Here is a 72,089-nt window from a genome sequence, read left to right on the forward strand (position 1 = left end):
GTTCGTAGGTTTTAGGTGTCGTCGGTAGTCGCCATCTTTTGTATCCTTTTTTCTTGTTCTTAGTTTCTACTCCAGGTCACTCACCACTATTTTGATGGTTTGTAATATGTGCTATGAAGGTTCTCTCGTAGCTACATCGTGTAATTCTCTATGCTTAATGAAAAACGGGCTATATTCCCCGGCTGCGAAAAAAAAGATAATGATGTATTTTGGTAAAGAGCTGCTGGCATCCCTACCTACCAGACAACCTTGTAGCGTAAAACCGACCAGTCGATTTTTTTTTAATAAAGTCATTATGAGTCTGTCCATTTTTCAAAGTTGAATTTCGTGGACGTCACGCTAGGCAAAAAGTGACGCCAATAAATAAGGCCGCGAATGGCCTCTGGTTGCGTCCACCGGACGCCCAAGCCCAATCTCTGGTTGCCGGCCTCCTGTACTTGCCGCGAAATGCATAGAAGCCATGGCCCATGGCTTCCGTAAGCACCACCAGCACACGTAAAACTTTTCCACGCCCGGCCCCAAATCATTAGCAGCCTATAACCTGGCTACTAGTTCCAGTTCATCATAACTTGGCAGCTTATAGTTGCTTGGGTAATAGACCACATACTCATAAACTAATATTAGCCGGCTGCTTTGTAACTTTGGTTGGCTAACTATTAATCGATTGCTTATAATGTCTTTCTTCTATTAGCTGTTATTGGTAGATCGCCTTAATAATTAATAGAGATACCTGAAACTTACAGTCTATTGCGCGGTTAACTAGATGACTTACGACTCGAAGATTTATTCACGATCGTGTTATTATTCGAACTTATCTTAAAATTAGACTTCACAGCATACAGATACGTAGACCGCTCTAACTCACATGATCATGAGATTTACTCGATGATTATGTTTTCCATTCCATGTCGACTACACACCCAGGACACTATGCAACAGAAAGTCCTGATATTAGTCGGATTGAAACTCAGTGCTAAAAAACTTTCTATCTATGTAAGTGGACAAATACTTGTCCAGATACATTGCTAGAAATGTATTCGTTTTAAAATGATTAAAATATGTCTTTTTAAACGTGCCTGCTATTTTTCAACAGCTAACTATTAACTGCATAAATCCAGGTACCCAAAATCAAACAAATCACGTCATGAGCGGCTCTTGACCGTTGTTAGCTTTGACCATGATTATGAGATTCCCAGCCGCCCTTCCTGTGGTACTCCTGCACCACATCGCTACAAATACACTGCCCTCTGCCCCCTCCCACTTTGTAAAGGTTGCCACTTGGCAGATACGAGGAGGTCAGCCACCAACTGCGCTCCGACACCTCGCGGCTCGCGCACGCACGCATGGAAGGCTCGACAGCGCAGGCAGCGGGGAAGACCGTCCTGAGGGTGGCGGCGATCTCCGGCTCATTGCGCAGGGCGTCGGCCAACACCGGCCTCATCCGCGCCGGTAAGCTCGTTCCTTCCACTCCACCCCCCTACGCCTTATCTGAATCTTCTAGCGCCAGCGGTCTGTGGCTGCCGAATACTGACCGCCTGCCGGGGTAAACGTGTCCACGCGCGCAGCCGCGGAGATCTGCAGGGAGTCGATCCCGGGGCTGGAGATCGACCACATCGACATCTCCTCGCTGCCGCTGCTCAACACCGACCTCGAGGCCGGCGGCGTGTTCCCGGCGGCCGTCGAGGCGTTCCGCGCCAGGGTCCGCGGCGCGGACTGCTTCCTGTTCGCGTCGCCCGAGTACAACTACTCCATCTCGGGCCCGATGAAGAACGCGCTGGACTGGGGGTCGCGCCCGCCCAACTGCTGGGGCGACAGGGCCGCGGCGATCCTCAGCGCGTCGGGCGGGTCCGGCGGCGGCCGGTCGCAGTACCACATCCGGCAGGTCGGCGTGTTCCTCGACCTCCACTTCGTCAACAAGCCCGAGGCGTTCATCAGGGCGCACCAGCCGCCGAAGAAGTTCGACGACGACGGCAACCTGGTCGATCCGGAGACGAAGGAGCAGGTCAGGAAGGTGCTCTTGGCGCTGCAGGCTCTCGCGCTCAGGCTCCAGCTGGGGAAGCATGCTGCGGACTCTGAAGTCTGAACAGGGAGGATTGTCAGTCAGGAGCAGATAATCGCAAACTACAAATGTCAAAGTGGTCTGTAATACGTACCTGCCGTATTTGTATTTTTTACTCATAATAGTCAATTTATAAGCCACAGAAACGATCAAGCGAACATGATGTAAACTACTGGCGTACTGTACACTTGATGGTGTCTTCAATAATTATTTGCGACCCAATATTTCGGTGGCTTTTTCTTGACCCGGCTAAATACTTGGCGGCCAAATGCCTACGGGTGGGTGGCTTTCGTCCGAGAGTCGAGAGTCAAGTTTTTAGCAGTGCAAAATTATGTCTATTTCTCATTTGAGATACGTGCAGGGTTTAAAATTGAGGGCTATAACAAACAGTAGTTTTTAAATACAATAAAAAATACAGGTAATTAATGAAAAAACATGCTAATATGAATTTTGACGAAGACAAATTTGTTTACAAGGTTCTTAGAGTCCAAGGAACGGTACTTAAGGTGTGTTTGGTTTCTCAGCTAGCCTAGCTAACCCGTGGAGCCTAATGCCCTGTTCGTTGAGAGGAATTTGAAGAAATCTGGAGAAATTTATGAGAGCGTGAACAGTAAAAACCCAGCCATAAACAGTGAATTCCGACTGTTTTTTACACCAGCCAAACGGCGCCTAAAAAGCAACTAATTTCGTATCACAGTGTCTTAAGCTTTGGTATAGGACAAGCCTCGAGGTCCTCAAGCAAACCATCCAAACAAGCAACTAGTTTTGTATCACAGTGTCTGAAAATTTGGTATAGGATGTTGTCTCCATCCGAGATTGTTTGAAAATTTTGAATATTTGAATACCAAAATATGTGAATTTAAAATAAATATCTGAGCACTAAACAACTTCAATTCAAAAAAATTGGTATTAACTATGTGAACATTCAAGGTCGTTTAGAAATTCTAAATTTTGAATTTCAAAATCTATGAACTTAAAATACATATTTGGGACTATAAACGACTTCAAATAAAAAACTATTCAACTACAAAGTTGTAGATCGTATTGAGAACTACAACTCTGGTATAGACCATGTCAATATCCAAGGTTGTTTAAAAATTTCAAATTTCAAAATCCACGAATTTAAAACAATATTTTAGGACTCTAGATAATTCTAAACTAAAAAAAATTCAACTACAAAGCTATAGATTGCGTCGAGAACTATAATTTTGATATAAAGTTTGTTGAAGAAATTATTATGAATATTTTTTTGTTACAACTGTTTATAGCGGTGTGCATTTGAGTTTCAAGACGGACTCCTAGAATGCCCACCTTTGTTAGCTATTTTCATAGACTTAAGTTCTGTTTTAGCAGCTAAACTAGCAAATGAGTTATATTTTGTTAATTGGGACTTAAGAATAGGAGGGCTCTGCATATTGTGACTTGGTTGGGTTGAGTAGCTGGCTTTATTTGGATGCGCATGTACTCATCTCAATTCATGTGTATTGAAGTAAATTGGAGTGGAATTAAATATATATGGATTGAAGTAGATACACATGCATCCAAACAAGACCTTAATCATTTATAAAAATGGATTGTAATCTGACTCGTGTCTTGTTAATAGTAAAGATATCTTATCTTTCAACTGCCAAAAAAAAACATTGAGGGTGAGAGGGTGACAACTGACAATAGCGCAAGCTTCTCCACGTGCGTGGACCGTGGAAACGGAAGGTCTGGAAACCGTGGAGCGCTTCGTTTCCTTGCTGATCTTCCACGTGGGCATGGAAGAGTTGCTGCTAGCTATGCATTGCATCATTTGCATGCCTACTGGCGGCCGTGGTTCCTCGTATGGGCACGGCACCCGCACCACAAACCAACAAATGGACGGAAGCTTCGTTCCAATGCTAAGGGCGCGTTTAGATGCAAATTTTCTTGGATTTTAGCTACTGTAGCACTTTCGTTTGTATTTAGCAATTAGTGTCTAATTATAGACTAATTAGGTTTGAAAGTTTCGTCTCACGATTTCTCATCCAACTGTGCAATTAGTTTTTTTCGTCTATATTTAGTACTCCATGTATATGCCATAAAATTCGATGTGATGGATACTTCGTAAAAATTTTTAAGAACTAAACAGGCCCTAAGCAACCTCTCCGGGAAGAGGGGAAACGGCCACGGCATTGCTGCCGTAAGCAAAAGGTTGACAGACAGCAACTCTTCATGTAGACACATGCATCTCGTCAAAGTCAAAGGCGGTCAATTGACGACGTCAAATTCCACATCGCTCGGTTCGATCATATATATATATATATATATATATATATATATATATATATATATATTGGCTGGTTCGTAGCGTTGCTGGTTTGTAAAGATATACTGTTAACTGATTTGTGTGAAAGCAAAATACTATTCCGACTAAAAATTTACGATCATTTACGACAAACAACGGCCAAACGAACGGACTCCACGCGCGCACGCCCTCTAGCCTCCGCAACCCCATCATCGTCATCATCATCAATAAAAAAACAAAAGAATTTTCTTTCGCAACAAAAAACAAAAGAATTTGGTACGAGAAGCCGAGGAGGTCACCCAATCCGACTCCGACTCCCACTCCGATACGTCATGTCGCTCAGGGAAGAATCCTCGACAGCACACGCGCCGGCGAAGACCGTCCTGAGAGCGGCGGCGATCTCCGGCTCACTGCGCAGGGCGTCGGCCAACACCGGCCTCATCCGTGCTGGTAATTAGCTCATTTCCACTCTGTGACCCATGGTTTATCGGATTTCGTTGCGTGGCTCCTGCCTTACCGACATTCCATAATTAAACCGTGTCACCGTGTGTGCAGCCGCAGAGATTTGCAGGGAGTCCATCCCAGGCCTGCAGATCGACCACGTCGACATCTCCGACCTGCCGCTGCTCAACACCGACCTGGAGGCCGCCGGCGGCGCGTTCCCGCCGGCCGTCGAGGCGTTCCGCGACAAGGTCCGCGGCGCCGACTGCTTCCTCTTTGCCTCGCCCGAGTACAACTACTCCATTTCAGGTAAATACCGGCCGCTTCTCCTATCACACTCTACTCTGAACGACCAACTCCATGCATTTCGCATGTCTGCCGATTGCGTGCTGACCGACCACGGTCCTCCCTTGCAGGCCCGCTGAAGAACGCGCTGGACTGGGCATCGCGGCCGCCGAACCGCTGGGGGGACAGGGCCGCCGCGATCCTGAGCGCGTCGGGCGGCTCCGGCGGCGACCGGTCGCAGTACCACATCCGGCAGGTCGGGGTGGCTCTCGGCATCCACTTCGTCATCAAGCCGGAGGTGTTCACCAAGGCTCATCAGCTGCCGAGTAAGTTCGACAACGACGGCAACCTGGTCGACCCGGAGACGAGGGAGCAGGTCAGGAAGCTGCTCCTGGCGCTGCAGGCGTTCGCGCTCAAGCTCCAGGGGAAGTCCGCAGACTCTGAATAGGTGAATCAGTTGATGGCTCCGTTTGTTAGATTGTTGAGGCGAGTTCAGTTGTGAATAATTCTCTGCGACTGAACATTTCGGTGGCAGTAATGTAAACCATCGCTTATTACCTTTTCTGCTTCAGTTTTGCTCACTGATATTTCGTTACCAGTGAGTATGTTCGGTATTATACAAAAATAAGAGCAACCGTGATCCCCATTGCATGTTAGATTCGGCAGTATAGGATATTGTGACATCATTTTTCGACAGCCATTTTCTTGTACGATGAGATTACACCAGGAACTGAAATTGGGTTTGTGCTGAATGATTGAACTGATGATAAACCATAAACGGCAGAGTTGCCAGCTTGAGTTGAGGAAAGAAATGATCACCTCTGGCTAAACACATGTCTACTCCTAGTGTGTGACGACGACAATCCAGTAAACCAAATACAGAGAACACGCAAGCTAGAACCTGAAGTCATTCCTCATTCCGAAACGAACTTTGAACGATCTGTAGGCAAAACAATATGCGGATGGAACGACAACGACAGGATGCAGGATGCAGCAGCCCATACGTGAAACTCGACAGTATGCAATTCTACAATCTGTAACACGACAACCAGCCATGCCAAGACGAAACAATTGGCACAACCTTTAGTGGGCCTTATATACCATGCCGCTATGTCCTACTCCTATGGTTGAAATATGTTGGCCAAAATCCCACGGGCCTCTTCCTTCTGGAGAGCTTACTTATCCAGCCGGGATGAAAGTGTCGGATGAAAAGATATATAAAAAAAAAGAAAAAAAAACGGCAGCAGAGATAACACTGACCATGACTAGTTTTCATTTTTTTTCTCGATCACATAAAAGATTTGGGCGTCTTTATATTAAGAGAGAATAGTTTAATTACAATGTGGTAGAACCTCCTAAATTATAGGGCCCACATGCACCTGTCACTGTCCAATGACCTCTGACGACTATGCATATATTCCCAGTAACTTAAGAAGACTGTCGGGTGTCCTCGGAGAACCCCGAATCATCCATGATTTTCCGAGCAGGATCCCATTACAGAGTCATTGCAGTATTACAACAGTTTATTCATTAATATACATCAGAGTAAAATAGCGGAAGTCTTACAATAACTTAGTTTACAAAACAGTTATTTCAAACCTTACAAACTAAGTACGATTATTATTACAAACCATATAGTAGTGGAGTGGCATTATTATCATAAACATAACACACAAAGAAAGTATCCTGCCCAAGGGTCACACATTTACTTATCATCATCGATTTGAACAATAGTCATGCAGCACGGTCCAAGACAGACCTGCCCATGAGGCTCACCTGCAACAAGGGTTAACGAACCCTGAGTACAAAAGTACTCAACAAGACTTAACCGAAATAAAAACTGATAAGACTCAGGAATGCAGGCTCAGGGATTCAAGATAAGGCTTTAATAAGACTCAAAGTTCTTTTGTGTAAAAGCTCTCTAAAAAGATTCTTTCTTTTAACATTTAATCCTTATCAAAACCATATATGAATCTGTTGATGCAAAAGTGGATCTGCAAACACAAAGGGCTAATACCCGAATCGGTATCCAAGGCGTGCCAGTCGATTTGACCTGTTAATCGACAAGGATGAAGATACGAGCACTTTGGTCCTGACAACAGCGATACGCTCGGAAGTCACGGCCAAGAGGTACTCACGCGGAAGATCACCGAAGATCGCACTGAAGCGATGCAGCTCGCCGAATCAATAAGAACTCGTAAAGAGAAAATAATGCAAATTGACGAAGTCGCCGAAAAGTAAGTAGATGCAAATAGGAGTGAAAATTGGTTTTGATATTGATTGATATATCCAATTACATTGCCCCTCACTCCATATTTATACCCTGATCTAAAGAGACACAACCAAACACGACTAGGACACCAAGCCCATATCTAAGGAAACACGTGACTCTTACATGAATCATACTCTAACAAATATAGAAAAGGAAATCAACTCCTATCTATTTCCCTGTCCGCCTCAATTACGATGGAAATCTCACCGTCCTCCTTCCCATCGGCATACCCCCTGTTTCATCGGCAATAGTCTTCAAGTCTTCCCTCATCAGCATACTCCTTATTTCATCGGCAGTAGCCCTCAAGTCTTCCTTCATCAGCATACTCCTTATTTCATCGACAGTAGTCCTCAAGTCTTCCCTCATCGGCATCGATAATGACACCTTCAACCTCATCGGCAACGCCCGAGTCTAAATCAACATCTCCATCGACCATCACCAGCTATCGGCAACCATCTTTACAAGCTGGCTTTCATCGGCTATCAAAGTATACAGTAATTTTCCTCTTGCCGATTAGTCCACTCCGATCATTTTGACACGTGCAAAAAACGGTGTCAACACATGCCCCCCAATTTCGGAGTATAAAACCATTAATGCTCCGAAATTTACTCCAGATTACCATAACTCATTCTCCAAGCCAAAACCTGATCTGTTATCAAATCCAATCTAATCCTGATTCACGCACTTCAGTAAATATCGCACAATCGCCAACCACTCTTGCCTTGATTATGGTTAAGATACTGAAACAATAACCCATCGGCAAGATCTTAACATAATAATGCTGTCATTTTCAGAATTAAAATATCCTGTACCGATATCTCTTTCAAGTCATGATTACTTGCCATCAACCCATCTGTACAATCCCCTGATTATCGTGCAAACAGTTACCATATCCATCTGAACCACCAGAAGTTAACAGAATCCCCTTTAGAGCCCAAAATTTCTCTCTGAATTTATGGAAAGACACATTCCGATCTTGGCCCAAAACTACCAAAGGGTGGAAAGATTGGTACTTGAGGGTTAATAGATCGATGCAAGTATACTGGGCAGAACGGAAGTTAGACCAATGCATTAGGTTATCTATTGCCGATATGCAGAAGAATGAATCGATGATGATTGCAGCTGCTTACTTCTGGTCAGACACAACAAACACTTTTATGTTTGGACATGGCCCAGCTACTCCTACACTTGCCGATGTCCATATGCTTACTGGCTTGGATATTTTAACTGCCGATGAAGGCTCCATTTATGGTAGAAAATCTGAATATAGGGTGAATACCCACAACATCGGCGGTTAGACAGGATACATTCAAGAATACCAGAAGACTGGGACACCTAACCAGAGGGAACATGCCACATTCTTGAATATGTGGTTAGAAAAATTTATCTTTTGTGGTCGATCAGTAGGGCCAACCAATGCCTTCCTCCCCGCAACTGAACTTTTGGCTAATGGTGTAAGGTTTCCTCTTGGCCGATACCTTCTGAGCTCCACTTATCATCTTCTTCATCAAGTGTCTCAGAAACTTCTGCTTGACGAACCCATCGGCAACCTAGGAGGCCCGTGGTGGTTTATCAACATGTGGCTGAATGCCCATATGCACAAACATTTGCAATGGGACTTTTTTGCCCAACAATTCCCACGAGAAATTGCTGAAGACCATGTGCTTGGGGATGATGAATCAGCAACACGCTCACCCCTCAACTTTGGTGAAGCCATAATTGTCCTTCCTGGAACAGAGGCCAATGAAGACCAGATCGGTAGATTCTTCCAAAACTTCTACAATGGTCTTTCTCGTGATCATAGGGCCTGGGTACCTTATATTGATGAGGAAAACAGATTTCCCCTTCTTTTCAACTTTGCCGATGACACCCTGAATCAAGATAAGGAACTCATGATGGCCATCATTACTCCCAGGGTAATTCCAGTAAATACATTTGGTAGCGGGAAAAACACCAACATTTCGTATGAATTTTATAACCCATCGGTAGTATCCCGTCAATTGGCTTTTGGGCAACTGCCAATCAAACTTTGCTTTGCCGATGTGATCAAACCCAGGGAAACAATCACCTGTGGAACAATTGGAACAAGGTAGTACAACTCTCCCCCGATGTCGATACCACAGATGTCGATATATCCACCTGGACGCCAGTATCCTTCATCACTGAGTCATACAAGCAATGGTGGCGAGAGTGGAAGGAACAACTGTTTACAACTTCTGCTCACACATATCGGCACATGATCGACCCTGAATATGCCATTCCTGACGACGCAGTAAGTTTCTTTTAACTCCTTTTTGCTTTTTCCCTACATATATCAGTAACTGACTCTCTTATGACAGGTTAACAACCCAGCACCATCGGTGAGCAAAAGTGGGGAACCCTTCGATCTTCAGCCTGTTTCCCCGATATCACCGATCGGCTACAACGCCCCCACCTTAACTGCTTTGACCCACCAGAAGATCCGTACCAAGACCATTACCTCTAAATCCAAATTGGCTACAGCTAGGGCCACTCCATCGGCTGCTGCTACAACCTTGGTCAAGGCATTCAAGGTAACAACCTTGTTTATTTCTACTTATACCGATTATAAACTGTATTAACATTAATCATCATGGGGTAAGAGCTGCTACTGGATCGTCATCGGCAATTCCTCCGATATTAAGCACCACTTCTTTTGACAAACCTTCAGAGGTATTCTCTTGACTTCTCATTTTATCAGTTAAATATCATACCTTACACTTGTTTTGCAGCAACAATTGGGTACATTGGCAAGCGTACCAGACGTCCAAGCTTCACAACCAACAAGTGCCGATGCCCCCCAGCCAATTGTTGCCGATGCTCAAGCAAAGCGCAAAGCTTTAACAGATGCCGAGGCACAGCCAAAACGACAAAGGTCCATGCCGATCCCTACATCTGCCCCAATGCCATCGGTCATCATACCTCAAGAGCCAACCACTAATGAAGTCACAGAGGACATCCCATCGGCAAGCTCAGCCGACCCCTCACACGGCACACTCCAGGTTGTTTCTTCCAGTCAAGCATAGGAAATTGCCTTAAAACAGGTAAACCGATGAACCTAGCTGATTTACAATACTCATACTTATCTTTAACTGACCTCCTTTCCTTTTTCTCAGGAACAAGACTCTCCAAACAGCTTATTCTCCTTTGCTATTGACATCTCTGACGATGATGGAGAAGAAACAAGTTCTTCCCTTGCACTGGGAACAATATCGGCAGAAACTAAGTCCAGGTTGGAAGCTCTCCTGAACTTGCTACAGCAGGATACCGCCCAACTGGTAGATGACTCGGACCCCGCAAAGGCAATTTTCAAAACAATCCGTGGCCAGGTCCCTGCCGATGTTGAAGAAGTACTCTTCCCAGCAGCCCATTTAGAGAGTTGCCAACTACAATATCAACGGGCTACTCAACGTATTGCCGATAGAGCAGCTCAGGCTCAACTCAAAGAAGAGATGCCACAACTAAAACAAATTGCCGATGAGAAGCACAAGGGCATCGGCAATTTGCAGACTTTGAGTGCTGAACTTAAGCAGAAAATCTTAGATTTATCAGCAAGGAAGATGGCTCTATTGGCTGAATTGAAGGAAATCGATGCAGCCTTAACTCATGCTCAACAAGAAGAAAGCCAGCTACCCAATGCCATCAAAACCCTTCAACAAGAAAGAGATATGCAGGCTCGCAAAGCTTTGGCCATGAAGAAAAAACTCAAGCCTATGGAGGGTACTGCCGATGACGATATCAAAGAAATGGAGGAAGCCGAGCAGATTCGCCTGCGTGCGATATTAGCTATCCAATCCTTGTTGAACTTGTAATCTTGTTTATTGTATCGGCACTTTACGAGACATTGACATCCTTGCATAATTCCAGCCGATAGGACTGTTATCGGCACTTATACTTTTATGCATCCATCCAGATACTAGGGTAATATTTCTTTAAATATTTTCCATTTAATGCTCTAGGAAACACAACCCCTTCGAGGGTTTCTAGAATATATGCGTTACCAGGAACAGACTGATTTATCCGATATGGACCTTCCCAATTAGGAGACCACTTTCCAAACTTTAAACTTTTAGTCCCAATCGGTAAAACCAATTTCCAGACCAGATCTCCATCGGCAAACTCCTTTATCTTCACCTTCTTGTCATACCATCTGGCTACTCTTTTCTTATTTTCTTCGATGCTAACTAAAGCCCTTAACCGATGACCCACCACATCTTCCAACTCATCCTTCATAAGAGTATTATAATCGTCGGCTGTCAGCTAATCTTGAGAACGTATTCGCCTAGAGCCAACTTTAATTTCCCAAGGCAATACTGCATCGTGTCCATATACTAACTGATAAGGCGTTACTTTGGTTGCACCATGACATGACATCCGATATGACCACAAGGCTTTATTTAATACTGTATGCCACCTCCTAGGATTTTCTTCAATTTTGCGCTTAATGAGTTTGATGATCCCTTTGTTAGAAGCCTCAGCTTGACCATTAGCTTGAGCATAATATGGAGAAGAATTTAAAACTTTAATTCCCATACCTACAGCAAACTCATCAAATTCTCCTGATGTAAACATAGTGCCCTGATCGGTAGTGATAGTCTGAGGAATACCAAATCGGTAAACAATATGCTCTTTCACAAAATCAATCATATTAACTGATGTCACCTTTTTCAAAGGAATTGCCTCAACCCATTTTGTGAAATAATCGGTAGCAACCAGAATAAATTTATGTCCCTTACTCGATGGCGGATAAATCTGACCAATGAGATCAATAGCCCATCCCCGAAACGGCCACGGTTTGATTATAGGGTTCATAGCCGATGCAGGCGCTCTTTGAATATTACCAAACTTCTGACATCCCTGACATCCTTTAAAATATTTAAAACAATCTTCAAGAATAGTCGGCCAATAGTATCCATTCCTTCTGATCATCCACTTCATCTTGAAAGCCGATTGATGCGCACCACACACTCCTTCATGAATTTCACCCATCAAAGTTTTCGATTCATCACTGCCAACACATCTGAGTAAAACTCCATCTATAGTTCGATAATATAATTCATCATCAAGGAGCACATACTTGGTAGCTTGGAACCTTATACGTCTTTCAACCTTTTTATATGGATCTTTTAAATAATCGACAATCTCCTTTCTCCAGTCATCGGTATTAACTGCCGATGTTAGCACTTCCTGAATAAGTTGATACCCTAAAGCATGCTGAGCTAGTCGATTAGCTTCCTCATTATGCAATCGAGAGATATGTTCAAGACGAAAATCTCTAAATCCTTTCAACAATTGCAAACATTTTTCATAATACGAAATCAAAGCTTCACTTTGGCATTCATAAAGTCCAGCCAATTGATTTATAACTAGCATAGAATCACCAAAGATTTCAACAGCATCGGCATGTATCTCCTTCAGTAATTCTAACCCTTTTACCAAGGCTTGGTATTCAGCCTGATTATTCATCGACGTAGCAACAATCAGCAATGAAAACTCATACTTCCTTCCTTGAGGTGAAATTAACACAATGCCGATACCTGCTCCTTCACCACATGTGGACCCATCGAAGAAAAGTGTCCAGGGAGCAACCTCCAAAGAGTCCACTGAATCATAATGCTGAGTGACAAAATCAGCCATCACTTGCCCTTTAACTGCCTTAGTTGATTCATAACATAGTTCAAATTCTGATAATGCTAAAATCCACTTGCCGATTCTACCACTTAATATCGGCATCGACAGCATATACTTGACTACATCGTCTTTGCATATGACCGTACATTCGGCAGATAACAAATAATGCCTTAATTTGACACACAAAAAGTATAAACATAGACATAACTTTTCGATGGCCGAATACCTCGTCTCAGCATCCACTAGTCTTCTGCTCAAATAATAAATAACACATTCTTTCCCTTCAAATTCTTGAATAAGAGCTGAACTGATAACTGTATCATCAGTTGATAAATATAACCTGAAAGGCTTCCCGTGTTGAGGTGGAACTAGCACTGGAGGATTTGTTAAATATTTCTTAATTTCATCGAGGGCTAACTGCTGCTCAGCTCCCCATACAAATTCCTGATCGGCTTTCAATTTAAGTAATGGACTAAAAGCCTTGATCTTACCCGACAGATTAGATATGAATCTTCTAATGAAATTAATCTTACCGATCAACGATTGTAATTCAGTCTTATTGGCAGGAGCAACCACCTTGCTAATTGCATCAATAGACTTCCTACTGATTTCGATGCCCCGCTGATGTACCATAAAACCCAAGAATTGACCTGCCGATACACCAAATGCACATTTATTAGGATTCATCTTCAATCCATGCTTCCTTGTGCACTCCAATATCTTTCGTAGATCGGCTAGATGTTTTGTGATATCTTCAGACTTAATCACCACATCATCAATGTAGATCTCCACCAATGTGCCGATGTATTCATGAAAAATAAAGTTCATAGCTCTTTGATAAGTAGCACCGGCATTTTTCAAGCCAAACGTCATGACTACCCACTCAAACAACCCTACATGACCTGGACATCTGAAAGCAGTCTTGGGAATATCTTCTTCAGCCATGAATATTTGATTGTAGCCTGCATTACCATCCATAAAGCTGATAATTTGATGTCCGGCTGCAGCATCAATCAATAAATCAGCAATCGGCATTGGATAGCCATCCATCGATGTGGCTCTGTTGAGATTCCTGAAATTAATACAAACACGAAGTTTTCCATTTTTCTTATAAACAGGAACCACATTAGAGATCCATTCTGCATATCGACACTGCCGAATAAACTTTGCCTCAATTAATTTAGTTATTTCGGCCTTAATATCAGGAAGTATATTAGGGTTGCATCGGCGCGCTGGCTGCTGATGTGGCCGAAATCCAAATTTAATAGGTAACCGATGTTCAACTACCGATCGGTCTAACCCAGGCATCTCAGTATAATCCCAAGCAAAACAGTCTTTATACTCTTTTAACATATCAATTATTTGCTGCTTACACTTGGAATCTAATTTAGCACTAATAAAAGTAGGTCTTGGCCTATCGCCATCACCGATATCTACTTCTACTAAATCATCTGCCGATGTGAACCCTTGACCTAATTTTCCATCATCGGCAAACCTATCCATTAAAACTCTTCTTCAGAACCGACTGCTTGGATCGGTGGAATTTCATAATCAGCAACTCTAAGGAACTCTTTTTCCCATGCTTCTCCTGATATGCATTTAGTTCGCTCATAAGTATCTGACTCTGCCGATGCGATGATATAAGAAGAATCACCAGGGACAACCTCAATCTTATCCCCAATCCACTGTACGAGGCATTGATGCATTGTAGAAGGAACACAACAATTAGCATGAATCCAATCCCTCCCTAGAAGCAGATTATATGCACCCTTGCCGTTAATAACAAAGAACGTCATCGGCAAGGTTTTGCTGCTGATGGTCAATTCAACGCATACTGCCCCTTTAGCCGGTGACACATTGCCTTCAAAATCTTTCAGCATCATATCAGTTTTGGTCAAGTCTTGATCTCCCTTACCAAGTTTTCGATACATCACATAAGGCATAATATTAATCGCAGCCCCTCCATCAATAAGTACCTTAGACACAGGCTGCCCATCAACTCTGCCCTTCACAAACAAAGCCTTAAGATGCTGTCTCTCGTCATCGGTAGGTTTCTCAAAAACAGCCATCATTGGATCTAGTGTCAACTGAGCTACTTGATCAGAGAGAACAACTTCTTCCTCATTATCAGATAGTGCCAAAAATTCCATCGGCAACATGAATACCATATTAACATCTGCCGATGGACCCTTATTTTTGTGCTTTACCTGCCACTACTGATGACCGGACCTCTCATTGGAGGAATTTTCCTCTTGGTATAAATCCTCCTGACGCTCACGTTGCATCCTCCTTCTCTGTGTCTTTGTTAGACCCTCCAGGCACCATCGAGAAAACTTGGTTTTCCAAACCTGCTGATAACAGGTCCTAGTTGATTCTACACGGCGTATATTAGGGTCCCTGTAGAATATTTCCTCATCAGGAACTCTTGCATTTGCCATTTCCTCAAGCTCCTCTTGATTCCTTGGAAAATATCCAGCGCGTTTACCAAGCCTTTCATGTACACTAAGTCTGCCCCCCAGCCGATCATGCACTGATGCTCTGCTTCTGATCGGCTCATTGATAAATAAACCCTGATTGCCAGGTTGAAATCTTCTTTCTGACCGATTGATCCCATAATAACCATTGCACTCAGGGCAATTTTCAACAGTTGGCAATTTAATACCTTCTTCCCAGCAATGGATAAAAAACGGGCACCTCCAATGATCTTTATGCCGATGCCATTCTTCCCGACGTCTTTCTTCTTGCTGTTGTCGATATCGATCATTACGCTGACGCCAACCCTCCTGCTGCGTTTGATGAGTAATCACAATGCCAGGTTGAGGAGGTTTTTTGGAACTACTGCTTTCTCCCAGCAAACCCTTACTTTTTGCATCATCGGTAGTTATCCGATGTTGGGGATCCACTAATGCGTTTTTCTCAGCAGCCTCGGACGTCAATACCTTGGTCTTCCCTTTGGCCTCCAACGTATTTGCTGGAAAAGGGTGTTGATCAATTTTCATCGGCCTCTGGGCATTGGAAGTACCAAACTTAATTCTCCCAGATTCAATAGCCGATTGTAACTGTTGCCTGAACACCTTGCACTCATTTGTACTGTGTGAAGTTGCATTGTGCCATTTGCAGTACAAGATCTTCTTCAACTCTTCTGCTGATGGGATCACAAGATTAGGTGACAGCTTAATTTGGCCCTCTTGAAGCAGAAGATCAAATATTTTGTCAGCCTTGGTGATATCAAAGGTAAACTTTTCTGGCTCTTTTTGACCAAAGGGACAAGATATCGGCTTTTTATTCTTACCCCACTCAGCTAAGCCGATAACTGGTTCTTCATCAGAATCAGAATCTCCTACTTCTTCAACAAATGATACATTTTTACTCCAATTCTTTTTAGGTTCAAAAACCCTAGTATCTTGATCGGAGATCCTTTGCACAAGATGACTGAGGCTTTCAAATTCCTGAGAAGCATATCTGTCTTTAAGATGTGGCAATAATCCTTGGAAAGCCAGATCGGCAAGCTGCCGATCATCCAGCACCAGACTGTAGCACTTATTTTTTACATCTCGTAGTCTTTGCACAAAGCTCTCTACCGATTCATCATTGCACTGTCTCAATTTTACTAAATCGGTAAGCTTCTTTTCATGGATTCCAGCAAAGAAATACTTATAAAATTGTTTTTCTAGATCAGCCCAGGTAATAATAGAATTTGGTGGTAATGAAATGAACCACGTAAATGCCGATCCAGACAAAGATGATGAAAATAATCAAACTCTTAATTCATCTCTGCTAGCTGCCTCTCCACATTGAATAATGAAGCGATTGACGTGTTCCATTGTTGATGTGTCATCCTGCCCGAAGAATTTAGTGAAATCTGGTACCTTATACCGATTTGGGAGAGGAATTAAATCATATGCAGGAGGATATGGAGTCTGATAAGAATAAGTATTAACCTTGGGCTTTATCCCAAACTGATCCTTCATAATTTCTGCTATCCTATCGGTCCAAAAAGCATCAGCCTCCTGATGACGAACTGGCTGAATTTCTACAGGAAGTGCCTGCTGATATCCCTCCACATATCTTTGTGGCCCACGATCTCCAGCAATCGGCATATTCGCCGTTACTTGTGGTCCATTAACCTGTTGGAAAGGATTCATCGGCTGTGCTACCGATGCTTAATTCTGGACACCAGCTTGCATATAACCCTGTTGAATCCCTGCAATCTGTTGATTTTGCTGAACTGTATGTTGAACAGGTAACTGTCCTGACCAACCATTATTAGAACCCATCGGTACAAAACTTACCGATGGCTGGTAATTTGCTAACATTGTTGGATAATTATAACCAACTTGAGGCATAAACTGAACCCCAGTTTGACTCATAACAGGAGCTTTCTGCTGCATCGGCAGTAAACTTGCCGATGGATTTGAACTAGGCGTTTGAACCAAAGGCATCTGGAAACCCCCTAGAGTTGGTTGCACAGTAGTTGCTATGGCATATTGAGGCACTTGGGCCATCGGCGAAACAGCCGATGGTATAGGAGCTTTTCCTACTGCGTCAAACACTTGAGGTAATCCAGGATTGAAAGCAGATGACTCCGGAGGCATACCATATCCCCACCAATTGGTAGGAATCTGGCTATTCTGAGACACAGGGCCTGATATAGCTGATGCCGATAGATCTGTACTAAGCTGAATTCGTCCTCCTGGTAGTACCGGATCTGATCGTATCGGTGTAGATTGAATATTAGGTAAGCCTGCCGATACTGGAGAAGAAGTAACTTCTGTACCCACAACGGCCGAGGGAGCTGCTGGAGTATTGACAGATGCCGGCTCTGGTTGGTGATAGGCAGGCCCAACATAATGCGGTGACGTTTGTCCTTCTTTAAGAGTTCGAACCACAGCATTATGAATAGTATTGGACAACACATTGGAATGATTAATCAAAGCATGATTTACTACAGAATTAACCATCTCTTGGAGTTTACCAGGATTGGAGTCAAAGGTAACCTGCCGAGGCAACGACAAATCTTGCTTCTGGATGACTTGTCCACTCTTGTTCAGGCTAAACAATTTCAGACAAAGCTGCCTGTATTCTTCTACGGCCTTTTCCATAGCCTGCCTCTGCTCTTCCTTAAGATCTTCTGATACCGTGATAATGTTCCCCGCATCGATCTCGGAATTGAACATATTGATCAGATTGATTGGTCCCACTGGGCGTGCCAAAAGATGTGTTGATGCAAAAGTGGATCTGCAAACACAAAGGGCTAATACCCGAATCGGTATCCAAGGCATGCCAATCGATTTGACCTGTTAATCGACAAGGATGAAGATACGAGCACTTTGGTCCTGACAACAGCGATACGCCCGGAAGTCACGGCCAAGAGGTACTCACGTGGAACTCGAGGATCGCCGAAGATCGCACTGAAGCGATGCAGCTCGCCGAATCAATGAGAACTCATAAAGAGAAAATAATGCAAATTGACGAAGTCGCCGAAAAGTAAGTAGATGCAAATAGGAGTAAAAATTGGTTTTGATATTGATTGATATATCTAATTACATTGCCCCTCACTCCATATTTTATACCCTGATCTAAAGAGACATAACCAAACACGACTAGGACACCAAGCCCATATCTAAGAAAACACGTGACTCTTACATGAATCATACTCTAACAAATATAGAAAAGGAAATCAACTCCTATCTATTTCCCTGTTTGCCTCAATTATGATGGAAATCTCACCGTCCTCCTTCCCATCGGCATACCCCCTGTTTCATCGGCAATAGTCTTCAAGTCTTCCCTCATCAGCATACTCCTTATTTCATCGGCAGTAGCCCTCAAGTCTTCCTTCATCAGCATACTCCTTATTTCATCGGCAGTAGTCCTCAAGTCTTCCCTCATCGGCATCGATAATGACACCTTCAACCTCATCGGCAACGCCCGAGTCTAAATCAACATCTCCATCGACCATCACCAGCTATCGGCAACCATCTTTATAAGCTGGCTTTCATCGGCTATCAAAGTATACAGTAATTTTCCTCTTGCCGATTAGTCCACTCCGATCATTTTGACACATGCAAAAAACGGTGTCAACAGAATCTGCCATGATCCGTAATGAGATCATGAACTTCATATCAAACTATTTCTCAAATCCAACTCAAGTTTCATTTATTAACTACGATGATGAACAGTGAGTTGACTCTCCATAACCGAGGAGCAACGACGATTCAAACTGATTATAACCTAGCTGGGGATTCCCAACCACACGACATATGCAGGTCCCCGACCTACATATACCAACCCATCCTCAGATCCTCTAAAACAAGAACAGGTCCGCGCCCCCCGAGAATACAGTACTCCACCAATCCAGCCTATTGCCACGTGGGTATATGCTACTCTCGCCATCTCTCCACTTCCAGTGCGCGAGTAGCCATTCTCGTAATAGAATAGCCAAGTTAAGGCTTACCAGAGTATGTGATCAGTATTACAAAGTCTCACCTTATGCAATTCAACAACGAACGTGTCTTAATCGACAGGCGAAAAGAACCCGCTCACAAGACCTCCATGTCTTGTGGCTCCCATACACCGAGTCCGCCCGGTCTAGATTATTACTCCACATGCTCATATCTCATGATAACATAAATAACCAGTCATATCCAAGAAACCATTTATATCTCGCAGGTGACCGGTAATCACCCGACTTTTATCGTTCTAAGCATGGCTAAGCATAAATAGACATCCTCGGATTGAAACGGGTAACAAGGTTGATATGGAAAAATAAGGTTAGTAATGCACCAATTAGATTTTTACTTAACTCCTAATCACTTAATGCAGTATAGAAAAGCAAAAGCGATATAAATTTATAAAACACAAGGTAGGTTTAAATGCATCCGGGGCTTGCCTTGGTTGTCGAAAAAGTCAGGTTCTAGAGATATTCCACATATATCAGACCCGACCTCAACAGGTAGATTAACTTCCTCTACAACTTGATTGACTACCACGTTCTCACTTTCGTTCACTACACGTAGTAACAATACCATGTTTAAAATGATGTTCGATATAAAACATGATGCATGACAATGGATACAAAAGTTAATAATTGGAATATAACTTTCCTTCGCGGTACAGTTGCAAACCAACAACTAACTCAACACTTTTATAAACTCAAACACATACTATACATACCAAGAATTATTTTATATTAATGACTCAAGGTCATCACTCAATCCAAAATTCAAACAAAACCTAAGTCATTAAGGTTTACTATTTGCTTTTATGAATTAATTATTTAATTCAAAATTATGAAATAGATCAACTTCTTCCAAATGAGTTCAAAATTTTTGTGAAGACTCATCATATGATAACTAAGTGGAAAAACAATTTTCATAATTTTTGGATAATTATTTAAGCCTAAAAAAATTATGGAAACCCATTTATTAATTAATTTGAGTAATTTTTATCACATTCAAAATGTACTGAAAAATAACATTTAATATTTTTCCTAAATAGTTTACATCTCAGAGAGGTCACACAAAAATTTTTATAATTTTTGGAGCTCTAATTAATTCTATACAAACATAACAAATCACAACACTATTCATTTAATTCTGCAAAATAGAAAAATCCATTTTCAAACCCATAGTCACTGACATCGGGGTCCCACAAGTCAGCATAGTACCCCGCGCTCAACAGCGACGACCGCGGGTTTGACCGCCGGTATCTCGCCGCCGGTGAGGTCTCCGGCCACCACAACGGTACCACCATGTTCCCTACACCACAACGCATCGATTGGTGGCACAAGCTAGACCAATTACAGCCTAGACCGAGCACGATGCCGGCCATGGCGGCCATGACGGCGCGGCTACGGCACACCGGTGAAAGGAGGCCGGTAGCGGTTAAACACAAAGCCTGGGAAGAATCAGGAGCTCACCCCAAACACACTCGAGTAGAAAGAGGAACCAGAGGAGCAACGGAGAAGCGGGTCGACGATCACAGCAGACACGACGGTGCAAGCTACGTCGACGGCGGTGTTCCGGTGGCTACGGTGGACAAAAGGATCAATCAAAGGGCCACAGAGCACCAGAGCAACATGGTGAAGCTGAAGATATGCTTAGCAAGGGCAGGGACAGACCGTAGAGCGCTGGCCACGGTGAATCGAGGTCGACGGCGATGCTACTGGCCGCGAGGAAGAACGACGGCGTGCAGCGAAACTCGGCGAAGTCAGGCGCCTAGGACCGGTCGGCTGGGTTCGCAAGGAGTAGACGAGTTGTGGCAAGCTTTGCCGAGACTAGAAAGACACTACGGCGACAGGCACGAGCTCGACGGAGTTGGGCGGTGGCGACGGAAAAAGTAGAGGAAGAAGAAAGAACGACGACGACGGCGTCCCGACCTTTATAACGCGGTTCAAGGCACACGGGGACAATGCGCAGCAGCTTCTCCATGCCAGCGCGACGCCGAAGATGGCCACGGGCGCTGACTGGAACGCTGAGGAAGCTCACCGACGGTGAGGTGTCACCCGTGGGTACTGTTCACAATATTTACAGAATTGCCACTCGCCTAATTTCCCAAATTACTCCCAAATTTATATGGTAACTCAAAAATCTCCAAAAATAAAAGCTGTTTCAAATTCAAAGTTCTACAACTTTGCTTTAATAACCATACCCAAATTATGTCTACATTTTGAAATGCAAGTTTAAAATCAAAAGGGGACACTTTAAGCACTTATCGCCTTTTAAATTACTTCAAATTTTATATAACAACTTTAAAAACTCCAAAAACCAACTTTGTACACCTTAACAAGCTCTACACTTTTGTTTTTAGGCTCAACCCCAAAATGTGCTTAGATTTTGAATTAGGTTTTCAAGGTAGAATTTAAATGCTGAAAATTAGGGTTTTCGGAAATTCCAAATCAATACAAAGATTTTGAACTTGATTCAAACCATACAAGTCAACACATATAACATAAAAGTAAACTTGTTTTAGTGTATGCATATCAAAGTTTTCACTAACACATGAATGATGTGCAATGCATATGATGACATGACATGTTTTAGGGATTTAAACACCAGAGGTGTTACATACAACGGGGATGACTTAAGGATTTTCAACAGGTTCATGGTCTCAACGACACTGACACACGCTTAGCCTATTACTCGCCGTAGAAGATTAGTTTTCATTTTGATAATCACTTACATTATTAAACATTTATTTAGGCCAAACTAGCTCACGTTATTGACCCTAAGCGTCGAATCTTTTAAGAACTTAGAGGGTATAGTGTTTCCTAAAAAAAATAGAGGGTATAGTATTATATTTATATATATAGGGAGAGGCTATTCAGTAGCCGGCTACAAAATAAGTTATTCTGTAGCCACCTCCATTTACTATAATTTTATATACTAATTTACCATAATGTCAATACATATTTACGATAGTTGGGTTACTATAACACATGAGGATATTTACCATAACGTTATATTAAACCACTTAGTAAGGAGTTACTATAATCTCGTAAATTAACATAGTAATTATCATAACTCAAAGTGGCTACAGAATAAGTTATTCTGTAGCCAACTACAGGATAGTAGTTCTATATATATATATAGTTACTCTCGTATGTATATCTCTAGATTTAGGGCGTGTATGGCCCGACGAAGTGTATGTAGATGGAGTATATCATAATACTAGACCATCTAGGGTACTATGTATGACAAGTATGTATGTATACTTAGAGTATATGATTATACTTATTTTATATGCTACTATCATAGTATTATATAATACATTAAAAAATATGTGCTCTTTTAAAAAAAATCACTAGTAAAGATCTAGGAGTATCTTAATATTAGTATGTCAACATACTCAAACTGATAAATGAGTATGTACATATACGCAACGTGATTTATTGATTATGAAATTAACTACTCTCGGGATATATGAAATGCAATATATATATATATATATATATATATATATATATATATATATATATATATATATATATATATATACACACACACACGTATGTGTGTGTGCGCGCTCACTGCACTACACGAACTGTGAACAGGTCCGATAATAAGGGTCGCAAAATCTCCTCTTCAATGTCTTACCTCTTACTCAGCAAGGTAAAACAAGCCTGAGCAAAGAAACCAAATAAACCCCCATCAGGCCTTGTTCGGTTGATTCCAAAATCAAAGTGATTCGAGCGGGTTAACTTGTAGGGATTTAATCACTCTTAATCCTCTCCAATCCCCTTGACTTTGGGATAAACAAATAAGAGACCTTGGCCCCTTATTTATAGTTCTAGCATCAACCAGTCTAGAATTAAGTGTAGCTATATATCACAAGCTCATGTTTCTAGGATCTCAATTTGTATTTACTAGAATGATGCTACAAATCTCCATCAAATGAGTAAAGTCATTTTGCATAATTGCATAAAAATGAGAACTGGTCTAATAAAAGTGAACTACATATGATCTGACACTCGCTTTCATTGAAAAGAGGAAGACTAATGTAGGTAGGTACCGTGAAGAAATGTATCTTTATCAGTTGCTCGGACCAAAGCCTGATAGCCTTCAAGGCGAAGGGAATTAATTAAGTTGCTTACATTCAAACAAAACAGCCGTTTTTTCAAACGAATGAAACCGCCGTGATGACACTAACAACATAACCAGCAGATCGATGACGATCGAGCATATATATAAGATTTAAGTTGCATACACAACCGGATGGAGCTAGCTAGAACACACATAGGAATGATGGATCAAAACATAGCGCCGTACCCGTACGTACGTGGAGACGAATGCTAGCTAGCAAGCTGCCGCCGTGTTGGACTCTAACGACCACTACAGGTACCGTCGTCGTCGCGTGGCTTGTTGCCGCCGGTCGTCCCATCCGACGGAGTACGGCTTCCCGTGGCTGGCGGCGGCTTCTTCATCGTCGTTTGCCCTTCCTGCCCTTGCCCTTCCTGCCCTTTGTTAGCCCCGCCGCCGGCATCCCCGCTGCCACCGGAACGGGGTTCTGCTGACAGTGCCGGTCCTTGATTTTAAGGGTCCTCTGACGATCTCGTCGTAACGGTCTCTTTTGATCACGTATAAAATCTTATAATATATAGACGCTAATTCTACTTACAAAACGAAAGCAAATTCAATAACATATTTTTAATTTAACATGTCTGATGATTATCTAGGAATAATGTAGATTAAGCAATATATTTATAGATGTATGATAATTATCGAGGAACAATGTTAGATTAAAAAACAATATATTCGTTTTCTTTTCTCATCCACGACAAATGTTTCTTAGGTAACATTCTAAAATTCTAACACCTAAATTAAAAAAAAATATGACTATATGGGTACAAAGTACTAGAAGTCTGGAATACTATACAAATAATTAATTTGGATTAAAAATAAAAAGGAAAAAATACCTTGGGCCTAAACAACTGATCGATGATCGTAATTCGTAAGAAGCCAAAAATCAAGATGTCGTCGTTGTGGAGCCATGCCTGGTGGCTGTCCTCATGCGTCGTGTCCGTGTCTCCGGTAGTCTAGCTCTTCGCGGCGGCGCGGTTCGCCAGCTCCGCATGTGTAAGGTGCACGTCGCGAACTCACGATCAGAGTGTGTTGTGTGCAGCATGACTTCCTCGTCTCCTCTCTACCCGAGAGCCATGAGAAAAGGAAACTAGGAAAGAAATATCGATTTTGTCTTTTTAGACTACCTGACGAGTTCTATGTCTCACTTCTCATTAGTTTGCTAATGTCTAATGGACTATAGGACCTAAGGGCTTAGCTGGCTTGAGCCCCTCCTCCGCTTGGACCCTCGACCGTCGCACCTCATTCCCTTCCCCTAGGGCTGGCACTGTCTGCTGGTTCCCGTCGACCAACATGGCGCCCTCCTTGGCTGCCGCTGTTAGCCCCTCCTCGTCGTCGGACGTTGAAGTCGAGAGGGAGCGCGCGGGATGGCTGCCGCCGGTGGCGCGACATAGTCGGGCCGCCCGGCCCTAGCTTGGTAGTGCTAGTAGTTACCAACCAACCTAGATGATGGTCGTACCTGTCAGTTGCAACGTTTGGCAAATCAAGTACTACTACATTCCGCTAAACCAAGAAAGGATATATCTGTTGAAAGGATCTAACAATGCCTAGAGGGGGGTGAATAGGCGTATTAAAAAATTTACTGCAAATGCTAAGTTCAAATCTATCAGTCAATGTCGGAAGTCCCGGCGTTTGGGTCAGAACTCCCGACGTTGTCAGAAGTTCTGGCGCAAACGTCAGCAGTTGCTGACGCCTACGTGAACTACAAAAGCAGTGTAAAATTTAACTTTGCGGATAAATAATCTTACAACCTCACTTCCTAGTGATTTGGTGAAGATGTTGGGTCACTCCCTTGACACCTGTAATGCCTCCAAACAGTAGATCAAGTCCAAACCCTAAAATGAAAGTTTGGGAGACAAAGAGACAAACACATACAAGTAATCTCTAGCAATCATAACAACAAGCACATGAGATACAAGGATTTAGTCTCGAGGTTCGGCAACCCCACTAAGGAGCTCCTACGTCCTCAGTTGTTGAGGTGACCACCAAGGTCGGAGTCTTTTCCACCTCCTTGCCTCTCTCAAAGCGATCACAAAGGTCACTTGAGCTTTCCACTAAGAAATCGAAGGGTGATACAAACTTCCTAAGGCTCTTCCACAAGATGGAAGCTCTTGGGCAACGCCTAGCCAGGTTAGAGGCAAAGCCCCAAGAATAATAGATGCAAAATCAACCGGCTTGACGAAGAAATCAAGTGCTCAAGCTTGCCAAAGTGATGCTCTCACTTAATCCACTCTTCTTTCACTCAAAACCCTAAGGGAATCAAAGATTAGAGCAAAGGGGGAAGGACAAGGGTGCTTTAGTTGCTTGGGAGCTGTTGAGCACGAAGTGGGTTAGCTATGAATGAGTCCGTAACGGTTAGAAGTGAAGAGAGTGGTATTTATACTCTAAGTAAAAATCTAACCGTTCAGATCTACGTCGGAAGTTCCGACGCAGATCTCGGGACTTCCGACGTCAATAGAAAGAACTGTTCACACAGGGTCAGAAGTCCACGCGTGCAAGTTAATGTCGAAACTCCCGGCAAACATCGGGACTTCCGACAGTCAAAAGTTTCGACGTACGTCGGGACTTCCGACGGTCGGAAGTGTCGACGTACGTCGAGACTTCCGACGAGCGCAGTTAAAATAGCCAGTAAAGCTCCAGGTGTTGGAACTCCCGACAAGCTTCGGGACTTCCGACGGTCGGAAGTTCCGACGTTCGTCGGGACTTCTGACGAGCACAGACAGCCAGACGGTCAGAACCACCTGATGCCGGGACTCTCGGCTTGGGTCGGGACTTTCGACACCGACAGTCACTAGAAAAAATAATCTACGTGCTCGTGGAGTGCTAGAGTGTCTCTCTTTTGATTTAATTATTATGCTCGAGCACTCTATCTTTCTCAGACCAACTAAATTTACATCCCTCTTTATAGTGCAGGCGGATCCTAAACTCAAAAACAAAAATAAAACCTTTGGAGAGCGCTTTGAGTTCGTCCACCTTTACAACTTCAAAAATTGAGGGATACTATTTCATCTTTATCAACTCTTTGATTCTTTCATGGGACTAATAGCTGCAACATATCTCATTAAGATCACATTAATCCCTAATTTGGATGTCATCAATACACCAAAACCCATATATGGGGCAAATGCACTTTCAATCTCCCCCTTTTTGGTAATTAATGACAAACAACTTAGGCTTTTATAAGAATGAAAGATTTTAAAACTTTTGAACTCCAAAATTTATGAAGAGCTCCCCCTTGATGTATGCATGAATTTGAATATCAATTAGAATCATCTATACATGATTTGCATACTTCAAGACGAAAGCTCCCCCTAAATTTTGCAATCCGTGGGGGTGCAACAAGTGTGTGAACAAATAGATATCCGTGAAAAAAAATGCAATATGACATGTTATTTCACACAACAAATAAAAGAATATGATGGCCAAGATTTCAAAGTAGAAATTTGAAGCAACACATGGCCATCAAAATACAAAGCACCATCACAAGTAGAGACAAGCACAAGTTAATAAGCTAGATAGATAATCATGACTTGTCCTACAATCATTCATCATGAACATATATAGATATTTGTCCAACACAAAAGTGGCCACCACACGACAAAGTGCTTACATGCTAAGGGTTTTAAAAGTCTCCAAACAAAATAACCAACTAACTTATTACAAGATATCAAAGCCTAACACTCCCCCTTTGTCAACAAGTGCCAAAAGGGGTAGGCCGCATGAAAAAAACAACTACTCATCCTCGGAGTCATCATCCTCATCGTGGTCACCGTCGTCACCACCATCGTCGTCTTCATCATCATTGTCCTCGATGTAATCCTCATCTTCTTCCGTGGCCTTGCCCTTTCCATGAGGGTGAGAAGTGACATCATCTTCGTAGGCCGCACAAGCCTCATCATATAGAGCCAACGGGTCATGGGGAGGCACAAACAGCGGTGGAGGAGAAGAGACAATCCATGCATGCTGTTCCGACCGATATAGCCTCTCTTGCATATCATGCTCACGTTGAGCACTAGCACAACACTGTCCAAACATGTATGTCATTAGAAACTAGAACTTGTTGGGCTTCTTTCCAGAGGAGGACGAAGAGAGGGGCTCGGCACTAGAAGAGCGAGCAGCAACAGCAGGTGTTGAAACACCATGATGAGAGCGAGAACCCGCAACACCTTTCCCTCTAGCTTTGGTAGCATCAACTTTCTCCCTCAGTTCTCTAGCAGCAATGATGGAGGTCTTGTTGGATATTTTGAGGAGCTTTTGCTGAGTGTCATAGGGAAAACGGATGCCAGATACTTGCTCAATGACATGCATAATGTATGGTGCATAGGGAAGATGCTTCACTAGATCCTCGGAAGCATCATGTATCTTGTTCCAAATAAATCTGCTGATGGAAAACTTTTGAAACTCATCTCCAAATCGTTGAAGCACCTTCTGTGAATCATCATGAAGGAAGGTGGAATCACCTACCTTGGGATACAAGATCTATCATAGGATGTTGTTTAGAACATAATAGTAGGGCTTCAGAAACACAGTCTGTCTATCAGCTGTGTGTCCATCAAGATACATATGTTGGTACTCCTCCAAAGCGACATCCTCATACTCAGTCAATTCAGTTGCAGTGCGGTCGCTGTGACTCAAACCAAGTAGTTGAGAGAAAGTGATGAAGTCCACCTTATAATGCTTGCCTTCAGCAGTCCAATGAATAATGTCAGTAGCACCTGTAGGGTCTCGCTCATGATGATAGGAAGCATAAAACTGATAAATAAGCTCATTGTTCCAATGCTTCCTAAACTCTAGCAGGTAGGACAGCCCCATTGAGCGTATATCCTAAACCATCTGCTATAGCTCGGGTTCCTTGTACTTTCCAAGAGAGTATGCATCAATGCACTTCATCTAAAGGACCGGTGGCTCCCTCTTCTTCAAAAACTTTCGATATAGAATAGAATCATAAAAGTCATAATGGAAGGGGTGCCAGAAATGATACTCAAGTCGTAGATCCTTCTCGTCCTCAGCATAAAGATTCCTGCCCCTCTAGGACCTAATGTCCTTAACCCGATGACGATAGTCCACTAGAAGAGGAGGAGTCCATCCACTAGCAGGATTCGAAGCCATGGTGGGCTCCCACATGATCGGTGACACACCCATGAACGGAACAAGCTGAGAGATGAACCCCAGACCATGAGTCGGGGTGCAAGTTGGTGGAGCAGCAATGGTGCCTCCGGCATGGTCAAGCGCTTCCTCTTCTTCATCAACAATCGGCATATCCCCAACAAAGGCCGGAGCAGGAGGGGGAGCGACAGTCGATGACCCTTCATCGACACGACGATGGGCAGCACAAGAACCACCAGCACCACCATGCTGATATGATGCCTTGGTGCGGCCAGACGGTCTAGGGATAGCGGCACGGTCCTAGTTCTTCTTGGAATGCTTCTCCTGATGACGTGAAGGACTTCCACCGTCCATGACTGCGAAGAACACGAAGTGGAACTTAAGAAATAATACAAGGAGATGTAAACGAACATTGAGAAGTGAAGAAACAGGAATGGAGTGGTCACCCTTAGGTCAGGAGTTCTGGCCAAAGTCGGGACTTCTGATAGCCGAGAGTTTTGGCCTGGCGTCGGGAGTTCTGACAGTCAGAACCACCGACGTTTACCGGGACTTCTAGCGCAAAAGGTGACCATCTCATTCATGGGGCTTCAAATCATGACACTCATTCAAACAAGAAAGATAGAGGAGTAGAGAGAGAGGAAGAATGAAGTCAAAACACAAGGTACATTGGATTAGGGTTAGGGTGCCACGATAGTACCTTGAATCGAGGAAAGAGGAGACGAAGAGAAACGAAATCGCAGTTGATGAACAAATCCACGAGCGTAATCACCTCCACCAAAGGAAACTCCACCACCAAACTGACAAAGAACACCAAGGCAAATAGGGAGGAGAGAGGGCTGAAGTCCCGAGCAACTAGAAGGGAAGGAGCCAAAACTCCCAGCGGCGGCAGAGCTGGCCAGAACCGTGGTGGGCAGGTAGGGGGCGACGCAGCGGCGGTGGCACAAGGAGAAGCTAGGGTGGCGCATGGAGAGGCGATGGGGGCGTCGGGAGGGAAGGAGGGAGGAAATAACAGAAGTAAAAACAATTCGGGCCAGGTATAAATGAGCCGGGCAACCGACGCAGCGTGGTAAAAAATTCAGATCTGCGTCGGAACTCCCGATGTATGTCGGGACTTTCGACGTAGGGAAACTGAAAAACTCAAACTTGAACTCACTACATGTGGGGCACAAATATGATGGACACTCACATTTTCACAAGTGACTAGATTTCATTCAACCAACATAAAGCAATAGTCACTTATGAAAACTATAAAATAGATTTTGAAAGTGGCACACAATGTTTTCTTAATTCTTTTCTCCTAACTAGATCAAACAAAATGTGTGTGCAAGGGATCAAGCCACGTTACGAGAATCAATGATATTTAGTTCACTCCTCAAAGCATAAAATCTTGACTCATCTAGGGGCTTTATAAAGATATCGGCTAATTACTTTTCGGTGCTCACATGGTGAATGGCGATATCTCCTTTGGCTTCGTGGTCTCTCAAAAAATGATGTCGGATGTCTATGTGCTTTGTTCGAGAGTGTTTTACAAGGTTGTTTGCCAACTTAATGGCACTCTCATTGTCACACAAAAGTGGAATCTTGGTTAACTTACATCCAAAGTCCTTTAGTGTTTGCTTCATCCAAAGTAGTTGGGCACAACAAACGCCTGGCAAGTCCCGGTAGTACTCTTTCGGGTTACTTTGCAACCGGCATAATCCAAATTGGAATAGCCATGTAACTCAAAGTTGGAGCCCTTAGGATACCACAAGCCAAGATTAGGAGTGTGCACTAAATACCGAAAAATTCTCTTAATAGCCATCAAATGACATTCTTTCGGGTTAGCTTGAAATCTTGCACACATGCACACGCTAAGCATAATATCGGGCCTAGATGCACAAAGGTAAAGAAGTGATCCAATCATAGAGCGATATACCTTTTGATCGACGTCCTTTCCTCCTTTATTAAGATCAAGATGTCCATTGGTTGGCATGTGTGTCTTGATGGGCTTGGCCTTGTCCAAGTTAAACTTGTTCAACATATCATTGGTGTACTTGGTTTGACTTATGAACGTGCCATCCTTGAGTTGCTTGATTTGAAATCTAAGAAAGAACTTCAACTCTCCCATCATGGACATCTCAAACCTACTTGTCATAATCCTACTAAATTCCTCACAAAAAGCCACATTAGTATTACCAAATATTATGTCATCGACATATATTTGGTAAACAAAGATATCATTATTGACTTTATGAGTAAACAAAGTGGCATCGGTCTTTCCTATCTCAAAACCTTGTTTGAGTAGGAAATCCTTTAAGCAATCATACCAAGCTCTAGGGGCTTGTTTGAGCCCATAGAGCGCCTTGTCGAGCTTGTAGACGTGGTTTGGATACTTGGGGTCTTCAAAGCCTAGTGGTTGCTCTACATACACCAACTCGGATAGGGGGCCATTGAGAAATGCACTCTTCACATCCATTTGATATAGCTTGAAGTCATGATGGGCGGCATAGGCAAGTAGAATACGAATTAATTCTAGCCTAGCCACTGGTGCATAGGTCTCCCCAAAATCCAAGCCTTCAATTTGAGTGAATCCTTGAGCCACCAACTGTGTGTGTGCTCACTGCACTACACGAACTGTGAACAGGTCCGATAATAAGGGTCGCAAAATCTCCTCTTCAATGTCTTACCTCTTACTCAGCAAGGTAAAACAAGCCTGAGCAAAGAAACCAAATAAACCCCCGTCAGGCCTTGTTCGGTTGATTCCAAAATCAAAGTGATTCGAGCGGGTTAACTTGTAGGGATTTAATCACTCTTAATCCTCTCCAATCCCCTTGACTTTGGGATAAACAAATAAGAGACCTTGGCCCCTTATTTATAGTTCTAGCATCAACCAGTCTAGAATTAAGTGTAGCTATATATCACAAGCTCATGTTTCTAGGATCTCAATTTGTATTTACTAGAATGATGCTACAAATCTCCATCAAAATGAGTAAAGTCATTTTGCATAATTGCATAAAAATGAGAACTGGTCTAATAAAAGTGAACTACATATGATCTGACACTCGCTTTCATTGAAAAGAGGAAGACTAATGTAGGTAGGTACCGTGAAGAAATGTATCTTTATCAGTTGCTCGGCCAAAGCTGATAGCCTTCAAGGCGAAGGGAATTAATTAAGTTGCTTACATTCAAACAAAACAGCCGTTTTTTCAAACGAATGAAACCGCCGTGATGACACTAACAACATAACCAGCAGATCGATGACGATCGAGCATATATATAAGATTTAAGTTGCATACACAACCGGATGGAGCTAGCTAAAACACACATAGGAATGATGGATCAAAACATAGCGCCGTACACGTACGTACGTGGAGACGAATGCTAGCTAGCTAGCTGCCGCCGTGTTGGACTCTAACGACCACTACAGGTACCGTCGTCGTCGCGTGGCTTGTTGCCGCCGGTCGTCCCATCCGACGGAGTACGGCTTCCCGTGGCTGGCGGCGGCTTCTTCATCGTCGTTTGCCCTTCCTGCCCTTTGTTAGCCCCGCCGCCGGCATCCCCGCTGCCACCGGAACGGGGGTCTGCTGACAGTGCCGGTCCTTGATTTTAAGGGTCCTCTGACGATCTCATCATAACGGTCTCTTTTGATCATGTATAAAATCTTATAATATATAAACTCTAATTCTACTTACAAAACGAAAGCAAATTCAATAACATATTTTTAATTTAACGTGTCTGATGATTATCTAGGAATAATGTAGATTAAACAATATATTTATAGATGTATGATAATTATCGAGGAACAATGTAGATTAAAAAACAATATATTCGTTTTCTTTTCTCATCCACGACAAATGTTTCTTAGGTAACATTCTAAAATTCTAACACCTAAATTAAAAAAAAATATATGACTATATGGGTACAAAGTACTAGAAGTCTGGAATACTATACAAATAATTAATTTGAATTAAAAATAAAAAGGAAAAAATACCTTGGGCCTAAACAACTGATCGATGATCGTAATTCGTAAGAAGCCAAAAATCAAGATGTCGTCGTCGTGGAGCCATGCCTGGTGGCTGTCCTCATGCGTCGTGTCCGTGTCTCCGGTAGTCTAGCTCTTCGCGACGGCGCCGCTCGCCAGCTCCGCATGTGTAAGGTGCACGTCGCGAACTCACGATCAGAGTGTATTGTGTGCAGCATGACTCCTCGTCTCCTCTCTACCCGAGAGCCATGAGAAAAGGAAACTAGAAAAGAAATATCGATGTTGTCTTTTTAGACTACCTGACGAGTTCTATGTCTCACTTCTCATTAGTTTGCTAATGTCTAATGGACTATAGGACCTAAGGGCTTGTATAGCTGGGCTTGAGCCCCTCCTCCGCTTGGACCCTCGACCGTCGCACCTCATGCCCTTCCCCTAGGGCTGGCACTGTCTGCTGGTTCCCGTCGACCAACATGGCGCCCTCCTTGGCTGCCGCTGTTAGCCCCTCCTCGTCGTTGACGTTGAAGTCGAGAGGGAGCGCGCGGGATGGCTGCCGCCGGTGGCGCGACATAGTCGGGCCGCCCGGCCCTAGCTTGGTAGTGCTAGTAGTTACCAACCAACCTAGATGATGGTCGTACCTGCAGTTGCAACGTTTGGCAAATCAAGTACTACTACATTCCGCTAAACCAAGAAAGGATATATCTGTTGAAAGGATCTAACAATGCCTAGAGGGGGGTGAATAGGCGTATTAAAAAATTTACTGCAAATGCTAAGTTCAAATCTATCAGTCAATGTCGGAAGTCCCGGCGTTTGGGTCAAAACTCCCGACGTTGTCAGAAGTTCTGGCGCAAACGTCAGCAGTTCTGACGCCTACGTGAACTACAAAAGCAGTGTAAAATTTAACTTTGCGGATAAATAATCTTACAACCTCACTTCCTAGTGATTTGGTGAAGATGTTGGGTCACTCCCTTGACGCTGTAATGCCTCCAAACAGTGGATCAAGTCCAAACCCTAAAATGAAAGTTTGGGAGACAAAGAGACAAACACATACAAGTAATCTCTAGCAATCACAACAACAAGCACACGAGATACAAGGATTTATCTCGAGGTTTGGCAACCCCACTAAGGAGCTCCTACGTCCTCATTGTTGAGGTGACCACCAAGGTCGGAGTCTTTTCCACCTCCTTGCCTCTCTCAAAGCGATCACAAAGGTCACTTGAGCTTTCCACTAAGAAATCGAAGGGTGATACAAACTTCCCAAGGCTCTTCCACAAGATGGAAGCTCTTGGGCAACGCATAGCCAGTTAGGGGCAAAGCCCCAAGAGTAATAGATGCAAAATCAACCGGCTTGATGAAGAAATCAAGTGCTCAAGCTTGCCAAAGTGATGCTCTCACTTAATCCACTCTTCTTTCACTCAAAACCCTAAGGGAATCAAAGATTAGAGCAAAGGGGGAAGGACAAGGGTGCTTTAGTTGCTTGGGAGCTGTTGAGCACGAAGTGGGTTAGCTGTGAATGGGTCCGTAATGGTTAGAAGTGAAGAGAGTGGTATTTATACTCCAAGTGAAAATCTAACCTTTCAGATCTACGTCGGAAGTTCCGACGCAGATCTCAGGACTTTCGACATCAATAGAAAGAACTGTTCACACAGGGTCAGAAGTCCACGCATGCAAGTTAATGTCGAAACTCCCGGCAAACATCGGGACTTTCGACGGTCGGAAGTTTCGACGTACGTCGGGACTTCCGATGAGCGCAGTTAAAATAGCCAGTAAAGCTCCAGGTGTTGGAACTCCCGACAAGCTTCGGGACTTCCGACGGTCGGAAGTTCTGACATTCGTCGGGACTTCCGACGAGCACAGACAGCGAGACAGTCAGAACCACTGATGCCGGGACTCTCGGCTTGGGTCGGGACTTCCGACACCGACAGTTATAGAAAAAATAATCTACGTGCTCGTGGAGTGTTAGAGTGTATCTCTTTTGATTTAATTATTATGCTTGAGCACTCTATCTTCCTCAGACTAACTAAATTTGCATCCCTCTTTATAGTGCAACGGATCCTAAACTCAAAAGCAAAAATAACACCTTTGGAGAGCGCTTTGAGTTCGTCCACCTTTACAACTTCAAAAATTGAGGGATACCATTTCATCTTTATCAACTCTTTGATTCTTTCATGGGACTAATAGCTGCAACGTATCTCATTAAGATCATATTAATCCCTAATTTGGATGTCATCAATACACCAAAACCCATATAGGGGGCAAATGCACTTTCAATCTCCCCCTTTTTGGTAATTAATGACAACCAACTTAGGCTTTTATAAGAATGAAAGATTTTAAAACTTTTGAACTCCAAAATTTATGAAGAGCTCCCCCTTGATGTATGCATGAATTTGAATATCAATTAGAATCATCTATATATGATTTGCATACTTCAAGACGAAAGCTCCCCCTAAATTTTGCAATCTGTGGGGGTGGAACAAGTGTGTGAACAAATAGATATCCGTGAAAAGAAAATGCAATGTGACATGTTATTTCACACAACAAATAAAAGAATACGATGGCCAAGATTTCAAAGTAAAAATTTGAAGCAACACATGGCCATCAAAATACAAACACCATCACAAGTAGAGACAAGCACAAGTTAATAAGCTAGATAGATAAGCATGACTTGTCCTACAATCATTCATCATGAACATATATAGATATTTGTCCAACACAAAAGTGGCCACCACACGACAAAGTGCTTACATGCTAAGGGTTTTAAAAGTCTCCAAACAAAATAACCAACTAACTTATTACAAGATATCAAAGCCTAACACTCCCCCTTTGTCAACAAGTGCCAAAAGGGGTAGGCCGCATGAAAAAAAACAACTACTCATCCTCGGAGTCATCATCCTCATCGTGGTCACCGTCGTCACCACCATCGTCGTCTTCATCATCATTGTCCTCGATGTAATCCTCATCTTCTTCCGTGGCCTTGCCCTTTCCATGAGGGTGAGAAGTGACATCATCTTCGTAGGCCGCACAAGCCTCATCATATAGAGCCAACGGGTCATGGGGAGGCACAAACAGCGGTGGAGGAGAAGAGACAATCCATGCATGCTGTTCCGACCGATATAGCCTCTCTTGCATATCATGCTCACGTTGAGCACTAGCACAACACTGTCCAAACATGTATGTCATTAGAAACTAGAACTTGTTGGGCTTCTTTCCAGAGGAGGACGAAGAGAGGGGCTCGGCACTAGAAGAGCGAGCAGCAACAGCAGGTGTTGAAACACCATGATGAGAGCGAGAACCCGCAACACCTTTCCCTCTAGCTTTGGTAGCATCAACTTTCTCCCTCAGTTCTCTAGCAGCAATGATGGAGGTCTTGTTGGATATTTTGAGGAGCTTTTGCTGAGTGTCATAGGGAAAACGGATGCCAGATACTTGCTCAATGACATGCATAATGTATGGTGCATAGGGAAGATGCTTCACTAGATCCTCGGAAGCATCATGTATCTTGTTCCAAATAAATCTGCTGATGGAAAACTTTTGAAACTCATCTCCAAATCGTTGAAGCACCTTCTGTGAATCATCATGAAGGAAGGTGGAATCACCTACCTTGGGATACAAGATCTATCATAGGATGTTGTTTAGAACATAATAGTAGGGCTTCAGAAACACAGTCTGTCTATCAGCTGTGTGTCCATCAAGATACATATGTTGGTACTCCTCCAAAGCGACATCCTCATACTCAGTCAATTCAGTTGCAGTGCGGTCGCTGTGACTCAAACCAAGTAGTTGAGAGAAAGTGATGAAGTCCACCTTATAATGCTTGCCTTCAGCAGTCCAATGAATAATGTCAGTAGCACCTGTAGGGTCTCGCTCATGATGATAGGAAGCATAAAACTGATAAATAAGCTCATTGTTCCAATGCTTCCTAAACTCTAGCAGGTAGGACAGCCCCATTGAGCGTATATCCTAAACCATCTGCTATAGCTCGGGTTCCTTGTACTTTCCAAGAGAGTATGCATCAATGCACTTCATCTAAAGGACCGGTGGCTCCCTCTTCTTCAAAAACTTTCGATATAGAATAGAATCATAAAAGTCATAATGGAAGGGGTGCCAGAAATGATACTCAAGTCGTAGATCCTTCTCGTCCTCAGCATAAAGATTCCTGCCCCTCTAGGACCTAATGTCCTTAACCCGATGACGATAGTCCACTAGAAGAGGAGGAGTCCATCCACTAGCAGGATTCGAAGCCATGGTGGGCTCCCACATGATCGGTGACACACCCATGAACGGAACAAGCTGAGAGATGAACCCCAGACCATGAGTCGGGGTGCAAGTTGGTGGAGCAGCAATGGTGCCTCCGGCATGGTCAAGCGCTTCCTCTTCTTCATCAACAATCGGCATATCCCCAACAAAGGCCGGAGCAGGAGGGGGAGCGACAGTCGATGACCCTTCATCGACACGACGATGGGCAGCACAAGAACCACCAGCACCACCATGCTGATATGATGCCTTGGTGCGGCCAGACGGTCTAGGGATAGCGGCACGGTCCTAGTTCTTCTTGGAATGCTTCTCCTGATGACGTGAAGGACTTCCACCGTCCATGACTGCGAAGAACACGAAGTGGAACTTAAGAAATAATACAAGGAGATGTAAACGAACATTGAGAAGTGAAGAAACAGGAATGGAGTGGTCACCCTTAGGTCAGGAGTTCTGGCCAAAGTCGGGACTTCTGATAGCCGAGAGTTTTGGCCTGGCGTCGGGAGTTCTGACAGTCAGAACCACCGACGTTTACCGGGACTTCTAGCGCAAAAGGTGACCATCTCATTCATGGGGCTTCAAATCATGACACTCATTCAAACAAGAAAGATAGAGGAGTAGAGAGAGAGGAAGAATGAAGTCAAAACACAAGGTACATTGGATTAGGGTTAGGGTGCCACGATAGTACCTTGAATCGAGGAAAGAGGAGACGAAGAGAAACGAAATCGCAGTTGATGAACAAATCCACGAGCGTAATCACCTCCACCAAAGGAAACTCCACCACCAAACTGACAAAGAACACCAAGGCAAATAGGGAGGAGAGAGGGCTGAAGTCCCGAGCAACTAGAAGGGAAGGAGCCAAAACTCCCAGCGGCGGCAGAGCTGGCCAGAACCGTGGTGGGCAGGTAGGGGGCGACGCAGCGGCGGTGGCACAAGGAGAAGCTAGGGTGGCGCATGGAGAGGCGATGGGGGCGTCGGGAGGGAAGGAGGGAGGAAATAACAGAAGTAAAAACAATTCGGGCCAGGTATAAATGAGCCGGGCAACCGACGCAGCGTGGTAAAAAATTCAGATCTGCGTCGGAACTCCCGATGTATGTCGGGACTTTCGACGTAGGGAAACTGAAAAAACTCAAACTTGAACTCACTACATGTGGGGCACAAATATGATGGACACTCACATTTTCACAAGTGACTAGATTTCATTCAACCAACATAAAGCAATAGTCACTTATGAAAACTATAAAATAGATTTTGAAAGTGGCACACAATGTTTTCTTAATTCTTTTCTCCTAACTAGATCAAACAAAATGTGTGTGCAAGGGATCAAGCCACGTTACGAGAATCAATGATATTTAGTTCACTCCTCAAAGCATAAAATCTTGACTCATCTAGGGGCTTTATAAAGATATCGGCTAATTACTTTTCGGTGCTCACATGGTGAATGGCGATATCTCCTTTGGCTTCGTGGTCTCTCAAAAAATGATGTCGGATGTCTATGTGCTTTGTTCGAGAGTGTTTTACAAGGTTGTTTGCCAACTTAATGGCACTCTCATTGTCACACAAAAGTGGAATCTTGGTTAACTTACATCCAAAGTCCTTTAGTGTTTGCTTCATCCAAAGTAGTTGGGCACAACAAACGCCTGGCAAGTCCCGGTAGTACTCTTTCGGGTTACTTTGCAACCGGCATAATCCAAATTGGAATAGCCATGTAACTCAAAGTTGGAGCCCTTAGGATACCACAAGCCAAGATTAGGAGTGTGCACTAAATACCGAAAAATTCTCTTAATAGCCATCAAATGACATTCTTTCGGGTTAGCTTGAAATCTTGCACACATGCACACGCTAAGCATAATATCGGGCCTAGATGCACAAAGGTAAAGAAGTGATCCAATCATAGAGCGATATACCTTTTGATCGACGTCCTTTCCTCCTTTATTAAGATCAAGATGTCCATTGGTTGGCATGTGTGTCTTGATGGGCTTGGCCTTGTCCAAGTTAAACTTGTTCAACATATCATTGGTGTACTTGGTTTGACTTATGAACGTGCCATCCTTGAGTTGCTTGATTTGAAATCTAAGAAAGAACTTCAACTCTCCCATCATGGACATCTCAAACCTACTTGTCATAATCCTACTAAATTCCTCACAAAAAGCCACATTAGTATTACCAAATATTATGTCATCGACATATATTTGGTAAACAAAGATATCATTATTGACTTTATGAGTAAACAAAGTGGCATCGGTCTTTCCTATCTCAAAACCTTGTTTGAGTAGGAAATCCTTTAAGCAATCATACCAAGCTCTAGGGGCTTGTTTGAGCCCATAGAGCGCCTTGTCGAGCTTGTAGACGTGGTTTGGATACTTGGGGTCTTCAAAGCCTAGTGGTTGCTCTACATACACCAACTCGGATAGGGGGCCATTGAGAAATGCACTCTTCACATCCATTTGATATAGCTTGAAGTCATGATGGGCGGCATAGGCAAGTAGAATACGAATTAATTCTAGCCTAGCCACTGGTGCATAGGTCTCCCCAAAATCCAAGCCTTCAATTTGAGTGAATCCTTGAGCCACCAACCTTGCCTTGTTCCTTGTTACCACGCCATGCTCATCTTGCTTGTTGCGGAAGACCCACTTGGTTCTAATCATGTTTTGCTTGGGTCTTTCCACTAAGGACTAGACTTCATTCTGAGTGAAGTTGTTCAACTCCTCTTGCATAGCTATCATCCAATCCGGATCATCAAGTGCCTCTTTCACCCTACGAGGTTCCAAAGGAGAAACAAATGAGTAATATTCACAAAAACTTGCTAAATAGGAACGTGTAGTTACCCCTAATCGAATGCTCCCCAATATGTTATCAATGGGATGATCTTGTTGAATGGATTGATGCACTCTAGGATATGGCACTTGAGTTGATCTTTGGATAGGGCCATCATCATCATCATCATCATCATGATCGATCGGAGGATCACAATCATGAGCTTGTGGAGGGTTGACTTCACTTCTTTCTTCATTGTTGAGTTGTGGTTGAGCTCGCTCATTGTTGACACCATCTTAATGAGAATGACCTTGTGCTTCATTTGATCTCCCATCTTGATTATTTCTTATTGCAGAAGCTTCACCATGTTCATTAGATGAAATATGATGAATGGTTGGATCAAGATCATCATGCACAACATGGTCTTCATCTTCATCTTCAACGGGCTTTACTTTACCAATAATAAGCTTCTTGATTACTTTGTGTGGAGCTTCTTCATTACCTACATTCTCAACATTGACTTGCTCTTTTTTAGAGCCGTCGGTTTCATTAAAAGTCACGTCTACCGCTATTTCAATCAAACCATTGGTTTTAATGAAAACACGATATCCATGTTTGTTAGTACCATAACCAAGCATAAAACCTTCATCAATCTTTAGTGCAAACTTAGAGCTTTTGGATTTCTTGTTAAGTATAAAACACGTGGATCCAAACACTCTAAAGTAGTGCACCTTGGGCTTTTTACCGGTTAGAAATTCATAGGTGGTCTTTTCTCTTTTCTTGTGAAGGTATAAGCGGTTGATGGCATGGCATGCTGTCTTGACCGTTTCCGCCCAATAGTTGGTTGGAGTCTTGTACTCATCCAACATTGCTCTTGCGGCTTCTATGAGCATTCGGTTCTTCCTATCCACAACACCATTTTGTTGTGGAGTGTATAGAACCGAAAACTCATGCTTGATTCCTTCTTCATTAAGAAACTCTTCAATGTTGGTGTTCTTGAACTCCGTCCCGTTGTCACTTCTAACTTTCTTGATTTTGACATCAAACTCATTTTGGGCTCTTCTTGCAAACTTCTTGAAGATACCTTGGACTTCACTCTTTTCACATAAAAAGAATACCCAAGTGAAACGAGAATAATCATCAACAATTACAAAACCATATTTGTTACCACCAATGCTTATGTAAGCGACGGGTCCAAATATGTCTATGTGAAGCAACTCCAATAGCCATTCGGTTGTCACAACATTCTTGACAGGATGTTTAGCTCCAACTTGTTTTCCCGCTTGGCATGCGCTATAAATCATATCTTTCTCAAAAGAAATATTTGTTTGTCCAAGGATGTGTTCACCCTTTTGAAGTTTGGCCAAGTTCCTTATCCCAACATGGGCAAGTCGGCGATGCCATAACCAACCCATGCTAGATTTTGCCATTAAACAAGTCTCGAGATTTACTCTATTTGATGTGAAATCAACTAGATAGAGTTTCTTTTTTAAATGACCCATAAATGCAATAGAGGAATCCTCCCTTCTATAGACTTCCACACCCTTATCTGTAAAGAGACAATTATAACCCATCTCACAAAGTTATGAAACGGACAACAAATTGTATCTCAATGAATTCACAAGTAAAACATTGGAAATAGAATTATCATTTGATATAGCAATTTTACCCAAACTGAGGACTTCTCCTTTTCCATTGTCACCAAACACAATATTTCCACTTTGATCATGACTTGGTTGGAATGATGTGAACATATCCTTTTCTCCGGTCATATAATTGGTGCATCCACTATCCAACACCCAACTTATTCCACCAGAGGAATATTCCTATAAAGACAAATTAAGCTTTTGTTTTAGGTATCCAAAAAGATTTGGGTCCTAGGGGGTTAGCCACATAAAACTTCAGCACCCAAACACTCCTCGTAATTTCCTTTCTCTTTTGGGCACCAACATACTTAACCACAATCTTGTCATCCTTGCCCCAACAACACATATAGTCACTAGCATAGCACCGTGGAAGTGGTGCTTGTGGCTTTGGGACATCGTATTGCTTTGTCTTGATTGTCTTGTTACTTGTAGGTTGGATCTTTGGAATGTAGACCTTGTTGTTGGCCTTGCATATAAGCTCATCAAGAGCAACGCCCTTGTTGAACTTCACACAAGGCACACCATTGATCATGTTCCTTCCATTGGCCTTTCCATCATACCTATTGTAGCCAATGCCTTCCTTGATTGATGGGTGCCTTGATGACTTATATATAGTCTTGTTAGATTGCTCTTGGCACTTGCACCCATTCTTCAATATCATCTTCAACCTATGAATCTCCTTGTCTTTCTTCTCTAACTCAACAAGGTTAGTTGTATATGCATTCACATCAATTTTATAGCATCTTTTACAACTAACACTAGTGGAGACATTAGAGTCTTTGGTTGCCTTAGGAGAAGTTGAAGTGCTAGCCTAAAGAGTACTATAGTTTAACTCAAGATTTTGGTATTTTTCTTCCAAGCTTGTGAGGCTTTCTTGAGCTATACTCTTCTCATTCTTAAGGCTAGCTACCTGATCATTAACCGAGGCATGTTCCTTAGTCAATTTCCCAATTGAGTTATTGGCTAAAGACAATTCTACGGTTAACTTTTCAACCTTTATCTTTTCCTCGGCGATAGATGCTTCAAGTGCAAGGTTTTTCTCACTGTTGAGTAATTATATCTCCTTACATCTCTAAGCATCTATCCCTCTTCTCTAATTTCTTCATTAGCGTTTTTATTTTAGTGAAGACCTTTTTACCAAATTTCTTTATCATAGTTGCTTCAATTTCTTCTATGTTCTCATCACAACTATCATTCTCATCACTAGATGAGATGGGTGTAGTATGTACCTTTTCTCCTTTTGCCATGAGGCAAGTTGGAGTGTAGTAGTCATTGTCGATGAGCTTGGAGAAGAGCTTCGGTGGTGAAGATAGGTTGGGGAAGAGTTTTGGTGGTGAAGTTAAGTCGGGGAAGATCATGGTCGGGGAAGAAGAGTGGTGGATGGCAATGTTTGCGGCTCCCTTCTTCTTCTTCTCATCATCGCTTGAGTCATTATCACTTGACTCCCATTCTTCCCCAAGATGAGCTTCACCTCTCTTTTTGCCTTTGTTCTTCTTGTCTTCATCCTTGTTATGCTTGTGCTTCTTTTTCTCATTTGGACAATCGGCTATGAAGTGACCAGTTTGACCACATCCATAGCAAAATCTCTTTCTGAACCTTCTTTTTCCATTACCATAGGTCTTGCGGTTGCTTTTCTTCTTCATAAACTTTCTAAGATTTCTAATCACAAATACAGCCTCTGCATCGGAATCTTCTTCTCCACTTGAGGAATCATCCTTCACTTTCTTCTTCTTTTCTTGACTTAAACCTTGACCTTCATGTTGTTGAGTTGCTTTAAGGGATGCACTCTTGTTGAATCCCATTGCATTAGGATTTTGATTGTGAGCATTGATTGCATCTTCATCTAGACACTCATGATGCTTGAGTTTTAAAAGAACTTCTTGAGGGGTCATCTCATCATAACCGGGCCTTTCCATGATCACAGATGCTAGCATGTTGTTCTTGGCTCTATAGGTTCTCAATATCTTTCTAGCAACCTTGTTGTCATCCCATTCGGTGCTTCCAAGAGCTCTTATGCGGTTGACCAATGCCATGAGCCTATCAAACATGGATTGTGTTGTTTTATTTTGCAAGAATACAAATCTTTCCAATTCACCATGAAGCAACTCAATCTTGCCTTTTCTCACACTTTTATCTCCTTCAAATGACACTTTCAAAGTATCCCAAATTTGTTTTGCACTTTCCATTCCATTCACTTTTCTAAACTCATCCGGGGCTAGGCTTGACACAAGCAATGCTACGGCTTGTGCATTTTGATGGAGGTTGTGCACTTCTTCTAGAGTTATCTCTCTATCTTCATCGGTAGGAATCATCACACCAACATCCACAACTTCCCAAAGTCTTGCGGCAATGAGATGCGTCTTCATCTTGTAAGACTAATCGGTGTATCTTGTTCCATCAAAGTGAGGTGGCTTGTCAATGTTGATGGACGGAGTATATAGTGTTGAACTTTTCATGAGTTGTCCATAGTCAAAGCTCATGTTTGAATATATTCCCTTTCCATGAGCATGCTCACCGGCTCTAATATCACTAGCGGCATCTTTGTTTGTTTCATTCTTGTCACTAGTATCATTCTTGCCACTTATTGCATCATCAACCTTCTTGCTCAATTCTTCCTTCATCTTGCTCATCTCATCTTGCATCTTTTTCATTTCATCTTGAAAGAGCTTGGCTTGAGCACTCATCAACTCTTCAGCTATTTTCTTGGCCATTTCTATGGCAACGGCTTGCATCTTATCAGACTTCGACATTGTTTCTTCTCACGCGGTGAAGCACAAAGAGAAGACCTCGCTTTGATACCAATTGAAAGGATCTAACAATGCCTAGAGGGGGGGCGGTAAATAGGTGTATCTAAAAATTTACTGCAAATGCTAAGTTCAAATCTGTCAGTCAATGTCAGAAGTCCTGGCGTTTCGGTCGAAACTCCCGATGTTGTCAGAAGTTCCAGCACAAACGTCAGCAGTTCCGATGCCTACGTGAACTATAAAAGCAGTGCCAAATTTAACTTTACGGATAAATAATCTTACAACCTCACTTCCTAGTGATTTGGTGAAGATGTTGGGTCACTCCCTTGACGCCGTAATGCCTCCCAACAGTAGATCAAGTCCAAACCTAAAAATGGAAGTTTGGGAGACAAAGAGATAAACACATACAAGTAATCTCTAGCAATCACAACAACAAGCATACGAGACACAAGGATTTATCCCGAGGTTCGGCAACCCCACTAAGGAGCTCTTACGTCCTCGTTGTTGAGGTGACCACCAAGGTCGGAGTCTTTTCCACCTCATTGCCTTTCTCAAAGCGACCACAAAGGTCACTTGAGCTTTCCACTAAGAAATCGAAGGGTGATACAAACTTCCCAAGGCTCTTCCATAAGATAGAAGCTCTTGGGCAACGCCTAGCTGACTAGGGGCAAAGCCCCAAGACTAATAGACACAAAATCAACCGGCTTGACGAAAAAATCAAGTGCTCAAGCTTGCCAAAGTGATGCTCTTACTTAATCCACTCTCCTTTCACTCAAAACCCTAAAAGAATCGAAGATTAGAGCAAAGGGGAAGAACAGGGGTGCTTTAGTTGCTTGGGAGCTGTTGAGCACGAAGTGGGTTAGCTGTGAATAAGTCCGTAACGGTTAGAAGTGAAGAGAGTGGTATTTATACTCCAAGTGAAAATCTAACCGTTCAGATCTACGTCGGAAGTTCCGACGCAGATCTCGAGACCTCCGACATCAACAGAAAGAACTTTTCACACGGGGTCAGGAGTCCATGCGTGCAAGTTAATGTCGGAACTCCCAGCAAACATCGGGACTTCCGATGGTCGGAAGTTTCGACGTACGTCGGGACTTCCGACGAGCGCAGTTAAAATAGCCAGTAAAGCTCCAGGTGTCGGAACTCCCGACAAGCTTCGGGACTTCCGACGGTTGGAAGTTCTGACGTACGTCGGGACTTCCGACTAGCACAGACAGCCAGACAGTCAGAACCACCGATGCCGGGACTCCCGGCTTGGGTCGGGACTTCCGACACCGACAGTCACAGAAAAAATAATCTACGTGCTCGTGGAGTGCTAGAGTGTCTCTCTTTTGATTTAATTATTATGCTTGAGTACTCTATCTTCCTCAGACCAACTAAATTTGCATCCCTCTTTATAATGCGGCGGATCCTAAACTCAAAAGCAAAAATAAAACCTTTGGAGAGCACTTTGAGTTCGTCCACCTTTACAACTTCAAAAATTGAGGGATACCATTTCATCTTTATCAACTCTTTGATTCTTTCATGGGACTAATAGCTGCAACGTATCTCATTAAGATCACATTAGTCCCTAATTTGGATGTCATCAATACACCAAAACCCACATATGGGGTAAATGCACTTTCATATGTAGGGTTCTAAAAAATTCAGAAAAAAAAACTAGAGATAGGGTGAGCTGTCTGTGTCACGGATATAAAGCTACAAATAGCACACATGCTGTTCACATGGACTACCTCAACATACCACAATACATTTCTTATAAAAGCACCTAGCCACCTTATTATTTCCTAAATGAACGGGGGAAACTTATTTCTTGACAAAGCATAGAAAAAGAGTGATCCACAGACCTACTAATGTTCTCTGGCCAGGCCCGAGATTCATCTCCCCTAATCCCAATACATGCTACTTTTGATAAGTCATGGTGTCGTGGTGGTGGGTGAACAACTCTCCAAACATTCAGGTTACAACCAAGCCAAGCCTATGTAAACTATCCAGGTACAACTTCCTTCGTATTCCACGAGTGTCTCCCATGGGAAAGTGATACACGAGGAACCCAAAAAAATATTAAAATCATGAAAATATATTTATAAACTTCCAAAGTTTTGATTTAGCTCTAGGAAAAAAAATGGTGAAAGTACCCATCGTGAATGGATGTTGCATTCCTGCTGGTTTTTATCTCATATATTTGTTGTGAAATTTTTTGAAAACAAGTTTATACATTGATCAGAATATTTTTGGAATTTACAATATTTTCAAGGTATTTCCCCCATTTTTCTATATTTTTATTCTAATTTCTTGCAGCCTCGACATATATTTTCACGAGCGGTATATATTTCCTTTGGGTTTGTAGTGTCTCGATTCATCTCTACGATTTTTTCCTCATAATTTATATGGTTATATATCATTTTTTGTGGTTTAAAACCCTTATCAGGTGATTACCGAAAGGGGAAAAAAACTTAAGAGATAGATTGAGAACCATCCTGATCCTGCAAACCTAATTTTTGTGCTTTGAACCATCTCCGAGGCCTTGTTTAGTTGGTGATTTTTTTTTTTTTGAAAAATGGTACTGTAGCACTTTCATTGTTATTTGATAATTAGTGTTCAATCATAGTTTAATTAGGCTTAAAAGATTCGTCTCGTGAATTTCGTCTAAACTGTGTAATTAATTTTATTTTTTATTTATATTTAATGCTTCATGCATGCGTTAAATATTCGATGTGACGGAAAATCTTAAAAAATTTTGCAAAATTTTGAGAACTACCGCTTTCGCAGCATATAGAACGAACATACCAAATCAGGGAAAGTCAAACTTGTCACGCATCACCTGCTGGTAGCAAACTTGGGAGCCAAGTACCTTGATTTGATCTGCTCGCGCGGTGCGGCGCTCGATCTCACCTCGTTTGATTTCCCTTTCCTCGTGTGTTAGGTTGCGGCGGCGGAGGATTGCGGGGTGTGCGCCATCTGCCTCGACAGGATAGCGCTCCAGGAGACGGCCCTCGTCAAGGGCTGCGACCACGCCTACTGGTCCGTTGCTAATTTCCCCACCTCTCCCCCTTCCTCCAGATTATTTACTGGTATATACTTAGTTGCGCGGTGGAATTGCTGTTAGGTTGTTTGTTATTCCCCACCTCTAATAGCAATCGAATCCCTAGATTTGGCGCACTATTTCGCACCTTCCCCGCCAAATTAGCAGCGCTTTGCTTGATACTGTAATTGCGATCCCCTTTCTAGGCCGTTTGCTGTGTTCGTTTTCGTTGTCTTGCTGACATGCAGCTCTACAAATCTAATTCAACACCTTACACACTTACCGGGCTGCCCTGACGCCCTGACCTTGTGATTCACAAGCTGATTTTTCTTAATTGCGTTAACACATGCAGTTTGATTCTGTCATCTTAGACCTATGGAATAGATGCGGCGCCGGTCCAGTGAGATTATTCTGGAACACTATCATGTGTTCCCTTGTACAAGTGACTGACTTCAACTTATTCTTTAGCACAGTTGCCATGTGCATCTTGCCCTTTGCCCGACCAACCACGCCGTGCACTCAATGGTTGTTTCACCGACCCTTGTGGCTTTCAGCCCTAGATTGAATTATAGAGCTTGACTTTGTGCCTATGTGTAAAGTAGCAAGCAGCAAGTACCTTCGATGTATCCATTACAGCTGATGCTAAAGGACTAACGTCTGGCGATACCTCCTGTTTTCCAGTTGCTATAATTTTCTGTTTTCAAGTGTTACTGCTTGGTAAAATATAATTGATGTGGCATTGATCCTACAGTGTTCACCCTTTTATATCTGACACTGATCCTCTTACTAAAAGCTGACTGTTCATTATATTTGAAATCTGTTTTGTGAATGCAGTGTAACCTGTATTTTGAGGTGGGCATCCTACAAGCAAAACCCTCTGTGCCCACAGTGCAAGCATCCATTCGAATTCCTCAGCGTGCACCGCTCTCTTGACGGCTGGTAACCCCTTGTGTTCATCTGAAATGTGGGGGGGCTAAAATGTTTCAGGTAGAATGTGAGCTTAATGCCTGTTTCTTTTCTTCAGCCTACATGACTACCTGTTTGAGGAGAGCGTTTGCCTTCTCCTGAGGGCGGCTTGGTTTGAACCTCTGATCCTAGAGGCTCACGAAGAGGCTCTGGAAGAAGAAGAGTTCTTCCACCAGCAATACCAATACGATGACGCCGAAGATGATCTTGACGAGGAATCTTATTACATGAGCAGGTCCCCAAGCATTCGTATTAGTAACAGGAGATGGGGTGACAATGGATACATCAGAGGAGGCAGGAAAGAGGCGAGGCCAGTGAATACTGATGCTTCTGCTGGTCCATCCAGGACCCCGAAGAAGAAAGAGAAAGCTGCATCGTCTTCGGCGTCGGTGTCAGGTTCGGGATCAGGGTCTGTATCCAAGGATGTCGCTGGAAGGCGAGCAAAGAGGGCGCAGAAGCGAGAAGCTGCGGACAGGGCAGCTGCAGAGATGCACCTGCAGAGGTTGGGGCTGAGGAAAGCACCTGAGCCTGAAGTGCCCGTGGAGGTTGGGCCTCAGGTGAATGAGTGAGCGTAATGGTGCTGCTAACCAAAGTTCAAGGAGGTGCTAGGAGCTCTCTAGGCGGTGATCCATAGCCTAGCACCTAGGCGGGCCTAGACGAGCCTAGACGTTTTAAGGCGTTTTCCAAGACGGTAGCTAGTACATGCATAAATACTTAAAAGAAAGAAAAAATAGCAGATCGGTGGAGAAAGAAGAGAAGGCTCAATAACGCCCTAAGTCTCCCAAGTCTGGTTCAAAAGTCTTATCCCCTCTCCTCCAAGCTTCTATTCCCGTCTCTCTCCCACTCAGCCTCTGCTCGCGCTCGCCCACGTCGACGCCATCGCCTGACGCCCTAACGTCGCATACTTCCCCACCAGTCGTCGCTGCCCCCGTCGATATTCGCCATCGCCTGACGTCGCCTCTTCCCCCACCGGCCGCTGTTGCCTCATCTTAGCTCCTCCCCCATCGTCTCCTGACCTCCGCGCCGCCCCGACACGTCCCTGCCTTGCGGATCTGGCCGCCTTTCGTCGGCAACAGTTGGGCAACCGCCTAGGTACCTGCCTATCCCCTAGGTGAGGCGGTACCCCGTCCCCTAGCGCTCCCAGGCGACCGCCTAGCGTCGCCTTTTTTAACATTGCTGCTAACAACACTGCAGCCATTTAGGCCACAAATAATCTTCCACTGTGAAGACCGTGAGCGTGGCCTTGTATCATGGTAGCTTTTCGCCGTGTTGTATATAGGGCCCGTTTGGTAGAGCTCCGGCTCCGGTCAAAACAGCTTCAGTTGTAGCTTTACTAGGGGAGCAGATTCACTTGAGGAGCTGAAATAGTTTTTTTTGGACCGTTTAATAAAACAGCTTCGCCCAGTAGTTGAAAATGAGAAAATGTCCACAATACACTTCTTTTTTTATTTTCCTTTTTTTCTCTCCTTTTATTTCTCTTTATTTATTCTCTCTCTACCTTATCACCAATGCGGCAATGCACGCAGACCCGTCTGACACTTGTCTTATCCTCTCGCTACTCTCTACCTTATCCTCTCGTTACTCTGTCCCGTGGCCTCCTATTCCTCTTCCCTAAAGTTTTCCAAACGGGCTGCCTGGCACGGCACGGCACGGCGAGGCACGGCACTATGCGGCACGGCGGCCCGCCGTGCCGTGCCTGATAGTGCCACCGTGCCGAAGTGGCAGCCCAGGCACGGCACTATCAAGTGTAAACCGTGCCGTGCCGTGCCAGCAGGCACGGTGGCACGCCAGTGCCCGTGCCGGCCCAGGCACTAAACACATTTTAACCAAAGCACTTCATCAGTTCAAGATTGAAGTAACAAGCACAATTTGGAATCAAAATTACCAGAAAAAGAACTGGAGAAACAAAAACAAAGCAAACACACAAGAGTTAAGAAAATAGGAATATGGGAGCATGTGCAATGGCTGCCTCACTAAAAATCTGCTAGGTAAAACTCACCCTTGTGAGAAACCCTAGTCAGGAAAAGAGTACAGCCTAGCTCCAAAGTTCAAATGTTCAATATTCTTACATCATTGTCCAAGTTCTCATATTACAGACCCAAGTTCCATCTAAATGTAAAGACTAAAGTAATAAAGATGAAGACTAATGCTTCAAAGCTTCAAGCTTCAAGCTCCCAACTGGCTAGCTACAAAAGAAGAACAGAGTTAGCATTAGGATTACTAATCAGTTAGCAAAAGAAGAAGAGGAAGTTAGGGACTTAGGGGTATGATTTACCTTGGCGGCGGGAGCACTAATCAAGATAGAGGTCTTCAAATGCTTCTTCAAGCTCCTTGTCCTCCACATTGTGCTGCAGCCTTGCCTCCGCCAACTCCCAGTCCTTGATGCAGGTGAGCCACTCCACCGTCTCTGGCTTCAGCCTCCTCCGCCACTCCTCGATGATCCTGCCAGTCATACTAAAGGTAGATTCTGAAGATATGGTAGAGACAGGAACAGTTAAAACATCCTTTGCCATGATGGACAGGAATAGTTTTTGTATGCTACAATTCTCTGGTTAGATGAGTTTAAAAATGATATTGCAGTTCTAAAAACTTCAATCAAAGGTTTAAGATAATCAAGTGCCTCCTTAACAATCAGGTTGATTATATGGCATGCACAACGCTGATGCAAGAACATAGTAGTAACAGTAGTTTCAGGATGTCTTGGATCCTCTATAGGAACCTCAAGATCAAGATATTTAGATAAAATAGGTCTTAGCATACGCATGGCAGAAACATTAGATGAAGCATTGTCCAAAGTAACAGCAAACACTTTTTCAAGCACACCATATTCACCAAGAACAGATGCAACTCTATCAGCAATGTTCTGTCCATTATGGGAACAATCAATAAGCACAAGACCAAGAACCCTCTTCTCTAGTTGCCAATCAGGGTTTATGTAATGAGCAACAACACTAAGATAATCCTCTTTGGCTTTGCCAGACCAAATATCAGAGGTAAGGCACACACAATTAACAGAATCAGAAGCAAGTACCTCAGCAAGCTTACTCTTTCTATCAGAAAACATTTTTGGCTAAGTCTCTAGTTGTGGTTTGTGTAGAGACAGCCTAAAACTTAGAATTATGAGCATTATTAATGTATTCCTCAAGTGCAGCAGATTCACCAAAGCTGATAGGAACATCTACCCTAGCAAGCAATCTACACAGTTCAGTATGAGCACGCATAGGACAGTAATCCCAATTACGTATAGAACCATCAGGATTAAAAGAAATCTGAGACTAACCAAACCCCCTAGTTTTCTCTCGCCTCTTAGCACATTTATCCCTGTGACGACGGAGGTGGCCAGTGCCACCTGTAGATCTACCAGAGTACTATTTTTTGCAATGGATGCAGACAGCGCCATACCTGATCTTCTTACCTTTGGGACCCATTTGGAAGAGCTTCTGGAAATCTTGCCACACATCAGAGGTAGAGGGGCGTGATACCTGGTCCTGGTCGTCGTCGGCGTTCTCACCATCTTCTTCTCCACCACCACCTTCGTCACCATCAAGGTCAATGGGGTCCTCAACGCCAGCTCCACCAGGTATAGCTCCATGGCCGAAGAGCTCTTCTACCTCTTCGTCGCCCATGTCATCGTCGTCGTCATCACCAGGGAGGTCGCGGACCCTCTCCATCTCATCAGCCATGGCAGTGGCACTAGCCTCCATCGTGTCCTCAGAGACAGAGGGAGGCCGAGATGGCATCCTCACTTGCCCTGGCCTCAAACGTCTGCCAAAAGAAGAAGAAAGGAAGAACATGAACATCAGTCAAGAACTCAAGATTCAAGAAAAGAAATCAAGAACGGAGCAGATCAGAGCTAGGGTTAGGGTTAGGCTTCGGAGCTAGGGTTAGGGTGTCTTACCTAGACATCGCCGGCGACGAAGACGGCGGAGCCGGAGCTCCTAGCAGCAGCGGATCCGTGAATCTGCAGAAGAGGGAGTGAGTCAGTGATAGTGAGAGAAAGAAGAAGAGCAGAAGGGGATATTACCTGCATCGTCGGAGCTCTAGAGCTACGGCTGTTGGAGGACGAGAAGAGGAGGCGGGGTCCACGGGGACGACGGCGAGTTGCCGTCGCCCTTGGGAGGGGCTGTTGCCCTTTGCCACCGTCGTCAGAGAGGGCGAGAGCCAGAGAGGAGAGGAGGGAGAGCGTTGGCCAGCGAGAGGATGAAATGATTTAGGGTTTGTGTGGGTGGGGAGCGGGGGAAGCTGGCCGGCTTATATACGCGGCGGCGGCGTTGCCCTGGATCCAATGGCCATAATCCATCAGGGGGGATCGGACAGCTGAGTTCCCTGGATAGCGGGCTGTTAGCGGGCCAGGCCACTTTACCGTGCCCGTGCTGGCCCATGGGCCGAATTGGCAGCCTAGGCACGGGCACGGGGCGGGCCGTGCTAGGCACGGGCACGTAGGCTGCCGGGCCGAGCCGTGCTTGGGCCGTGCTTTCTTAGGCCGTGCCTGGGCGGGGCCATCGTGCCCGGCCCATCTGGAAAACTTTACTCTTCCCCACGCCTCCGCCTCCCCGTGCCGCAAGAGACTGAGGACCGAGCCACGAGCGGCAGCTCGCCGGAGTAGCCTAAGCACGTGCGGCTGGCCAGGGGAGCTCGAGCACGCACGGCCGGCGCGGCGCACGCGCCCGTGTCCACGAAGACCAAAACCGCGCCGCCTTTGCTCCTCCCCAGGTTGACGCTGCTCCGTGCCCACGCGCTTGGAAGAAGGTCAGGGGCATCCACGACCAAATACGCCATGGACCCACGCGCTCCTGACAAGGAGCCGGTGGAAGCTCGATTTTTGGCTCCAACCGACGTGCCTGGCGTGTGAGAGCGCAAATCACGCGACTCTTTCGTCGGAGCTAGTTCCTTCTCTCGAACCACAAAAACAGCTCCAGGAGCTGTCCCGGGAGGCATACCAAACGCCCCATAGTTTCAGGGCCTGTTTGGCCGGGCTCCAGCTCCTCTAAAAATGGCTCTGGCTCTGGCTCTTCTGAAGGAGTAATTTCTCTGGGGGAGCTGAAGCCGTTCTGAAAAACGTTTGGCAAAACAGTTTCTCCTATTTTTTGGAATGGATGAAAGATGGTAAATATCTATAATAACCTTACCTATTGTTTTACTATGGTGCAGATCTAGTTAAATCCAACGTAGAAAAAATAGTTTTACTATTTTTTGATATTTATGTGATTTATTATGTATTTTACAAGTATCAGGTGATTTGGTCAACTTCAGGAGAAAGCTAACAATTGCTTTCTCATTGAAAACCCTGGTCTATTTCTAAATTATTGGAGCCATTCTTTATTTTCTTTCTCTCTTGTAGTTTTACATTAGGAACCTATCTTTTCTTCTATTCTTGCTAGCAGCTCCTCTCTTTCTTTACTACACGCACAGCAGGCACAGCATGCGCACACACCAAAACTGGCTGGCCTCGCTGTGACCGACGCTCGAACCAGCGGAGGACCACCGCGTCCTTTCGCGCCCTGACGAAGGAAGAGCCCGGGGAAGCTCGTTTTCGTGGCTCCGTTGGCGCAGTAGAAAAAGGGCTCCGGCTCCTTTGCGGCTTCGCCGGCGGAGCTATTCTTCGGGTGTGCATTTGGCAGGGCTTCGGCAGGAGCAGGAGCCGGAGCCGCTCGCGGAGCCCTGCCAAACGACCCCTGAGACTTCACAGACATCAGAATCGAATCATACTAGTAGCTATGCTAATCGGGTGACCCTCCAACCCTAGCTTCATTTAGAACAGTTGCAAAACGGGCTGAAAACCCAAGAATAGATATTATGCTTCAACAGCCTTATAAAACAAGAACATATTATTACCATCTGACGAAACTATTTATTCAGCCCAAATTGGCACAAACACAAAGGCGGTGCAGAATAAATTGGGCAAAACCACATATTGTTCCCTTGCGGGACAAAATTAGATGCACAGCAAGATCTGACCAGTCACCTGGATTACTATCACGTCAACAGCAAGTGATTCCATATTGGTTACAAGGTTGCAGTGTGAAATTGGGTCCACGCCTTGTGTCCCATAGTAATAACACATAAATAAACACAGATGTCGATTGCATCCCCTAATAATAATGTAATACCTAAATAGTGTATCAAGAACGAGATACAACTTCATTGCTGCATCAGTCGTGCAGACGGCATCTGCATTTCTGTGCTGGATCTAAAACAGTGACGAGAAACATGGGGGTCGTTTGGCAGGGCTCTGCGAGCGGCTCCGGCTCCGGCTCTGGCTCCTGCTGAAGCCTTGCCAAATGCACACCCGAAGAACAGCTCCGCCAGCGAAGCCGCAAAGGAGCCGGAGCCCTTTTTCTACTGCGCCAACGGAGCCACGAAAACGAGTTTCCCCAGGCTCCTCCTTTGTCAGGGCGCGAAAGGACGCGGTGGTCCTCCGCTGGTTCAAGCGTCGGTCACAGCGAGGCAGGCCAGTTTTGGTGCGTGCGCATGCTGTGCCTGCTGTGCGTGTAGTAAAGAAAGGAGGAGCTGCTAGCAAGAATAGGAGAAAAGATTGAATTCCTAATGTAAAACTACAAGAGAGAAAGAAAATAAAGAATGGCTCCAATAATTTAGAAATAGACCAGGGTTCCCAATGAGAAAGCAACCGGTAGCTTTCTCCTAAAGTTGACCAAATCACCTGATACTTGTAAAATACGTAATAAATCACATAAATATAAAAAAAAATAGTAAAACTAATTTTTCTACGTTGAATTTAACTAGATCTGCACCATAGTAAAACAATAGGTAGGGGTATTATAGACATTTACCATCTTTCATCCATTCAAAAAAACAGGAGGAGTTGTTTTGCCAAATGTTTTTCAGAACGGCTTCAGCTCCTCCAGATGAGCTGCTCCTTCAGAGGAGCTAGAGCCGGAGCCATTTTCAGATGAGCCGGAGCCCTGCCAAACAGGTCCTTATTGGCAACTACATTGCACTGTGTCTGTTTTTTTTTCATTTTTAAACTATATAATGACTGGTTTGCTGTGTTTTTTCCTTTTTGTTCTATATATATATATATATATATATATATATATATATATATATATATATATATATATATATATATATATATATATATATATATATATATATATATATATATATATATATATACTGCTTTGCTCTGTTTTTTTCTTTTAAAACCATATAATGAATGCTTTGTTCTGTTTTGCTTCCTTTTTATAGTGTATACTGCTTTGATTTTTTTTCTTTTTGAACTATATAACGACTGCTTTGCTCTCTTTCTCTCTCTCTTCCGATCAACTGCTTTGCTCTGGCATTGCTCGAACGAAGAGCACCATTATTATTAGGGAACAAATGTCAAGTCCGGCACTGCGGACCGGGCCAGTCCATACGTTTCGCGATGAAGAGCCTGCCTGCTATCTTGGTGGCCGCTCCGGCCCATTGCATTCCCGTTGTGTCAGGCTCCACGGTGGGCTAGTTGGGCCATTCGGCTCGCCACACCAATACGGACACGCATCGCCGCTCTATCTAAATCGGTAACGCTCCTCTTCGGTCCGGACCGACGGACCCCGACCGCGTCGTCCGCTCGTGGAATGGACTCCACCTGCGCCACCCCCGTCCCCATCGTCCACTAGCTCTGCGGCTTCCGCGCGCTGCACGCGCCTGCTCGTGAGATAGATCCCGCCCTTCCTCGCATAACCCATGCTGCACGCCCCTGCTCGTGGGACGGATCACGCCCACCCCGCGCCGCCCTCACCAATACTCGCGCCTCCTGTTGCGGCCGCCCTCCATCTGCCTGTCGCGGCTCCTGCCGAGATCTGTGTCGTCGACGAGTTTCACACCAGCGACCTCCGCACCACTCCATGACATCGAGCTCTGTGCCGACATCGATCTCTGCATGGACGAGCCTCCATTTTCGTCCAAGCATCAAGTAGATGTTGCACTTGAAAGAAGTGTTTTAGATGTTTCAGAGATATATTGCAAGTGTTTCATATGGATGTTACAAAAGTAGATCGAGATATTGCATATGTTGCAATCGTTGTACACGTATGTTGCAAGCTTTTGTTCTCAATGTTTCTTCTATTTTTTCAGACGTATGTTGCAAATGTGTTTATCTGAATGTTATATATGTTTCACACATATGTTTGCAAATGTATTATTTGCATGTTGCGTATGTTTTGCAATGGTTTTAGGTGTTTTTACAAGTGTTTCAGATGCATGTTTCAAGTGCTTCATCTGTCATCAGACGTATGTTACAAGTGTTGCATATGAATGTTTCAAAAGTACATCGGGTGTTGTATCTCCCTCCTCGCCTTCTGCTACCACGCTTCAGTGTCTCCTCCTCCTCCCGGCGCTGGCTGGGCATCTGTCGTCTCCTCCTTCTCTTCTAGATGCTAGTGACGTTTAGGGCGGTGCGGGCCCCACGTGGGCGTGCAAAACGGCACGGCAAAATCACTGCAGGCACGAGCGTCCGGACGCCCTATCTGTCCAGATGTCCGAACGCTAGCAAGCCCGTATCTAAAGGTAGAATGGCAAGCGCGGGCACGCTCACAGGTTGGCCACATCATTGAAACGAATTGAGGCCGTTAGATTTAGCGATCGACGGTGCTGCTGTTTCCTCTCATGTCGAATATAATATACCGGTTCCAACTCTAGGTCCCTCTCGTGCATCCACATCCTCCTCTCCCTCCCCCTCCTCTCTCGCAGCAGCAGGTCCCTCTCTCTTGTCTCCAACTCTTGTCACCTCATCCTATCTCTCGGCGACATGGGAGGGCCCGGGCGCGGTGGCCCAGCACGGCGGCGTGGCGGCCCCGGCATCGTGGCCTACGGGCCCTGACGTCGTGGTGCGAGCGCGGCGCTACGAGCAGGCCCGCTGGCCGGCTGCAGCCCGACTAGGCGCGGGCTGCACGCGGTATAGAGACAGATGGAGACCGACCATGGATGGAGAAGGACGATGCACACCTCCCTACTAGTCCCTACTCTACTTCTAGTCCTAAGCTGCGTGGGCCAACACGTTACGTCAACACATGCTGTGCCGACAAGCAACAGTGTCCTGACACTTCTGTCACCTCCGCCCTCGACAATCGCACGGCGCGCCACGCCACGCCGTGCCATGCATGTCGAGGTCCCCAGGTGGTGGGGTCCAGATCCTGGTGCAAGCGCACTGCTCCTGCGCGCTGAAAGGGTCGAGATGGCGACTAGAGGAGGGGGTGAATAGTCCTTTTTAAAACTTAATCACGTTGGCTAACCGAAACAAGTACGGAATTAAAACTATCGGTCTAGCCAAGACTACACCCCTCTATCTATGTTCACTAGCACCTTGCAAAGATATTAATCAAGCAACAAAGGTGCCGGGCTAGCTAGAGCCCCTAACCAATTTTAGGAGCAAGGTCACACAAACATATGCCACTAGTACTTTAAGCAACAAGGGAGCTCCTACACATGCTAGTAAGCAAAAGTACAAAGCCAACTAAGCTCACTAGTAATGCTCAATAACAAGGCGACCAATGCTAAATTAGAGAGCGCAATTATTTAGCTACACAAACTAAGCAATGTGACTAATAAGGTTACACAAACTAAATTAGTCACGCAAGGGAGCTACTTCTATGCTACACAAGCAAGAAGGTAACTAGCAAGCTACACAAGCTAACTAATTACAAAAGCAACAACACAAGCTCAATGTATATGAATGTAATCGCAAGCTTGTGTAACGGGGATGCAAACCAACGAGAAGAACAAGGTTGACACGATAATTTTTCTCCCGAGGTTAACATGTTTGCCAACATGCTAGTCCCCGTTGTGTCGACCGCTCACTTGGTGGTTCGGCGGCTAATTGGCATCACCCGCTAAGCCCGCACGTCGGGCGCCGCAAGAACCTACCCTGGAAGTGAGGGTAGCTCAATGACACACTTTACTAAAGTTGCTCTTTGCGGCTCCCGCGGGGCGAGCACAATGTCCCTCACAAGCTCCTCTCCGGAGCGCCGCACAAGCTTCTTGCGGGCTTCCACGGAGACCATCACCAAGCCGTCTAGGAGGTGGCAACCTTTATAGTAACAAGCACCATCGGCTTGCAACTCGATCACCTAGTGCCACTCGATGCAACATCATGATGCAATTGCACTAGAATCGCTCACTCACACAATCGGATAATCACTATCAAGTATGTGTGAGATGGAGGGCTCCTAATCACTCTCAAGCATGGACACAAAGTCCCCTGAGGTGCTCACCTTCCGGCCCAAGGCTGACCATGGCTTCTATTTATAACCCCACAAACAAATAGAGCCATTATCCCTTCACTGAGCGTTTTTCGGGTCGACCGAACGCAGCACCGGACGCACCGATCATGAATACTGAACGTGTCTGGTAGCTACCAGACCGCCATGTGTCCAACCGTTGCCTCCAACGGCTCTCTGACAAGACGACCGGACGCTCAGCACGAAACGACCGGACGCTCAGCCGCTGTGTCCGGTCGAGTCCAGTAAACCTCCAGGGCCGATCGGACACGTCTGTTAGAAACTGACCGGACGCTGAACCTCAGCGTCCGATCGAGTACAGTAAGCACCCATCGATGACCGGACGCGTCCGGTCACACCGGACCGAACACTGCCAGCGTCCGATCGACTATTCCACCGAACACCGATTTTGCTGATTCACACCAGACGCGTCTGGTGTGGCGACCAGATGCGTCCGGTCGCTGAGTACATCGCCAAATACTGGACGTGTCCGGTCACCATACCGGACGCGTTCGGTCACTCTGTGACCAGCGCGACTAACTCCTTTTCACCTCTAACTTCTTCACCCTTGCTAAAATGTGCCAACCACCAAGTGTATCACCTTGTGCACATGTGTTAGCATATTTTCACAAACATTTTCAAGGGTGTTAGCCACTCAACTTGCCACGCCAGTCGATCCTAGCGACGATGCAAAGTTAGATCACTCGAGTGGCACTAGATGACCGATATGCAAACAAGTTTGCCCCTCTTGATAGTACAGCCATCTATCCTAAACCCGGTCATGAACTTCTCTACACACCTATGACCGATGAAATGAAATGTCCTAGGTTATACCTTTGCCTTGCGTATTCCATTCTATCTCCTTCAATGTCGATGCAACACATGCACCAACACGATCAACAATGATATGATCCACTTTATATCATCACGTGATCATATTGGTTCATCGATCTTGACTTCACTTGCTCTTCACCGTTGCCATCGTCCATCGGCGCCAAGTCTTGCTCAAGCTTCACCGCCACGCGGTCCATCGCTCCAAAGCCTTCGACTTGCCCTTCACGCTTGCAACCGGTCCATCAAGCCAAGTCTTGTCTTGATCTTCTCCACCTTGATCACATGACTCAATGTCATGTCTCATGTGCAATGAGCTCCTTCATCTTCACATGTGTGAGCTTTGCAACATCTCCAAGCCATTTACACCTTCATGGCATATGTTGCTCACACACATGCCTGTGGACTAATTACCTGTGTATCTCATATAAACACAATTAGTCCACCTAGGTTGTCACTCAATTACCAAAACCACACAAGGACCTTTCAATCTCTCCCTTTTTGGTAATTGATGACAACTCTACAAAGATATGAAAAGTAAGCTCTTTTGGATTCATGTTGCTTGCCCAAGCAATTTTACCATGTGAAAATGATTTTGGACAAGTACCACAAATCCGAGATGGTAGTATTAGCTCCCCCTATATATGTGCTAGAATGTTTGATTTGAAGGTCGCACATATGCATAGATTAAAATTATGGGAGAGTAATTGCTACTAAATGATGCTAAGGTGTATAGAATAAACCTTTGAAGCGTGTATCAATCGGAGTTGTACCTTGAAGTTCATCCTTAGCATCATGGTTAGCTAGATATCACTTGGAAATAAAAGCACTAGATACCTTTGTGAGATCAACATTAAAAGCAAGGTACTAGCATTACTTGAAAAACATACCAAGTGTCTAGCTATTATCCTATGCATGCTAGTTATCAAATCATCATTCAAGTTCTACAACTAGCATACACCAGACAAGCATGCATATTGAATTTGAAAGCTTATGCAATGCAAGTAAGCACATGAATATGCACATATCAAATGCAATCAATCAAAGTTCATGAGCTTGCTCCCCCTACTTGTGTGCTTCTCTTGTCCAAGAATTTTAATCCATCTCTTTTCTCCAATGTTGCTCCCTCTTTGTCCATGTCCATGTCCAACCTCTACTTCTTTGATCTTTTATATCTTATCTCTCCCCCTTGTATAATTTATCTCTCCCCCCTATGAAGGCTTTTATATCTTTGTACAATCTCTCTCCTTTTGTCATCAATTTCCATAAAAGGTGTGCTTCTCATTGATGCAAAGGTATGCATTTGGGGTAGATGGTTGAGGCTTGAATCTTGCATTTTTTATGGACATCACTTGATTGTTGGAATGACACTATTTGTAGCTACCACTTGTAACTTGTACTAGTATCTTGTGTAGGGCTTCTTGAGATACCACACATAGAATCTTTGATCTTGATATCAATTTGTGTGACAACTCCCCCTATGTGATAGCATGGGTCATCCATTTGATACACTTGAGCTCATGTAGGTGAGGGATGCATTCTTCATTTGATGATCACTTAAAGTTGAGGATCACTTGTGGAACCATCATCTTGTATGATTGATATTATGTGTAGATACGATATCACTTGTATGAAGTGAATACCATTTGAAAGAATCTTCTAGTATGGAACCACTTGTTGGATTTATCAATAAAGACCATTTCTTGAACATTTGCTATCTTTATGAGTACCACTTATAGGATATCACTTGTGAGTTGATCTAGACATCACTTATGAAATCTTGATGAAATACTTGAGTCTAGATACCATTTGAAACATACAAACTAGATATCCATTTGCATTGTTGTCTTGTGCTTGTACTCTTATCACTATCATGAGCTTTTATGATTGACTTGAACTAAATTGATTTGCCTAAGCTTCCAAGTCCGGTTTGAACTAATGACAAGCTTCTTCACACCTCTTGCAAGGGTTATCTTGGCAATATTGTACTTGTCACTTATTAGCAATCCAAATTAAATCAAGTACTTGGATTTACAAGCTTATGAACAAATTCATGTACTAACCACTAGATCAAGTACTCATCAAGCAATAGTGGTAGGTTATGAATTTAAACATTTCATTTGTTATGCATGATCCTATGAAGCATGTACTATATACACTAACCGCATATTAGTAAGGGATGAAATGATCATGCACATTACAATGATACCTTTGCTATGTTGGAGTAGAGGATAGTCACATAGATTCCAATTCATTACTCCAATAGCAATGTGAAGTCCAATTATAAGCTTGGTGAAGACCAATAGATACCATGTTGAATTTCATTCTTCACCCATATGAAATGAATACCACTTATGATCAAGTGCACTTTCTTGTTGTGGTTGGCTTGCTTTATCTTTTTATCTTTGCTTGCATGAGAGCATCAAATTGAGAATACCACTTGAAATATCATGATTAGCCCTCTTTTGGGTGTTGCTTGTTTTTCTTGATCAACCCTTTTAATTGCTTCAACTAAGCATCTCAAATGTTCCTCGGATAACCACTTCTATGTTAGCCTTCCAAGTACCACACTTGGTTCACCTACACATAGGCGGCAAGCCCCTACACTAGGGAGAAGTGACCTCTCTCCAAGAACCATTCTTGATACTCACTTGAAATGACTTGATAGATTGATCCAAGTGATGGACTTAACTTGGTGAGTAACCTTGATTCCTTCTTTAAGTCATTTTCTTTCTTCTTGTTTAAGTCATTTTCTTTCTACCAAATGATTTTCAATAGTCACTAGAACTTAAACTTGATCTTCATCTTGAGTTTGATCTTGATCTTCATCTTGAGTACCAAAGGTGTGCAAAGTATACTCCACAATCAAATGGCCTTGTACTCATATCTTATGATGCTTCTAGATCATCTCAAAACCAAACTTAGGTACCTCAAACACTTGTAAATATGTTTCCAACTTGAGGACCTTTCAATCAAAGTGACTCTAGATCAATACAACATTTATCACTTTTCTGACAGATTTTGTACCCTTCAAAGAAATAAGCATATCTCCCAAAGTACAAATCCAAATACCACGAAATTTGGTAGAGATGTTCTTTACTAAGTTATCTAGCAGCTATAAAAATTTGAGCTTTATTTGACTTCTAGATTGCTGTCATATATCAGTTCTTCCACCACTGCTATAGGCTGAAAAACTGCTGCACTATAGCTGACAAGATCCACTCCAAAACCGAAGCATTTCTTATCCAATTCTCATGAAAATTGTACAGCATCTTATACCATAAGTCTAGAGCATGTACACCAATTTTTATGCCAATCTAATAAGTTTTGATCACTCAAACATGGCTAAGATCACAGCTAGCTCAGATTTTGCAATATATGACAGATTTCAACAATTGAGCTATACTTCATCAAATGTGAATCAAACTTGAAACTAACTTGTTTGAATACTTCCGTAAGACATATATCCATTTAAACCACTTACTAAGTGTCATCTTATGAACTTATCCAACACAAATCAATCCAAACTTGATTACTAAGCAATTATCCATTCAATCATCTTATAGCAAGCAACTTTGTATATTTATCCAATTCAATCAACTCATATGCACCCAAATGAAATGATCAACAAGAGATATACCTTGGTTAGCTCATGATCATCCAACTAGCAAGCTTCAACTCAATTATTTGTAAGTCATCAAATATATCCAATGAATCACCAACAACTTGAATTGACACTTGTATGTTGATAGCACTTGGACTTCATTTAATTTTCTCTTGGCATTGGGTTAGGATGTGCACTAAGCTTCATAACTTGATTCAACATATGATGAACAATGTGAGATCAATTGAATCAAGTCTCCAATGCCGATGGTACCTACAAACAATCATCCACTTTTTGATGGTACCCAAACTGGTTTGGGTCCTCTTAAGTTAGGAGCAACATACTTAGACAACGCCTTAGTATGAATAGCGGGATGTTTTGCAATTGCAACCAATGAGGTACCATTGCCATCCTTCCTAAGTATAGAATCATCATCAATTGAAATAGACTTAGGAGTGTTACCTAGGGGACATGAATGTGCCATGTGTCCTCTTTCCCGGCATGAGTTGCACTTTCTCTTTGCTTGAACCTTCTCTTCTTTGCTCATGTGGTGCTTCTCATTGCCTTGCCTCTTATGGATTGCTTGAGCCTTCTTCTCAAGCTTGGTAGGACACTTAGAGGCAAAGTGTCACATACTTCCATACTTGAAGCACTTGATGTGAGCATAATCTTTCTTCTCATCTTCATTCTTGGTCATCATCTTGGCATCCTGAGTTTGCATTGGATGCCTTGCCTTTCCACCCCTTCTAGTTTTCTTCTTCTTTATCATCAAATCATCACCATCTTCATGGTTGATCTTGATTTGAACTTGGGGTGCAATCTCTTGCTCAACTTGTGACTTTGGTTGAGGCTTCACTTGTTGCTTCACCAATTGCTTGGTTGGGCACATTGAGGTAAGGTGACCCCAAGTGCGGCACTTGAAGCACTTGACATGCTTGAGCCTCTCTTCTTCTTTCTTCAACTTGAGCTTTTTTTCATTGAGGCAACCATTTGCAAGATGTCCCACTTCATGGCACTTGAAGCACATAAAATGAGAGAGCTACTCTTGTTCTTACTTCTTCATCTCTCTTTCATATCTTCTCTTGCCCCATCTTTTGCCCTTGATCTTGCTCTTGTTGAAGCTAATGCCACTTGTGTCATTGCGGCTTTCTTGATGATTGACTTTGCTAGTCTTGAAGCCGACTCCACTCTTGTCACCAAAGTTTCTTTGAGTCTTCAACATATGCTCAAAGGTGACTTGAGAGTTGTAGCACATCTCTAACTTGTTGCTCAATTTCTTCACTTGTTCATTTAGCTCATTGTTCGCCTTCAAAAGGTTAGTCTCACAAGACATAGGAGTAGAACAAGCATCTATATGTGAAGAGCATGGCATATCTAATAAATCATCACAAGAGGTGGATACATGTTTCTTGCCTACATCACAAGGGTTAGCAATAATATGTGATTGATCAATTGACCCATGTGATGAACTCTCATTATTTTTAAGTTTCTTGGTAAACATTTTAATGAGACAAGCATGTTGTTCTAATAATTCATCATGAGATGCAAGTAGTGTCTCATGATTCAATTTAAGCTCATCATGTGAAGATTTATAAGCATCAAGTAAGTCTTTATGTTCTTCACAAGAGTTCTTTAGAAATGAATTTTCATTTTCTAATTTCAATGTTTTAGCTTTCTCATTTTCTAAAGACATGGTCATGCTAGCAAGTCTACTAACAAGCTCATCATATGAATCAACATGATCAACCATATTATCATTTGATACCTTGGTGTCACCTTGTGACATGATGCAATGTGGTGTGGTTGGAGAGCGTGTAGTAGCATCTTCATCATGGCTTGAGCATGAACCATCATTACCATCAAGTGTGCATGGGGTAGCATCATCACTTGCAACACTTGTGGCATCATCATCAACCTTGTCAAGTGAACTTGTAGTTGATCGATCATCATCATCATCACTTGACCATGACGTGGAGCAATCTTCCACAATCACCAAGTTGTGGTTATACTCAACACACTCATGCGCCTCCTTCTTTGGTTCATTCTCCTTCTTGAATTTACCATCATCCCATGTGGAGGAATCACCGAAGGTTTCCTTGATGGACTCCCATATCTCACGAGCGGTTCCCTTGATGTTTACTTGTTTTATCAAATCAAAGCTTAAAACATCCATTAGAAAACAACAAACATGTGCATCAAATTCATAGAGAACTCTTTGAGCTTTGGTGAGATTTCTATGGTCCAAGACATGGGTGAGACCACTTGTGACAACCCACCAAAATTTAGGTCTCTTTGCACGAAAATGATCAAGCATGTGATTTTTCCAAAGTGCAAAGTTTGTGCCATAAAAAATGTGTGCCTCACAAACATCTAGCCCATTAGACGCCATCCTCTTGGGTCGGTGAAGACCACAAATGAGAGACCTCGCTCCGATACCAATTGAAAGGGTCGAGATGGCGACTAGAGGGGAGGTGAATAGTCCTTTTTAAAAATTAATCACGTTGGCTAACCGAAACAAGTACGGAATTAAAACTATCGGTCTAGCCAAGACTACACCCCTCTATCTATGTTCACTAGCACCTTGCAAAGATACTAATCAAGCAACAAAGGTGCCAGGCTAGCTAGAGCTCACCTAACCAATTCTAGGAGCAAGGTCACACAAACCTATGCCACTAATACTTTAAGCAACAAGAGAGCTCCTACACATGCTAGTAAGCAAAAGCACAAAGCCGACTAAGCTCACTAGCAATGCTCAATAACAAGGCAACCAATGCCAAATTAGAGAGCACAATTACTTAGCTACATAAACTAAGCAATGTGACTAACAAGGTTACACAAACCAAATTAGTCACGCAAGGGAGCTACTTCTATGCTACACAAGCAAGAAGGTAACTAGCAAGCTACACAAGCTAACTAATTACAAAAGCAACAACACAAGCTCAATGTATATGAATGTAATCACAAGCTTGTGTAACAGGGATGCAAACCAACGGGAAGAACAAGGTTGACACGATGATTTTTCTCCTGAGGTTAACGTGTTTGCCAACACGCTAGTCCCCGTTGTGTCGACCACTCACTTGGTGGTTCGGCGGCTAATTGGCATCACCCGCCAAGCCCGCACATCGAGCGCCACAAGAACCTACCCCAAAAGTAAGGGTAGCTCAATGACACACTTTACTAAAGTTGCTCTTTGCGGCTCCCGCGGGGCGAGCACAATGCCCCTCACAAGCTCCTCTCCGGAGCGCCGCACAAGCTTCTTGCAGGCTTCCACGGAGACCACCGCCAAGCTATCTAGGAGGTGACAACCTCCAAGAGTAACAAGCATCACCAGCTTGCAACTCGATCACCTAGTGCCACTCAATGCAACCTCATGATGCAATCGCACTAGAATCGCTCACTCTCATAATCGGATGATCACTATCAAGTATGTGTGAGATGGAGGGCTCCTAAGCACTCTCAAGCATGGACATAACCCCATAAACAAATAGAGCTGTTACCCCTTCACTAGATGTTTTTTGGGTCAATCGGACGCAGCACTGGACGCTGCACCGGATGCACCGATCATGAATACCGGACGTGTCCGGTCGCTATACCAGACATGTCCAGTAGCTGCCAAACCGCCACGTGTCCAACCATTGTCTCCAATAGCTCTCTGACAAGATGACTGGATGCTCAGCACGAAATGACCGGATGCTCAGCCGCTATGTCCGGTCGAGTCTAGTAAACCTCCAGGGCCCACCGGACACGTCTGTTAGAAACTAACCGGACGCTGAGCCTCAGCGTCCGGTCAAGTACAGTAAGCACCCACCGATGACTAGACGCGTCCGGTCACACCGGACCAAACGCTGCCAGCGTCCGATCCACTATTCCACCAAACACCGATTTTGCTGATTCACACCGGATGCGTCCGGTGTGGTGACCGGACGCGTCCGGTCGCTGAGTACGTCGCTAAATACCAGACGTGTCCAGTCACAGCGACTAACTCCTTTTCACCTCTAACTTCTTCACCCTTGCTCAAATGTGCCAACCACCAATTATATCACCTTATGCACATGTGTTAGCATATTTTCACAAACATTTTCAAGGGTGTTAGCCACTCAACTTGCCATGCCACTCGATCCTAGCGACGATGCAAAGTTAGATCACTCGAGTGGCACTAGATGACCGATATGCAAACAAGTTTGCCCCTCTTGATAGTATGGCTATCTATCCTAAACCCGGTCATGAACTTCTCTACACACTTATGACCGGTGAAATGAAATGCCCTAGGTTATACCTTTGCCTTGCACATTCCATTCCATCTCCTCCAACATCGATGCAACACATGCACCAACACGATCAACAATGATATGATCCACTTGATATCATCACGTGATCATATTGGTTCATCGATCTTGACTTCACTTGCTCTTCACCATTGCTATCGTCCATCGGCATCAAGTCTTGCTCAAGCTTCACCCGCCACACGGTCCATCGCTCCAAAGCCTTCGACTTGCCCTTCACGCTTGCAACCGGTCCATCAAGCCATGTCTTATCTTGATCTTCTCCACCTTGATCACATGACTCAATGTCATGTCTCATGTGCAATGAGCTCCTTCATCTTCACATGTGTGAGCTTTGCAACATCTCCAAGCCATTTACACCTTCATGACATATGTTGCTCACACACATGTGCCTGTGGACTAATTACCTATGTATCTCATATAAACACAATTAGTCCACCTAGGTTATCACTCAATTACCAAAACTACACAAGGACCTTTCATGCGCGCATATTTGCCTTGTCCCACTATTATGATCCACCCGCGGACCCATCAGCCCAACATGTATGCATGTCGGCCAATCCCGTCGGCTGCGCCGGGGACGGCGAGACATGCGGCCGCCGGTGCCGACAGGAACAAGCACTACTACACATATCATTTGTAGGGGTGGCTGGTGAGGTTTTGTAGAGGTGGCTCAGCCAGCCACCCTAAAAGGTCCTAATGGCTAGAGGGGGTGAATAGCCTATTAAAAAATTCTACAATAACACTTAGCAAACCAGTTAGACAATTATGAGGCGAAGCAAGTGTTGCGCTAGCCTACTAAAAATTGCAAGCCACCTACCACAATTCTAGTTTGTATAGTTTCTATCCACACAATAGTTATGTCACTATACTAAGTTATTGTGCTCTCAAAGGCTAACTAAAGAGCCACACTAATAAGCTCTCACAACTAGCTACACTAAAGAGCTTGATAACTAGTTTACGGTAATGTAAAGAGAGTGAGCAAGATATTTATACCACCGTGTCGAGGAGTGGACCAATCAATCATAAGAATGAATACCAATGAAAACCAATTACCTCAAAATCAAATGATGAACACAATGATTTTTTACTGAGGTTCACTTGCTTACCGGCAAGTTAGTCCTCGTTGTGGCGATTCACTCACTTGGAGGTTCACACGCTAATTGGCATCACACGCCAAACCTTCAATAGAGTGCCACACAATCAACATAAGATGAGAATCACACATACCATGAGCAATCCACTAGAGTACCTTTTGGCTCTCCACCGAAGAAAGGTCAAGAACCCCTCACAATCACCATGATCGGTGCTAGAGACAATTACCAACCTCCACTCGATGATCCTCGCTGCTCCAAGCCATCTAGGTGGCGGCAACCACCAAGAGTAACAAGCGAATCCCGCAGCAAAACACGAACACCAAGTGCCTCTAGATGCAAACACTCAAGCAATACACTTGGATTCTCTCCCAATCTCACAAAGATGATAAATCAATGATGGAGATGAGTGTGAGGGCTTTGGCTAAGCTCACAAGATTGCTATGTCAATGCAAATGGCCAAGAAGTTAGCTTGAGCTGGCCATGGGGCTTAAATAGAAGCCCCCATGAAATAGAGCCATTGTAGCCCTTCACTAGGCACAACATGGGGTGACCGGACGCTTTGGTCATATCGACCGGACGCAGGACCCTAGCGTCCGGTCGTGCAATACACGCCACGTGTCCCCTCTCTCCAAATACTGAGTGCATGATCCCAACGGTCAAGTGATGACCGGACGCGCTGCTACAAAGTGACCGAACGCTGGACCTCAGCGTCCGGTTGTTTCTAGTAAGCATCCAAAAGCGAGAAATTACGTCCGAACACGTCCAGTCATGCTTGTCCAGACACACCCAATGTCCGGTCACTCGGCGTCTCCTCTGTGCGCTGCCACGTTAGTAGGACCGGACGCACCCCTTCAGCATCCGGTCACCAAGTGACCCAGCGTCCGGTCACGGACCGACGCTAGCGTCTTCACGCATCCACTGACCAGACGCACCGGTCCTACCGAGACCAGTGTCCGGTCACTTATAGTGACCTTCGTCTTTTCTGTATGGAGCACCGGTGGCATCGTCGGACTGTCCGCACTCTATGGGTGGGCACTCTGCCCATAAAGTTCCTAACCCTTGCTCAAATGTGCCAACCACCAAGTGTATCACCTTGTGCACATGAGTTAGCATATTTTTCACAAATGTTTTCAAGGGTGTTAGCACTCCACTAGATCCTAAATGCATATACAAAGAGTTAGAGCATCTAGTGGCACTTTGATAACCGCATTTCGATACGAGTTTCACCCCTCTTAATAGTACAGCTATCGATCCTAAATGTGATCATACTCACTAAGTGTCTCGATCACCAAAATAAAATGGCTCCTACCATTTATACTTTTGCCTTGAGCCTTTTGTTTTTCTCTTTTGTCTTTTCAAGTCCAAGCACTTGATCATCACCATGGCATCACCATCATCATGTCATGATCTTCATTTGCTTCACCACTTAGAATGTGCTACCTATCTCATGATCACTTGATAAACTAGGTTAGCACATAGGGTTTCATCAATTCACCAAAACTAAACTAGAGCTTTCAATCTCACCCCTTTTGGTAATTGATGACAACCCTTTCACAAAGATATGAATTGAAATTCAATTGAATCCATGTTGCTTGCCTAAGCATATTTACCATGTGCAAAAGGATATGGACAAGTTTTATGAACCCCAAATGGTAGCAATTGCTCCCCCTACATATGTGCTACGAGTTTGGATTGTAGCTTGCACATATGCTTGAATAGGAAATATAGGAGACAATGTCTACCAAATGATGTTAAGGTATAAAAGATGGACCTTTGAAGCATGATACAATCGGAGTGCGCCAATATACCATCCTTAGCATTATGGTTAGCTCTATACCACATGGAAATGAAGTCACTAGATAACCTATGTATGCTAGTTTTTTATTTCATCATTCAAACCTACAACTAGCATACACCACACAAGCATGGATATTGAAACTTAAAACTTGTGCCATGCAAGCGAACATATGAAATGCACATTCAAATACACCATATAAATTCATGATCTTGCTCCCCCTACTTGTGTGCTCAAAATTTTAATTGATCCCTTTTCTTTGTCATATCTCTCCCCCTATGTCAAGTTCTCCCCCTTTATTGTCTTTTCATCATCTTAGCACACTAATATATCTTTTGTTTATATCTTTTGTTTTCTCCCCATGTACTAATATCACTAATATCTTTATTTATCTCCCCCTTTGTCATCAATGACTACAAAGGTTCAAAATATAGATAGGTTGAGATTATCAAAGTCAATCAATGGGGTGAGGATCATTTTCCTAAATTTGGTTCAATCTAGATCATTTGTCAAAGATATTTAACTCGGTTTGATCCAAGGATAAGCTTCTTCATACCTCCAAATAAGGGTTATCTTGTACCATGCTCGGTAGTCCTTTGAGGGGTATCCCATGAAGGTAGATTGATCGGTGGAGGTGCGCGTAATCAGGAACCGGATGGTGACACAAGGCGTAGAGATGGCAATTTTGACAGGTTCAGGTTGTCTGATCGATGTAATACCCTACGTCCTGTGTCTTTGGTGTATTGCATTAAGATGTATGTAGATGTCGACTAGGGGACCCCTGCCTCTCCTTATATACTCTAGAGGGGTAGGGTTATAAGGAAAATATCCTATTTGGTACTATACAATATCTTGCGGTGCATGTCGACCAGTGTTGTACACGTCTTGATCTTGTGGGATGGATCACCTCTGATGGTGTGGCCCATATGGTCTACCATGGGTATCTAGGTTCGTATCCCCCATAGCTAGTCCCCGAGTGCCTTGTATCTATTGTGCAATGCCATCTTGAGTTTGTTCGAGCAGGTGCAAACAAAATCGAGCAGTCAAACTCATGGTCCGACCACCGTGTTGAGTTGTTGAGCAGTTGTGAACCGTCATCAAGCAGTGTGAACCATTGCCGAGCAGCGTGAACCGTCACCGAGCAATGTATCCTAAGTTAGGCTTGCTATAAGGATGTAAGGAGCTCAAGTTCAAAATCTAAAAATTCTTCGACTTTGGAGAAGTGTAGCCACTTAGACTTCGTCAATAAGGAGGGTAAATTAAGAAATAAGCACTACATTCACCGCCAGGTGAAGTGTGGCCACTTAGTCCCTGAGCCTGCTGGAAGATGAAGAATGAATCTTGTAGCAGGGTCAAAGAAAAGAAGTCTAAAAGCTTACCAACGTCATCTAACATGCGCGTATCAAGACCCCAGACATGCTGCCCAAATTTAGCACCCTGATCCGAATAGCATGGAGTAGCTTGATAGCACACCGATGAGACGTAGCAAGATTTGACCACCAAGGGAGTCCTCAGCAATGAAGCACGAGCGATGAATAGTCCGGTCAACTGGTCGGCGGTGAAGTGAGCATTGGGTAGAAGCGACCGGCGAACAATCCGATCAACTGGTCGGCGACGAAGTCCATGTACATAGCGGTTCGACTAGTTGATCGGTGGAGAAGTCCGAGCACTAGGTGGTCCGATCACCTGGATGATGATCCTACAATACAAATATGTAGAACAGGTAGTACATAATGTAAAAATATATGAACTTCGGCGAAGAGTCAGCAATGGTGATAAAATAGCATATGCAGCTCAGCGGTCAGTTGGTGTGAACACTTAGTGTTATTATGAAGATGTATTTATATTTAATATAAACCCCCCGACCAGCTAGTGTGTAGCTGAGTCTCTAGCCCTAGCTAGCCTATTAACCATAACGCGAAGTGCAGAGCCCATGTACATGTAGGAAGAACAAAGCATCGCTAAGGAGCCACTGCCGACTACCCATAACGCAGAGGGCAGACGCTTGTGTATGTGTAGGGAGGAGCCAGACACAGGACCGTCTATAGGGACATTCGAGCATCAACATGACTGTTCGGGGGTTCGGATAATTGTTTGGAGAGCAAACATAGAGAAAACAGCTCGGAGAAACATTATGGCGATATACAAAGATTGGAGAATATTTCAAAGAATATTAAAGCATGACTTAGCTTTAGACAGAATGTTTGGTCGGCGACGTATGGCATTATCTGGTTGGTGACGCGGGCAGCTCGCT

At 43.9% G+C, this 72,089-nt stretch overlaps 3 protein-coding genes and 1 pseudogene across 3 annotated transcripts; 3 read left to right on the plus strand and 1 right to left on the minus strand.

The window, feature by feature from the left end:
* Positions 1–1,272: 1,272 nt before the first annotated feature.
* LOC136460032 (probable NADPH:quinone oxidoreductase 2) lies at positions 1,273–2,283 on the plus strand. Its single transcript, XM_066459876.1, has 2 exons — positions 1,273–1,449; positions 1,566–2,283. Exons 1-2 carry the CDS (start codon positions 1,344–1,346, stop codon positions 2,081–2,083), a joined length of 624 nt encoding a protein of 207 aa, XP_066315973.1. The 5' UTR covers positions 1,273–1,343; the 3' UTR covers positions 2,084–2,283.
* Positions 2,284–4,660: 2,377 nt separating this feature from the next.
* On the plus strand, positions 4,661–5,502 carry LOC136460033 (probable NADPH:quinone oxidoreductase 2). Its single transcript, XM_066459877.1, has 3 exons — positions 4,661–4,778; positions 4,884–5,078; positions 5,186–5,502. The coding sequence occupies exons 1-3, from the start codon at positions 4,661–4,663 to the stop codon at positions 5,500–5,502; spliced, it is 630 nt and encodes a 209-aa protein (XP_066315974.1).
* An 18,292-nt stretch (positions 5,503–23,794) lies between these two features.
* On the minus strand, positions 23,795–24,944 carry LOC136461411 (uncharacterized; annotated as a pseudogene).
* Positions 24,945–37,832: 12,888 nt separating this feature from the next.
* LOC136461412 (uncharacterized) lies at positions 37,833–49,593 on the plus strand. The gene is made up of 5 exons (XM_066460714.1): positions 37,833–37,892; positions 46,794–46,844; positions 46,941–47,038; positions 47,874–47,978; positions 48,064–49,593. The coding sequence occupies exons 1-5, from the start codon at positions 37,833–37,835 to the stop codon at positions 48,572–48,574; spliced, it is 825 nt and encodes a 274-aa protein (XP_066316811.1). The 3' UTR covers positions 48,575–49,593.
* The last annotated feature ends 22,496 nt before the right edge of the window (positions 49,594–72,089 follow it).

The sequence above is a fragment of the Miscanthus floridulus genome, chromosome 6, assembly GCF_019320115.1.
Source record: "Miscanthus floridulus cultivar M001 chromosome 6, ASM1932011v1, whole genome shotgun sequence".
Lineage (NCBI taxonomy): Eukaryota > Viridiplantae > Streptophyta > Magnoliopsida > Poales > Poaceae > Miscanthus > Miscanthus floridulus.

Coding starts and splice junctions, on each gene's coding strand:
- LOC136460032 (XM_066459876.1), top strand. CDS start 1,344: ATGGAAGGCTCGACAGCGCAGGCAGCGGGGAAGACCGTCCTGAGGGTG. Junction 1,450..1,565: donor CACCGGCCTCATCCGCGCCG/GTAAGCTCGTTC, acceptor CCACGCGCGCAG/CCGCGGAGATCTGCAGGGAG.
- LOC136460033 (XM_066459877.1), top strand. CDS start 4,661: ATGTCGCTCAGGGAAGAATCCTCGACAGCACACGCGCCGGCGAAGACC. Junction 4,779..4,883: donor CACCGGCCTCATCCGTGCTG/GTAATTAGCTCA, acceptor CCGTGTGTGCAG/CCGCAGAGATTTGCAGGGAG. Junction 5,079..5,185: donor GTACAACTACTCCATTTCAG/GTAAATACCGGC, acceptor CCTCCCTTGCAG/GCCCGCTGAAGAACGCGCTG.
- LOC136461412 (XM_066460714.1), top strand. CDS start 37,833: ATGGGGGCGTCGGGAGGGAAGGAGGGAGGAAATAACAGAAGTAAAAAC. Junction 37,893..46,793: donor GTAAAAACAATTCGGGCCAG/GTATAAATGAGC, acceptor CGCAGCATATAG/AACGAACATACCAAATCAGG. Junction 47,979..48,063: donor CACCGCTCTCTTGACGGCTG/GTAACCCCTTGT, acceptor TCTTTTCTTCAG/CCTACATGACTACCTGTTTG.